Source organism: Leptonotus elevatus, chromosome 8 (genome assembly GCF_054856555.1).
Source record: "Leptonotus elevatus isolate MCC_2025b chromosome 8, RoL_Lele_1.0, whole genome shotgun sequence".
Classification (NCBI taxonomy): domain Eukaryota; kingdom Metazoa; phylum Chordata; class Actinopteri; order Syngnathiformes; family Syngnathidae; genus Leptonotus; species Leptonotus elevatus.
The window spans coordinates 15,987,370-16,043,675 of record NC_141246.1 but is presented as its reverse complement, the minus strand read 5'-3'; the positions used below and the strand labels follow the sequence as shown (position 1 = coordinate 16,043,675).

Genomic DNA, 56,306 nt, shown 5'->3' with positions numbered 1-56,306 from the left:
GGCTGCTGGAAGGACTGTTTATGTGCATCGGTGGATGCTGCTGTTTTGGTTAGCAACAGCGTTTGCAGACAGACTTCAAATGGGCTCAGTTGTGTCTATGAACCGAGGTAATGCCAAAAGATACCACTTGCTATGCTATTATTATGGAGAAGTGTGTGTTTGTTTCCATTGGACCACATACACAGATTTTAAACACTGATTTATTTGTTGGGTGCTGCCACATACTAGTGATGGATAAAAGTGTGGATATCAGCATGTGTCTTCATTAATCCTTACTATAGTGATCTTTTCAATGGAATTATTACACTTCAGAATCATAATGGCTCTGGGGTCTCCACTAAAATCATATTTGGTCAGTATAACGTTCCTAAAACAAATAAATCGACAGGTGACAATCTGCGAGAAAAGAGAGATGCCTTGGGGCAGCAACACATACAAATGGAGATTACTACAAGACTGACAGGGCAGGCTGGAGAGTAGAACAACACATTTTATGGCATCTTAAAGGATTCATAGGACTCAGAGCTTCCTGGCATGTTGGAGACATTGTGGTACCACACTGAAGGTGCACAAAACTAATATCGGACATTCCTGTAAAGTATACTGTAAAATTCTAAACAAAGCAATTGTTTAGAAATATGTGATAAAGCAGGAAGTGGAGGAACACTGTATACCATAGAGTATTACAGTATGTCTTATGAATCTATGTACAGTATTTCTGTGTGGAAACCTTTGCATGTCATTCATCATGCAAGTATCGTCATGGCTGCTACAAAAATGCTCCAGTCCTTTGCTCTACTTGCACACGTCGTAGAGAGATTGTTTGTGCCATCACCTTTTCATTAGCCTGCGTGAGTTGACATGATTTCTGCATGTATGCTGTTGCAGGCTGTTTTTCCGCTTTCCCGTCGTGTTCATTGTCACCAGATTTGAGCGCCTGGGAACAGAAGTGAACAATGGTCACAGAGTGCCAAAGGGCAATTGCTTAGGGAGGGGTGACATGAGTCTGTCATCTCACAGGTTCGTACTCCACCAGTTTCTGCCAGTACAATAATGTTTGAGAGCAAGTTGGAGTTGTTTGTACTAACAGTCGGACTGAACTATCTAGAAATAGAGCATGGAGGTGAGAATTGAGATGTGCAACAGTAGCGTTTGGGTGAAGGATAGGGCGGGGTGCGGCTGTCTAATGTGTTGTTTTGATACAGTATCTCGAGGAAGGGCTGAGAATATCCTGGAATGGAGATAATACCCAGGAAGCCTTTCCCCCCAGTGGCCACTCAGTTTGATTGAGCCAAACAAAAGCAAAACCTGCCTGGGATCTTGATGGAAGACAGATAAGTATCTTCATTAGAAAACCCTTACAAAGCAAGGACCCACACAGATCACAGCTCCTGGGAAAAAGAAGCAAACGGGCCGTGGTGTCAGCGGCGGTGTCAATGTGAGGTCACTTAAAGAGGCTGACACCGCTTTGTCACTCTCACCTCGTCGTTTTCATTGAATAAGCCTCCCCTCGGCCTGATGCACGACGTTTGGGGCACGCTGCGAGCACACACGAGCACCTGTGCTTGCTCACACTCTGTTTGCACAGTGTCAATATAATGTAAGTACAATACAGCAGCGTCTATTGTGCTGCAGCTGGGGGCAATTGCGCCTCCGGATCTGTGAATGTAAGCCACAGAGAGCCACCCTGGCTGGGTTGGTGGAGAGCCAAAGAATTACATAATTGGCCTGCGGAGGGAACAACAGCAGGCATGACACGTATTCAGTGTTTGTGTGTTTAGGCTTGACCTCCCACCAAGAAGCAGTACCGCATGAGAAAGATGAGGACAGGAGCGAGAGGTTAAGGATGAGGGGTTGCTTTCACGGCCCTTGTTAGCTACACCGCGCAGCCGCACAGGACAGACGCCGAAACAAAAGAGGTTGATTTAGGACTCTGCAGCTCTCACTCTCAGGCTCAACTTATACTCTTTGGCAAATAGCGTTAAGAAAGTAACTTTTACATGTCTACTGTGTTTGTGGGCCCTATTTAGTTGATGCTGTTTGAATTTATTTCAAAGTTTATTCCACGAACACCCTGGGTCCACTCTGGGTTGAAAAGATTAACTCATTCCCTGCCATTGATGGCTATAAAAGTCGAAAATTCATTTGAGCTATTTCTATCAGTATAAAAAAAAAATCCACTTTTGTATGAAAACCTAGAAAAATAAATGTATTGTACATTTAGAACAGATATAAAATTTGGGATTAATCATGAGTTAACTAGTGAAGTCATGCGATTAATTAAAATTAAAAATTTTAATCGCCTGACGTAATAAAAGAAAAGATTATAAAAAAATTGAGGCGTCAGGCGATTACAATTTTTAATCATAATTAATTGTATGACTTTAGTAGTTAACTCACAATTAATCAAAAATTGTATACCTGTTCTAAATGTACAATAAAAAAATTCTAGGTTTTCATATTCTTGTTAACAAAAGTGGGAAAAAAATGTTAAACTAATAGAAATAGTTCAAATGAATTTTTGACGTCTATAGCCGTCAATGGCAGTGAATGAGTTAATAGCAGACTGGCAAACACAAAAGGATCCTCTTTTGTTTTTGAAAAGTCTCACGCACTGGAAAACATGGCTGTAAAAGGTCAGTTTCATGAATGACCACTTTAGAAAATTCTGCTCGGACAAGTGTGCCGCTTTGGAGAGCTGTATTGTGAAGACATCATATTACTCAGTTCCTACAAACATTTTTACTTTGCATGTTTATATTTCACTCATGCTAGCTCAGTGAGAGTGGAGGCGCGTATGATGAATGTTGCCTAATAACCCAGGAAAAACACTCGCTGAAATGGTTTTTGAGAATGATGTAAGTCATTGACATTTATGAAAATGTGAGATTTCACAGGAAGCAATAAAAGGCTAGAGGGAAAAAAAGATCTATTATAGTCCATCGTTTTATGAAGTAAATTTGTCTTCCATTCTGATGATGCACAAGATTTGAGTGTTTCATTTAGTGGGAGCACTCTATCTTGAACCCGGAGAGATTGCATTTTTTGCCTAACACTGTTTCTGTCTTTGCAGTGGGAAAACTAGACAATCAACAATAAATTGTATTCAACATCAACATTTTTGCTTCTTTAATGTAAGAAATATTGTTACGTATATTACAAATATATAGTATTGTTAACGATGCCTCTTTGTAAACAAATAAGCATTTCAAAGACTTCTTTATAACATTTTCTGAAGGCACTCATTCCTTTGGCATTGACAATAAAATGATTTTTACCCCTTGTTTCTATCTCTCCACTTGGTGTCTCAGCTCTAAGACTTGTCCCACTGTCTGACAAGAGAATTGCCTCATCATGAAAGCAAAGTGCTTCCTTTAATCGCAGCAATAAAATGAGGAGAATTTGTTAAATTTTTGTTGGTGGGTGTCTGTGGAACATCCATAGCTCGAAGGTATAATTTCTCAGAAGTCTTTACCTTCATACTGTGACCACAGTTAGCTGCTGGGACACCCGTCCTCTTTGCAGCATTCCCCCCAACACCCGAGACCTGCTGTTGTTGCTTGCCTACTGCACACTTCAGTCTGTTTGGGGCGATCAGTTTTCCACTCCAGATTGTGAAGATTAATTTTATTCAAAGTGAAACTGTGGGAAACAAGAAAAAAGACTGTGGATTATAATACTGCGTTGTTCATAGATTCGCTGCAACAAAAACAAAACATTACACCATGGACTCACTTTTCGTGTCCAGTGCAAGTCTGCCTGTCTAAATCTGCGCAGGGGCAAGCTCGACTAAGTGTTAGTATTTTTGCAGACATATGCATGTAAGTGCAGCGTAGTACATTTAAAAAGGTTGTTTTGCACTTTAGAGTTTGGATTTGCGCTCAAAATCCACATTCGCTAGTCGTTTGCCGTTTAAGCAGCAAATCCCAGAACAGTTTGAATGAGTTACTAACAATACTTAAAATAACTGCACTCATTGTAACGATGCCAATGGTGAGTTCGATTTTGAATCATTTATTTTTATTTGATTTATGCAGATCATAAAAGCTATTAAAGCGCTTACCAGGTGTGGCGCCTTATTGCTGGCCACCGCTTAAACAACAGCTGGCTCAGTCCAAACATGTGTTTAGTCTTGAGCACGATTAAATAAAATTTATCAAATAAACCATCTGTGAAATGAAACCTGCTGTAACAAATGCCTCGCCTCTACTTCCGGTGTCTTACAGGAAGCCACGCGTATAATCGTTTCTCCACGAGAGCCCTCAGGAATAAGGTAGATATAGAAGAAAACTATTTTTTAAACCTCCATGTGTAACATATGTAAGTAATTTTCTTTTTCTGTTGGGAAGTACTTTCACGTGGCTACCTTTAATGCTTATCGCTATAGAGTGCAATCATTTTCAGCAATTAGACAGAAATGTGTCATTTACAAAAAAAAATCACTTCTGAGACCACTTTTCAAGGGCAAAAAAAAAAAAAAACACTGCTGGCCAAAACGACACCATTTCTATCTGTTCCACCATGGGAATACTGAAACGGGTTTCTGTCTTGACAGCCGGGCTTTACAAAAGGTGGAGCGGGGACCTTCAAAGATTCCCCTGTGTGTTGCACTTAAAAGTTTCTGTCTGTGTGAACTTTACATCAAACGAACACGGGCTGCTACTGGCGCTCTGAAGTGGCAAGGTGGGGGTTCAGGTTCTGTACACAGGCCTGCCTTGACATGTTCTGTTTGAAAATGGACTTAGCAGAAGTATAGAAATAGCTCGGTTAAAGGTCTAATGATAGTGGCACTTCAGGATCAAGGCTCAGGACTTAAAATGCGCTCATCATCACTGTCATATAGGGCTTGACTATAGCACGTTTACAGCATGCAATGGTGAGTTGCTCTCCCCAGGCAGCATTATGTATCAACAAGTTATTGTATAAAATAACATTAAGTTCACAAAGATCTTTGAAAACTTGAAAATAAAAATGGATATAAAATGTTTTATTAAAAAATGTATTGTAAAAAATTATATAAATGGAAATAAATACAGCAAAAATATGTATATATAAATAAATACATAGATAAATAAATACATAGATAATAAATACATAAAAATGTTGATTAAAAAATAAATAAATATGAAAATAAGTATGTAAATAAATACAAAAATAAATATATAAATAGTTCAACCCAAGACAATCTCAGGACCACCCCTTCATTTGAATAACATTTCATGACGCATTACATGCTGACATCGTCTGCAGCATGAAATAAATAAATAAGAGCTGAGCCTTTTTATTTATTTACTTTTATTTATTTATTTCTGAATATATATGATTTTTGTTGTTTTTATTTCCATTTATATAATTTGTTGTATTTAATTTTTTATTTTTTATATCTGTTTTTTTTTTCTCGTTTATTTATTTATGTTTTTATAATTTTAGCATTTTTGGTCCTCCATACTCTGCTGCCTGAGAAGCAGGCATCCGCAATATGGAGCTCCATCTCAGGTTGGCAAGAAGATCATTATTGTATCTTATTTGTCTGTTTCAACATCTGCACGCTAATTGCTGCAGTGGTGTTAGCAATCTAGCTGCGGGGGCCTAATAGCTGCCTGCCCATGACGTCTAACAAAACTTGAAAATTATTGTCTGAAAATTAAGCTCAATCACCACCTAAATTCATATGCACATTCCTACCCTTGTCCACTCAAACCTGTAAGAATACTAAAACGACTAGCACAATATTTTCAATTTTGTGGAGGTGATAGTGGCTCTTCCTCATAGGCGCTCACATTTGTTGTCAATAAAAATTATTGTGCCGATTGCATTTATATTTTCACAGGTTTAAGTGGACGTGAGTAGAGCATCAGACGTTAGCTGACAACAGAAGGTGCAAACCAAGCCAGGAAAAAATGACTACATTTACATACAGTCAATAATTGGGTAAAGTCAACATTTCTGAAACATTCGGGATAACATGTTTCATGTTTTGTGGACAGTTACTCTTGCATACATGGTCATTGTGCTCATGATATGTATGTCACTCACCACGCTGAATAAAGTAGTCGGTTTCCTCCTCAATTGAAAATTCTGGCTCTTTACTGCCTTGTCATGTTGGTTTACCTCTGCTTGAGTATTTCTGCAGGGTTGCACGCCAGAAGCAGGGACTTATATACAGTAGCGTACGCGTACCATGCTAAGAGGCCCTAGTGCAAAATATTTTGGGGGCTTCCTGCCCCCAATTTTTTTCCATGGACAAGATGAAAGTTTGAGTCCTGTGTCTTGTGTGCCTATGCAAATTCAGCTGTGCGAACGCCCGCTCTTGATGGGTGGGATGGTTTCACGCTCATTCCTGGTTGGCTGCGGTTTCCTCGAGCGTCAGTTTTGATTGCTGTCTTTACAAACAGCAACGGAAAAACTTAGGGCCATGCAATTTAACTTCATCATGGTTTTTTTTGTCTTTTCTTTTTTGCGCGCCGCTTTTTTCTTTTTTTTTGCAAAGCATGACAACTACAATGGCACATCTAGTAGCTATGCACTTTTGTTTCCCCAACTCACATCACATCATGGAGACTCATTTGTGACTGACAGATGCCGAAGTCAGGTGATTGTAAATGATCATTTCCACCTCCCATACCAGCCACATAGCATGGCTGACATGCTAAGAGATATTCTATTTACAAAATAACTCGGGACGTTTTTTTGCTTCCTCTTTTTCCTTTTCTTTCTTTTCCCCTTCCTTCTGTCATGGGCCACTGCGCAGTCTGTGGGCCCTGGTGCTTCACATCGGCTGCACCGTCGATATTTAAGCTTCTGCTTATATACATGTATACTGTATATGTGTATAGATAGACATTTTCACCACAGAGACAGAAAATAATGTAAAAATGCAGCAGAAGAAATCAATGTATTCAAGTGAAACTTTTTACAAGGACCAAAATTCCTTGCAAATTGACAATTCTGAAAACCTGGGCATTTCTGATATTTCCCTAATGCAACACAATGCAAATGCTTCCTTTATACGGTGAAAACAACCAGTGTATTGTATTGCTTTTGCCACGACTATCATACAAACCAGGCTGATTGTTATAGCAGTCAAATGACTTTTAATTACATTTTTAAATCAGAATAATCCTTACAAAACAAATTACAAGGATCCAAAGTCCAACCTTTTTGACTTGTGACATAAGGTGTCTGTAACCAGGGTTAAGAACACTTTTTACCTCAGTAGTGTTTTTTCCCACACTCTCACCGGTACCTGAACACACCTTGCCACACAGCACCTGTTTTCAATCAACTAATCACCAGTTAGACACTATATAAGCTGCCTTGGCTTCACTCTCTACAGTTAAGTGCGGTGGTGACGGCAGCAGTATGGAGGTAAATTTGGTGCAAAACTAACTTGTGCAAAAAATTTGTACCTGTAGAAAAAAGTCTAAATTTGTATCTGTAAAAAAAGTGTGCCTGTAAAAAAAAAATTTGTGTCTGTAAAAGAAATTTGTACCTGTAAAAAAAAAATGTGTATGTGTAAAACAAATTTGTACCTGTAAAAGTCATGATTTGTATCTGTACAAAAAAAAATTTGTACCTGTATAAATTTGTATCTGTAAAAGTTGCGATTTGTACCTGTAGAAATGACAACTTGTAGTCAAAGTCGCCACTAGGAGTCACAAGTGGGTTTTCTGCTGCTGTTCAGTGACGTGAGTTTTGCCCCATTTGTCGCGCTATATATGGAGCAAAACTAATTTGTACTTGTAGAGCGCCGTGATTTGTACTTGTAAAGAAGGGGGCGGGCTCTGGTGTAATGAAGGGTTGTTTTGACCAATCAAGTGAGAAGGATTTGAGCGGATTGGAGTGCAACCTCATTGGTTTAGCGAACGACGGTGGCGGGACTCGCGGAAGGATACAAGCAGGACACATCGTCGCCAACCAACATACATATTAAGAATACTTCTTAATATGTATGTTGAGGAAGAATACTTCAGTATTCTTAATATGTATGTTGAGGAAGAATACTTCAGTCGACTGAAGTATTCTTAATATGTATGTTGGTTGGCGACGATGTGTCCTGCTTGTATCCTTCCGCGAGTCCCGCCACCGTCGTTCGCTAAACCAATGAGGTTGCGCTCCAATCCGCTCAAATCCTTCTCACTTGATTGGTCAAAACAACCCTTCATTACACCAGAGCCCGCCCCCTTCTTTAAAAGTACAAATCACGGCGCTCTAAAAGTACAAATTAGTTTTGCTCCATATATAGCGCGACAAATGGGGCAAAACTCACGTCACTGAACAGCAGCAGAAAACCCACTTGTGACTCCTAGTGGCGACTTCTTTGACTACAAGTTGTCATTTCTACAGGTACAAATCGCAACTTTTACAGATACAAATTTATACTTTTTGTACAGGTACAAAAAAATTTTTGTACAGATACAAATCATGACTTTTACAGGTACAAATTTGTTTTTACAGATACAAATTTGTTTTACACATACACATTTTTTTTTTACAGGTACAAATTTCTTTTACAGACACAAAAAAAATTTTTACAGGCACACATTTTTTTTACAGATACAAATCACGACTTTTACAGATACAAATTTAGACTTTTTTTCTACAGGTACAAATTTTTTGCACAAGTTAGTTTTGCACCAAATTTACCTCCATACAGCATGCTAACGCTAACATGTGTTGAAAACATAACTTTATGTTTTGAATGTGATCTGATAGTTTGATTTGAATGCTAATGCTAGCCTAATATTAGCATGTTAGATAATGATGGAGTTGGTAGGTGCCCTGACTCCAATTCCATTGATGGTGCGCTACGAACATAGGCCAGGAGCCCAAGAATGCCCTGTCAGTCAACTCTGGGTCTGGTAGGAGGCTTTGTAGCCTGTTTCTTCTTTCTCCCACCTACTCACATCGAGCGCTGCCACAACTTAACCTTCTCTCTGGATATCTGCACATTGGTACAACAATAAAAGGAACTCGTAACTCAGAGGACAGTCGTGCTCACAGCAAGAGAACTCTTGGGTCGAGGGAGAAACTTATCCTGTTGACTGTGATCGTGCACATTGTGTGAATTGTCATGACAGCAATTGTGTTCATATTTATTTTTGATTATTTTCTTTTGTTTTTCATCACAATTTTTCAATACATTGGCCACCTGAATCAAAGCTTGTCTTTATTTACTGCCTTTGCCCTCCAGTAGCCAAATCTGGAATCCTCTGATCTGGCCCAGTTATGATGCATACAATAACCTAGCATTGCTCAAACACTTGCTACATGTCAATAGGAAAAGGTAAAATACTAAACGAAGAAGAAAACAATCGCAAAAGGTTATGCATAACATACTAGGGGCTTGTGAAGTTATAAAAAATATACATTGGAACCTTGGAGTTTGAACGTTTCGTAACTCGTACAAATTGGACTTTAACCAAAAAATCGGAGTAAAAAAATGCCTTGGAGTTTGAACTCATTTTTGGAGTTCGAACACCCAAGCTAAGCCGAACGTACCTTGAAAACGGGAAGCTGAGCAATGCTAAATGCTCACATTGCGGTAGTTAAAACGATGCAATGCTCGTTTCCAGTCAGATTGTGAATACTCCCGGAGGTGCTCCATACTCGCGAGTGCATTTTGATTTTTTTCCACGACAATTTTCTTCGCCATGGGCCCAAAGAAAGACATCAGTGCCAGTGGCAGCAAAGAAAAACATACAGTGCTACGAACCACAGTGGAATTAGGAAGGAGATTATCGTGCCGTTGTAACTACCGTAACTACTTCTGTAAATACTGGCAGGAGGACCCCCCTTAGCTGTTCATCAACGTATCTGACGTTAAACAACGCATGCAAGGACCTCTTAGTAGTCTAACAATGTAAAATACACAAACTCAGCACTGAACTAAAGCTAGCATTAACATAGCATTTATCATCCACTGATGCCATCACACCACAACAACAAAGGTAAGGTATTTTTATTGTTTAACTACTGTACTGTACTGTAAATGTAAAAAATATAAATTAAAATAGGATTTTTCAGCTTTTTGGAGCTTGGGAACAGATTAATTGCATTTACATTATTTCCTATGGGAAAAATTTTTTGGGAACTTGAACACTTAGCAGGAACGCATTATGTTCAAATTCCGTGGTACCACTGTATTCAAATTACAGAAAATCTCCATTATTTTCAAAGCCTTTAGTTTGTCAGGGAACTTGGTTGAGAAAATGTATTGTTTGAACTTGTTATAAAAGGCTGTAAAGCATGACTTCTTTCCATGGAATTTACAACAATGATTATATTTTGACATTAAAAGTAATACATTTATTAGATCTTTTGAAAGAAAATTCTTTACCATTAAAAAAACTAAACGATACATTTTCCCAAGCAATCAGGACATCCTTTTCAGTGTTGTTATGAATAAAAATAGTCCTGATATCATTTTTACATAAAGACCTATTATATAAGTCCAATCAAGTGTCCCTTTAATATCTATGGTTGTTAGGGTGGACAAGTAAGTATGCGAGTCCAACGTTGTGCCCCCCCCCCCCAAAAACAAACAAACAAACAAACAAAAACAACACAAAAATTCGACTAGCACAAGGACCATGTCGAGCTCCTCGACAAGAGGGGGCGGGATTACGTTTTTTTCATGGACCAGCATCCACTTGCATTGGTTGCTGCTCCACATTAGACAGCCCGCATTCATAAAAAAAAGAAAGAACAGGATCCATCTGACACGAACAGTTTCCACTGGCACAAGTCTCACAGTTTCTCCTGAGAAGCCACGCAAACTATATAGAGAGAAAAATGGCCAAAAGTGAGAGCCAGCGAAGAAGTTTGACGAGCCAGGAGTTCTTCTTTGATTCCGATGCGTCCGTCTTGGACCAGCAAGACTTGGAGATGTCCAATTGTCCTTTCAATGACGTATTTAACTCTAATGACTCCCACATGGATCAGATCAACACTTTTCTGAAAAATGTGCAAGTTTTGCTGGAGGCTGCTCGCTTTCTCGAGAGCGCCGAGAGGAAGGACGGAAGTGAGTTGATGTGCTGTGCGGTGTCGTTCTGCATTTGACTAACCCGCTTCATCGTGAGCATAGTCAGACAACAAAGAACTGAGTTGATTCAACTAAGTACTGGGTCGACTGTGAGCACTGTTTACGCTTGGTCGCCACCACGCTCACAAGACTGATTTTCCGTGCAGTGAAAAGATGTTACGCCGTTGTTGCATCTTATATCTGAGTTATATGCACGCGATCCACACTGGAGTGGGCACGCAGGTCTACACGTAGGCAGTGATCTGTCATTGATTTGCGTACAGTTGAAAATAGTAATGTGACATATTGATTGGATGTGTGGGTGCGCATGCTGGCTCCCACTCAGATGCAATACATTTGACCACATTGCAGCGCACTGCAAGTCACTTCTAGGATGATGTCATTGCGCCCCCGCAGAATGTCATAAAAAGCCTCCGACTCGCATGAGCAAACGTGTAGGACAATATACCGAAAGATGTGCATTTACAAAAACACAATTTTCAAATAATAATGATGATGATGATTATTATTATTATTATTACATTGCGTACTTCTCGTGAATGTCTTTTAAATGCGATTCTGTACGCGACATCTTGTTCTGGCATTTTGTACAGAAACAGGAAAAGCAGCCCTTTAAACTAGGATACTTTTCGGTAAATGATTCGCTCATACAGTTCCAGTATCTCCACAGTTGTCTCGATTGTTTGCTTCCTGCTATTTGTGGGCGTGTAGCCCTGGGTTGCACATGGCGCAAAGTCGCTCTCTGATTGGATAGAGGCGAGCTCAGCCCTCGAAGTCTGTCAAAGGCATGTGCCAATCAAAGACCCCTACAGCAGTTATGTCACGTGTTGCTGGGCCCGGTTTTGTCTCTTAACCGCGCCCCTTGCTCCTGGTGTCTCATGGGACTTGTAGGCTTTGTGCGCAGAGAGCGATACAGAACTGTATTGTCATGTCACTGTCACTTGGTAATATTCACGTGTGTTTAGTTGTGGCTTATTAGTTATTGGAAATGTATTGCTATACCTTGTACTTTGTATGTGTGTGTGTGTACACTGTACAACATATATTAGGACTGTAAGTAACGAATCAGATAAAAAAAAGTTTTAATTTCTATGCCTTAAATAATTAATTAATTATTCAGTGTTTGCCTGTTTGTTTGGTCTCTAACATATCAGAATAATATGTTATTTAACAGTTATTTTTCAAAGTAAAAAGAGGGGAGGCTGAAATTCAGAGGAAATGGACAGATTTAAATTAAGGTCTCTCAATGATTAATCGATTCTCAATTTTTTAAATTGATTTATTTGATAATCCATTTATAGAGTGTATACATACATAGCATTGTGTTTGCTGATTTGCAGAACTGTTATGTATAATTTAAGTGACTGTTAAAACGTAATGTTTTTTTTATTTAATTAATGCATACAAGAGCACAACATCACGTTCTTGACATTTTAACACGAGACTCAATTTCCCAGAATGCCTCTTGCTGATCCCGGGCCCGCCTCCTTTATGTGCCCCCGCCTCCAAGCTGTCCAGCTATGGAAAGCAAACAGGAGAGGAGAGGAAGCGAGCAGCGGCAAGCACTTGCTGGCTCATGTCACCCTCGGGGAATTTTTTATATTATTTATATTTAATTTTGTAGCAAATTGCCATCGTATTTAAGAGGACGTTTTACTATTTTCATACGCTGGTTTTGACATTTTCTATCAACCTGGCAAAGGATTGGCAGTCGCCTGCTAGCTTGTCAACACTGGAACACCATTCTCTCGATCTTCTCAAAAGACCCCGAATAAGATAACTAACGACGTTATTTATTTTTTTAAACTATATTTACATATTGGATTTGTTGTACTGATAACTGAAGCACTGCCTTCCGTGTGTTTTATAACGTCGTATTGCTGCTGTCAATGTTAAACGCGATAAGGTGAACGACAGCAAGGCTCAGGAAAGAATGACGGCTGTTCAGCTAATGAATATCCAGCGACTATTGGAAGCCGCCGAATATCTCGAAAGGAGAGAAAGAGGTAATGAATTGTACCATATGACAACTGTCATCAAGAACGTATTGAAGTGTTGCCAGGAAAAGTCCCTGTGCAGGAGAGCATTTACCTGCAGCGTGTTTACATTCGTCTGAGGGATCTTTGTGTGTTGAAATTCGCTCATAGCGAAATGCTAACCAAATATGTTCTTCTTCCAACAGAGTGTGAACACGGATATGCTTCGACGTTTCCTTCAAATCAGGACACAAACTACCAGAGGCAAAGAAAATTCCGAAATAAGAAATTCAGCAGTAACCATAATAGGTAAGAGAACCCATGTGTCAGTGGCAGTCAGGAGGAAAACACTTGTGCTTAATTAACTTGAATCGAATTGTGGATGGAAACGTTACTGGACGTCCATCCACATCACTGTGTGTGCTTTGGGGCAGGAGGGCTCTGTGATGGCTTGTCATCAGCTGATTGTTGACAAAGACTGCGGTGCCTGAGGCTAGGGATCTTGGCATAATTTTAAAACTAAAAACCTTGTTGTTTTGCAAACCTGAGTCTCCTGGAATTGTTTTGATAGTTAACATGGTGGTTTTGGCCTAAAGCAGCAGGAGTAGGAGGAGGAGTTGGTGGAGAGTATTGTCCTAAGGCGGAAACTATACTGTGTGACTAGTGTTTGCACCCGTAAACATAAATATCTTCAGCCCGTTTAACAGCTACTTAACCACACCTTTAGTTAGTTAAACCCGCATAACTATTGAAAACAAATACAAAACATTTACAGAGCAACAATAATTCTGCCAAACAATGATGATGATAATAAATAATTTTGATCGCCATTTGTCAACAGCACCCGTTCAAATTAGGTTAGGTTTCCTGTATGGAGTTTGCATGTTCTCCTTGTGCTTGTTAAGTTTTTCTCTGCTTCCTCCCACATGCCATAAACATGCATGTTGGGTTAATTGAAGATTCTATATTGCCCATAGGTATAAGTGTGAATTGTTGTTTGTCAATATGTGCCCGGAGATGGTCAACTAGTCCAGGGTTTCACAAAATTCAGCTGGGATAGGCTCCAGCTCACTATTTATTCAACCATAAACTGTGCTGCATTATTCTGAGTGGTGTCTCTTAATAATTTGCCCTTCTTGTTACTAAATTAGGTCATCCACATAGTTCTTGTATTGCATCTCATTAGATTGTGCTGGTGTGAAGAGAAAAAAAATTGCAGAAAGATGCATCCGCTTTGTGCCATTCCCGTCATAGATGCAGTAGCGAGATGGTCACCATATGTTTGCTATGGGTTGATGTTCATGCATGACACGTATGTCACAGGGCAAGACTCCTGATGAATGAAACTTGCATTTAGTATTGGGAAAGAAATCTCCCAAATGAAGACCCGTTGGCACCGTGTTCTCTTTGGTGCAGGGTAGTTTACGCAAATCTGTCATTTGATCGTCATACATCAAATAAAAGCGCCACTCTCTTGCTCTGAATGCTTTAATATTGATGTGAGAGCGGGCAACAAACAGGAACTGCGCATTACTCATAACCAGCACAGAATGCTGCCTACTTCTGCATGGCAACAGTCAGGATCATAATTAGTTTGAGGCTGTCCTCATAATGCTTCCTCATGAGATATGAATTTGTTTAATAATGCTCATAATGTTGTACATTGTAGCTGAATATAATGCTAAAATTACAGTCACCAATTAAATTTTCAAATGTGCAGTTCCCCATTAGATTTTTTCATTAGTGGTCGTACAAGATGGCGTTATTAGTGTGCCAACCAGTGTGTTGAACCACATCCTTGATTTTCTTGAAATTTACATAATACATAATATTTTATTTTGATATTTTGTGTAGTCTAGCAATGTCTCATGCCCTCTTTTTACTTTTGCTTTGCTTCTGTTATCACCATAATTCCCGTCATGGGGGAATGCATCAATCCGTCTACAGTTTGTTCTCAATTTCGCTCACCATCACACAAGCACATTCACAACTACGTCAGGAAAGTTACAGCGTTAAATTTTCATGCCATTAATTTTGCAGTGTACAAAATGTACATACATGCTTATAGGGCTGTCACTATAGAATATTTTTAGAATCTATTATTCTACCCATTATTCCATCCATTAATCAAATAATCAGATAAAACATTTATTGTACATCCAAGTATTACAAAACCATTTTATTCTTGATTGTTGTTTATTAACCAATTATTATTATTAGTATTGTTTTTTAATAAACAAAAAAATTAAGCAATATTACATGAGGGGCTTGTGCTACTCAGCAGACGTTTTGAAATTGATTCAGTTAATGTTTTGGTCATTGTTTTCCAAAATAAAAGCAGACGTTTGCAAATGCATTATTTTGTTTAAACAAAACACACAAAAGATAATCAGTCTGCTTTCATGAAGAACTAGACAAATCAGAGAATAATTCCTGTTGAGAGACTTAAATCAATTGGACAATTTTGAGTTAAAAAATGTCTCTAAATGATTACCCGATTATTAAAATATCCATCCATTGTCGATTAATTTGGTCATCAATTAGTTGTTGATTAATCAATTAATTTTTATATACATACACATTTGATCCTCTGTGGTGTTGGTCCTTTTTACTTGTGATGTCACAGTGTCAACTTATGCAAACTAGCATCTACTATCACATTTAAAATATGATGCAGCTACATACCATCTACTCCTTATACATGACGAAAATCATTATGGATGACATGTTGACCAGAGCACCATACAAGCCCATTTATGTAAAGCGTTTCCAAATGTAAGTTAACGGTAAACCACCATCATAAAATAGGACATTACCAATTCACACAAACACTGTTAAGTTTTTGTCCCTGACTTACTGTCTTCTCTGTAACATGATATTGCTAAAAGTGATGGGCTTATCTGACTGTCCTCACTTGCCTACCGTTTATAGCAGGGGTGCTTTATCTCACTGACCCACTCGGTCTCTGTGTCTACATGCACGTACGTGCGCGTACACCAACACACACACACACACACACACACACACACACACACACACACACACACACACACACACACACACACACACACACACACACACACACACACACACACACACACACACACACACACTTATGTCCAGGCACAAATAATGTCCTCCTTCCACTAACCGAAGTAAGCGTACTGCAGTTGTGTATGGCCTGGAGCCAGTTCATTATCTGGTTTGTAGTATTGTTGAGGTGCAGACATGTTGCTATCTGATTCAGGATGAAGGGAAAGTCTTTGTGTTGATAAAGGGCTATAGGACAGCAAACTGACTTAGATTGATCCCCATGAATGTGCGGCTATATAAAGGATGTACAGAGTGCCAGTCTCATGGCTCAGCTCTGAATAATGGCGTGTCTCTCAGAGTAATGGACAGTGTCGGTGACTGTGACATCCGTGTTGCCTCACTTTCTTTTTCCCCACAGTTTCGTTTGTATTTTACCCGTAGTGATTTGTGCTGATCCCAAGTCAGAGCTTCCGTCTTTTGCTTGATTTATTAAGTGCTTACCAAAATGGACTGCACATGACATTGAACCCATGGTATGGATGTTGGTGTTCAAAGCAACCCTGACACATTACAAGCACAATTACACATGACTGGGAATCTTCTGGCACACAAGTTAAGCTTCTGCATTGCTGCTGCACGGATTGAACGGCTGCCATTTCGAACAACATTATTTCAACAGAACAGTGTCTCAATTTGTTTGTTTTTTCAACTCAACCAAAATTAGGAATTCAATTCCTCCCTGGTACGCATATGTAAGAAAGAAAATCAACTCAACCCAAATTAGAAATTTACTTCCTCCCTGGTATGCAAAACTTATATTGGTCGCCCGCAATACGCAAGGATAATATCCACTAATGAATGAAACTCCCCTAAAAGGGATTATGATTGCCCATATTAACTATAATTTCATATTGCAGACTTTCCCCTGGCATTTTATTAACCCGTACCCCCCACCCACCCCCATAACCAGGCTAAGCACTCCCAACCCATCTAAAAAAAATAAAAATTAATAATTTTGCTTCCTTGATTCGTTTCCGGTTCCTAAGATTTTCAATTCCGCTTCTCCTGATTCTTCTTTAAAAAAAAAGAAAAAGAAAAAAAGTTAGCAGTTTAAATGAGTGAGCTAGTTGTTTTTATTGACATTTTTAAACTTCTGTTTATAATTTTTTTTCTCCTATTTTATTTATTATTATTTTTTTTTTTACAGTTTATGAACTTTACTATGAATTTTTCAAAGGGCTATTGCATTTTTATCCAGCATATGAATGTTGCACCTATGAGCTCGCATTTTTCACAAGAGCTTAATTGAGAACCTCAAGAAAATACAATACAGTAATGCAATAGGTACTTGATGCATGCTGCTGAACATCCATTGATAGGCTAACCTTGTGTTGTTTTCTCTAGAAAGAAACATATATGACAAACACAAAAGCTGCAAATAAGTGGGACGTAAAGAAAACTTATATCCAATCTATTCTAAACAGTCTATGGAAACACCTGGCCATCTGCATTTGTGTGTTGACCCATTGTTTTAGTTCTTGTTTAACTTGTTGACTCAATGTTGGCATTCATTGCATCTGGAAAGAATTCACAACACTTTTTCCATTTCCATGTTGTTATGTTACAGGTAGGTACAGTCTCTTGTTATGGATTCCACAGGTTTTGATGCCGTTTAAACCTAGCTTGGTGAAACTATTGTAAGCCAAAGCAGCCGTGGTAAGGGTGGGTGGGTCACTCCTAATGACTGTCAATCAAAGATCTAACACTGCCGCTGTGAGATTTGTGATTGGATAAGCGAGTTGTAGGCTGGGAGCAAAGCGAGTAAGTGTGTGTGTGTGTGTGTGGGGGTGTGTGTGTGTGTGTGTGAAGATTTATCGCGGACAATAGAGGATAGGTTTAAAGGTTTGAAAGGGCCTGCTTTCTGCATCCATGTGTGTTTACAGGGTATGCGTTGGCCCATACGAGAAGAAATCATACCTGACTTCCACTGGGTTGTCGGATTTATGTTGATGTACAATTTGTTACCATTTAGGCTCTTGTATGAATCTTGCCAAACGTCATAACATCCAGTCAACCTGGCCATTGGTGGCATCTACAATCATATCCACTGCCACAGCTGACTGCACAGTCACTCTTGCATACCAAAGTAAATGTAGTAATGTAGTCTAATGGGGACATATGGTGTTTTCATTTGTCAATTATTAATCTGGAAAAGGTAATTTCTTCTAAAGCAGTCACATAGAACAATGGACTTTCTTAATGCAGGCTGCAATGATAGATGTGTTGCATTGGAGACTTATTGCATTCTGTTTACATGCCTCAGGGGCAAGTCACGCATGTCACCCTCCCTCAAAACTAACACTCCTTGAACTGATTTGGAGTGCAGTTTGAGTAGATGGAAAATCTGCCATTTAGGCACGGGGAGGGTGTTTTGTCTCCTTTCAGTATGTTGCCCCACAAAAGCAGTGTTAGGGACCATCTCATTCACATGACATTATTCACGGTGCACTGAACGCTGCTTGTTTTCTGCACAGGGCATGCATGCACATGTTCCCCACACTCTCCCCAGCAGTCCATACATGTATACACACACACCCATCCTAAAAACACACTCATGTGCAGTGTCAAGTAAGTGAACGCAAGTCACCGTTACTGCCCCACTGAGTAGTGTTGTGTATTATTGAGGAGGAGATGGCAGTGCTCTCCTGCCTGTCACATTGATGTTTGATGGTGCAAAGGCTTCAGTGAGCTCTGCTTGAACTTCGTTGGAGAGTCTCTTCTTAATGATTTTTGTGTATCTTCTTCAGCAATTGCTGTGCATACTCACTGAGGGTTATTAGTTCAAAGCCTACTGACGGGTATTTCAAGCTGTCATTCAGAGACCGTTTTTTGCAACCATGATCAAACCTACAGACAATTTGGCCTTCCTTTTAACCTGACTTGCTATATAGGACGAAATTAGATGGCACCACATAAACAAAGTATGTTCCATAAAAATACAGTGCAACATCGTGCAGTATGATATTACAATATACTGTACATCACAGTGTAATAAAAAATAAAAATAAAAAAAACCTTTACCATACATACTAGGGATGGATACCGAAGTCTGTACTTTTATTGGTATGCCATATTTTTAATTTCATGTGGGAAGTTGCGAAAGCTTGGAATCAGAACTTACCTGGTTAGGGTTGAAATGTGAAAGGAGCCTATATATATATATTAGGAGTGTGAATTGCCTAGTACCTTTCGATTCGTATCACGATTCATAGGTCACGATTTGATTCGATATGATTAATCCCGATACGAATCTATAAACTGATTATTGCGATATTTTTTACTCAAATTTAGAAAATACTAATCAGTAAACTTGTACATGTACACTGTAAGATTTGTATGAAAATGTATTTATTTAACTATCTAACCCTAAGTAAGACGTTTTGTTGAATATTCCCATAAAAAATTGATGTTTAAAAATCGATTTTATATATATATATATATATATATATATCCCTTCACCGTATATAACCTTTAATCGTCTATATTCTTACTTTTATGTATTGCTAATCAATTTATGATCTGTCCAACTGGTACACGAATCAAGCAGTTAAATTAGGTGTGGTTTGACTGGTCATGCCTGGAGAGTGGGACACAGTGATGACGTGCTTAAGAGGCAACTGTTTGTTCAATAGATTGCATCTCTTCAGTGTGCATGCGCTCCAAGAAAGTATGTACAAGTGTGTCTTTAGACACCCTACACCTCGGATGCTACATTAACATTTGATGAACAATGAATGAAGGTCAGTGTAACTGCAGCAAGGCTCCTAGTTTGGGCTAGCAAATTTGCAGTACTGTTAGAGGAACATGGGTGTACTGTAAAGTCAACAACATTGTACTGCACATTATGTAGATTATTTGAAAACTGGTTGTACTATGAGATATTGTATTTTGAATGGTATCTTTCCACCGGACATTTGTGTTTTATTGTATTTTTATTTATATCTTATATTCATTGTACTTGTATCTTCTTTTTTTTAATATATATATATATTGAATGTTTTATAAATATGTGAAGATAAAATTGCTATACATAACATGTAATTTTAAGGAAATACTGTATACTATAACATCTGGATACATATTGCATAGCACTAGTGCAGTGCCTAATAATCATCAGCCACCATGATTAATAATTCATTTAATCAAATTTCATTATTAGGTCACAGTACATTGGCTTCTTTAATACATTAAACAGTTAAGACATCTGAGCCATTAACCCTACCGGAACAAAGACCTTGAAAATACTGCACTCTTGTCTGCCTGTCTACGGGATATGGGTATGACGTGTATTGATTTCTTCATGAATAATGTGTGTCTAAGAGTCCATTTGTGTTTCCTTTCCTTGCAGGTCTACACACAACGAGCTGGAGAAGAATAGGTGAGTGGACCATTTTCATTTTCATTTTTTAACATTTCCTTTTCAAAGCATAAAACACTTACTTGCCCAGACACTTTCATTTTGCATTTTTTACATGTAAGCCTTTACTCCTCAACATGTCTTCATAATCTAAACTAACTGTGTTCCTATCTTGTTTATACTTTATTACATTCACAAAGACCAACACTTTTACTGAGGTCTTTGATTAAACACATGAGCAACCATGAAACGAGTACATTCATAGCTGTAAAAGTTCAGTGATTGTTTGCCGATTTTGTCAGTTGGCACACAATAGTCAGTTTTGTGTACAATTAATAAAAGTCTCACGTTCTAGCCTGAACATGCTTCCATGTATCCAGTCAATATGTTCTCATGTACCCTAAAATGGATAATAGGAGAGATGTGATGGTTTCCTTTGAACGTGGCAAATTCTAGTGGCTTGACAGCCATTATCTGATTTGGTTTACCACCCACTTGGGTGCTTGCTGGTGTTTGCTATATGATTGCAGACTTCAAGAGTCAATCTATAAAGAGCTTTCTGTGACACCACAGCGGCTAGACTTTTATAGACGATTTATAGTACCTGTATATAGGAGAGAAGAGCGTGCCTTCCATTTAATTATCTCTGAAGATTGGGGGTACATTGAAAGGATGTAGAGGGGTTGTATCCATTCAGTGTAATCACATATCACCTCGGCCTGTTGTTCTCACCATCTTCCCTGGCAAACTCCAGTAAAACGATGGGAACATTAGATTCAGTGCGTTAAAAATAGAATAGTTGATGTGTCACTCGTGTGATGCTGCACATGGCAACACAGTTGGCCGGCTCGTAGTTCTGGCAGACGGTAGATCTCATGCCGGTTGGAATTTTAATTTTTTATTTTTTTTTGTAGTATTGTCACTTACACAAGCGCGTTTTCATTGTTTGTTCACACGACACCATCTGCATGCTGTTTTTGAATCCCTCCACATTTTTGTTTTCATTCTTTGAAACATTTCCTTTACTTCCTCCCTGTCTACTTGCCCCGTTGCTGGTCCAGGCAGTCCTGTAACATACCACGGTGCCAAAAGCCAGACACACTGAAATGGATCTTGTATCTTGAAATGCATCTTAGTTTTCCAAGTAGTTCACTTGGTGTCTTTTTTTCCCCCCTCTCAGTATAAAAAAAAATTCTGTTACCAAAAGAAAGTCAGTAGAATTGACGTGGTAATCCATCCTTTTTGAAAGCGCACTTGTCAGAATAATTTATAATCCCCCGTTTTTGCCAGCAGTTAATCCAATTCCCTTTCAGGACATGCCCCACAGTAAGCTATATGTATCTGCCAAAAGTTGTTCACCCGAGTGTATCAGGCTTATACCATTATTCTACTGAGGCAGACTTATAAATTACAACAAAAAAAAGTCTCAGTCAAGCTGAACCACGAACTCAGTTATAATACTGTATTGAATCTGCTGGTGCAGAGATGCTTTGTCTTGCGTCAAAACCACAGGTCCATAACATGGGCAAAAAAGGGGACGGAGGGGGAAAAAAAAAAAGAACATTTCAGATGAAATAGCATGGTGGTTATACTGCTTTGATCGTATACCTCCGAAAAGCCCTTTTGCGCTTCAACACTAGCTGCCTGTATGTAGCATTTTTCACCCCTTTTATCTAAGGGATGTCCACCTATTGGTTCCATTTCAGTTAATTGTTTGTCTTGAAAAGAACAATTGCATTAAAGAGACAACTTTGTTTTTAATACCTGTGCTCTGTAGATAATGTTTTCTCTGCTGTTAGTTAGTAGGATTGCTAAAAACTATTTTAGCATTAATTGTCTTAATTCATCTGTATTAATGCATGAACGCTAATGACAAAATTCAGGTACACGCCAGAAGCTGTTATCTATTACTGTTTGGAACAGTTCCAGATTGTTTAGCCTTGTCGAAGGTCTACAGTCTACTGAGTGCCAATGTCAGTATTTTTCACCGTTTAATCGTGACAATTTGCGGCCAATCTATACAACATTACATGATGCAGTAAATAATGAAAGACTGCTTAACATTTGCCATCCACCGCCACCATCCCGTCATTTTAATATTTTCTAATATGTTCTAATAAGTCAGGCTTCAAATGCAGTGAATTATATAATGTTCCTGAGTGCTGGAGCAGATGTAGTTGTGGTTCTAGGAAGTTTGACCTGGGGTGGCAGAAGGTCCATTTGGAGGGGCAGAATCTCTTTCCTAAACCCAGCGTCACACGAGATGGATTTGTGACTTTACTGCATACAATGAAACACATACCTGTTATGGAGCTATGTCTCAACAATACAGAAGGTGCAACATTTTCTTATAGCACATATCATTGCTGGAGCCTTGATCGTAGTGAGAACTGAACTGAGCTTTGTTGTGAGAGGCCTCGGGGTTGGATGAGCCGTTAAGCATGAAAAAGCCTGGGCTACATTTTCTGTGGCTGTGCTAAAGCTTGCTGTTCTTTGCCCAGTAAGTGCAGCCTATTCTCAGGCCTAGCTGCGAGCCCTGGGACTGGGACCATTTGTCCTGATCAACGTGACGACTGTAAGCTTTTCTTGGCTCAGAAAAGCCGCTTAAGGGGCTTGATCTTTGGTCTGGTGAGCCCAGCTAGAGCATGTACACGTGTTGGGGCACGTTCATCATCCCCCTTAACAAATACACGCACACACAGAGGCCGCCCGGTGCTATTCTTTAATAGCCTTGCTTGATGCTGGATTAACAAACGATCGAGTCATAGGACAAGGAACTAACTGACAAGCTGATGGGGATGAGCAGAGAAATAGTCAAACACTAAGGGTTACTTAAAGCAGAGCATGCAAGCCTAATCTATGATCCCATGTGTGCCAGTGTGCACAGTGAGCATTTATACCCTGTAATTAACACAATGAAATATGAGCCAGTATTAGGTTTGAAGCTATGGCTGTGACTTGAGTCCTGAAATAATGCTTGAGGGAGAGTGAAGTTGTGTTGACGATTTGTTTTCATTCTTCTGTAGGTAATTTCCTTGGAGGAAAGGAAAGCTATGGCATGTGGTCGTTTTTCCCTGGTTTGATGTGTAAGAACAGTGGATTATCCGAAAAGCTTTTCGGAAACAAACTTTTTGTTGGTCAATAACGTAACCTCAGAAGATTTTGCCTTTATCTGCACAAGTATCAAAATCAATAGGTCTGAAAAGACACCAAGAAGTCAAATGTAGGCTCTTTCACTAGAAGTAATGGTAGAGAAGTACAGTTGGTCAGACATTTGGAAATATTAATAGCCTTTTATTAGTTTAATACCCCATTGCTTCTCTGACAGAATGAAAGCTGAGAACAAGGTGAATTTAATATTGGAGTATGAAACCTGTCTGTCTTCTTATTGTGCCTTTATGCCACCTGAAGTATGTGCATTCTGACAGCATTTAGCAGAACAATATAATCAAACAGAACATGGCTATAATTAGCAGGCAGTCGGCAAGCTGAAACCCAGGATTTCCAGGGGAAAAGTGTGCGTTCAAATGATTCAACCCAGGAGCGTGACTTTATGCCCAGATGTACGGCAATGCTGTATTTCCGTCACATTGTGGGTTGTCCAACATGTCCCATGAAAACATTTTGTCTGGGTTCTTGGAAAATGAACAAAGTTACTGTTGCAGGGAGTACTAAGGTTTTTCAATCCCCCTTCCTAGAACAGATCGTCATGTTTTCTGCTGAACTAACTGAATCTGTACCATAAGGAGATGGTTGGGAGTTTAGAGGACAGACCATGAAACAAGACAGAAATAAATGAAAATAGGATGCTTGCAGAAGAAACACGACTCAATTAGACAAAATCTGACTACAGCTTCTATTTTTAGACTTACAGCTGGGGCAACAGGGAGAAAACACCACTGCCTTCTGACCAATCACATAGGTTAGCTGTGCACCAATGAGAGCTTTGCGATGAATGAGCAGTGAAAAAGGTTGTCACTCCTTATTCCTATTAAACTGCCTTGCTTGCTTCCACAGCAGTTGCAATTAACACAACGTTGGGGGGGGGATTGTTAATACCAGTAAAACTAAATGACTTGTCTGCTAACAGGGCAAAGCAAGCAATCTCCTCATACCCTAAATGGGCACAATATTGAAACCCACTGTAATGTCCCCAATTTTGTGGAAACAGTATTAGGCCCTTTTCTGGGAAGAGTCTGACCTTGCAAAGTTGAAACAAAGTCCGTATTCTCTTTTTTATTTTTTTATTTCCTATAAGTGTATTACTCTGTTGTCCAAGCGCAATTGTTAATCGTGTATGTGGCTGAAGTGGGGAGTGAGCGTTGCTGGTTTCTACACAGACTCTCTGTGACATATTCAGTCTGCGAGGATAGAGCTGAGTTCAAATCCAGGTTGACGGCGCTACTCCAATGGAGTTCCGTTACAAATGTTGTCTGAAGTGGATGATTAGCAATGAGGCCATGCGTGGCATGCCCAGTGGAAGAGATTGGTCTAGGACAGGGTTCACCAATTGCAGTCCTCAAGGTCCACAGACCTTCAGGTTTTAGATGTTTCCGCCTACTAGCACACCTGATTCTTATAATCAGCATGCCTGATAACGATCCTGATCTTTAGTATCGGGTGTGTTGGTAGGCGGAAACATCTAATACCTGCAGGACTTCGGACCTCGAGGACCTGAATTGGTGAACCCTGGTCTAGGATTACTGGAATTGGGCACCTTTGTGGATAGAAGGTGGGCTTGCCTCTGGAAGTAAAAGGTAGTGTTGCAGTGTACAGTAAAGAACACAAAATACACCGTTTAATTCTGCATTGAGAGTACTGCTCTGAAAATTCACAACACATTTGCTGACAAAGGAGAGTTAGCTGGGAGGTCATTTGAAGAACTCTGCAGATAGGTGGTCCTTGGATGATTCTGAAGATGGATTGAATGGGCCACCTGTGAAGAATATAATATGTCCCTAAATTTTGCAACCCAAAATATGAGTGATCTCCTCAGAGTTCTGTGACAAGGTTTACAGAATTAATCAAAACCCAAATCCACATGACTCGGTGCGACCATCCCAGTCAACTGGGACAGTGGGAAAAAATATAACTGACTTTAACACATGGATGTATTTGCACTTTAGTTCTTACATTTGGATTACATACATATCCCCAGCCACTGGTGAACATGATAAAATGCATCCACATGTATTATACTACCATCCCCCAGAGCCAACATCTGGTCAAATCTGTTTTTTTCTCCTTTTTTTCTCATCAGACTCATTTTAGAAGCCCATCCATATTAGTGCTCTAATCTAAAGCTCCTGCCCTATACCCCTTGGGTCACACAGGACTAAAAGGGAAAGTTTGAGTTCATCTGTGGTGTTTGGAGGGCTGCATCAAATCATATTGGAAGACAAAAGGAGATGTTATATTTAATATATTGCTTATTCAAGTTGTTACATGTTTAGAAATATGAGGTACAGGGTTTAGGGGATGAGTGAATATCAAATTACATGATTTGTATGTGCGATTATGAAGGAGATTTGGGTGTTATATGCAATTGTTTTCATACATGCTTGTTTGTTGTCGTTTTTAAGCTTCGACCTCTCTCCACCTCTTTGTCTGTGGTCTCCCCTTTTTTCTTTTTTTTCCTTGTTTGTTTCTCATTGGAGCAGATTAAAAGGCAGTGTGCATGTGTGAACTAATCCATGAGTTAGTGATGGGTTTCAGCCCCGGAGTCTCTTGGCCCTGTCATGCAGCTAGCACATTCCCCCGCCGCCCCCCTGCTCTCCTCCCTCACCAGTGAACTTTACACGAGCATTTGTGTGTGTAAGCACGTGTTTTTGCCTGCGAGCGCTGCTTGAGGAGGGTCAGTTGCTGCTCTATTGTTTTATCCGGATATTTTTTTCTCCCATAGTTCCACTTTTTCCCATTAGTTTCCATAAGACATGTTACATACTCTTTGTGGCTCAGGGTAGCCTCAGCAGTTAACTTGACAACATTCATCTCCCTATTGATCAGCTGGGGTTTCACTGTATTTACTACTTTGTGACCATGGCATTGGTTTGGCAGGGTAGGAAGTTCTTTCTTTTAACATTTAATTGTCTCCAGTTTGAAATATTGTGCTGAATATATGCAGTTTGCTAGGATGCATTCATGCTAAACCAAAATATTCTTCTACGTAATAAATCTCCATTTGGGGATTGAGGTCACAACTGCATGCTCACAGCTATCCAAAGTCCTAGAAACACCCACCCACCCAACCATCCAATTGCTGCCATAAATTTCACTGCTCTACTACATTTCCTTCAAGTTTGCTGTCATGTAAGCACAATATACTCAGTAACCATCACTGTTCCCATGGAATCCCTTCACTTGTCAATATTAGTTCCATCCAGTGAGTTTGGCATAGCTGAAGGTGAGTGAGAAGAACATACACTTGTTATCACTCTGCTCAAAGGCAGTCATTTTGCATCTTTAGTCAGGACATGGGTGGACGAGTATTCCATTTCCATCCAATCAGTACAGGTAGTCCTCAACTTATGAACACGATGGGTTCTGAGAGGTTGTTTGTAAGTCGAATTTGTTTGTAAATCGAATCTCATTACATTTTGTTTCAAAAATCGCTTTTTTTTTAAAATAAAATAATACAAATATGTAAACATTTATTAATTAAACAAATTAAATTATATACATTATATATACTTTCTATACAATACATTAATTAAATTAAAAAAGACATACATTAAATTACATCATCCATCCATCATCCATTATCTGAACCACTTTTCCTCACAGTACTGTACATTAAATCTTTACAAAGTACAATGCAATAAAAACAAAATAAATATGCTTAACTGTACATAGATGGTGGAGAAGTTATTGAGTTGAGTTCATGTGAGACTGAAGTGGAATGCTTTACGTATTGTGTGTACCCGTCTCAGGATACTATGTTTTCCGACTGTCCCTGAAGTGCACATGAATTGTGATTGGTGCGTATGACGAGTCAAGATGGCGGCCGCCGAGTCTGATATAATTGATTTCGAAGCTGAAGAGATATTGTACGTTTTGCTACTACACCGATAAAGAAGACGACTGAGGGCTGCTTTTCATGAATTATCCTCCAGGTGAGCCTCTAAAATGTACTCAGTGTGGCACCAATATCGAGTGCATGAAGAGTGCGTGTGCCGTGGCTTCAGGCTGATAGACAGAAAGGCGCAAATGGCACGGTGCTGCTCCGCGGGGTTGTGGCAGAGAGGGGCACTACAGTATAATAGTGTACCATAATGTATGATGTGGCGCGCACCTAAATAGTAACTTGCACACAAAATACAGCTTTTATAGACATCAGTCAGCCTTTGTTCGTATCTGTGAATGTTCGTAACAAGGATGTTCATAACTAGAGGACTACCTGTATTTATAATCATAGCCAGAAGAAAGAGATACTACAGCATAGACTATTGTAAAACTTGCCATTTACTAACGGACAATAAATCTAACCATTCAAATGGCTGAGTATGCTCATCTCAGAATTTCATCATTATTATTATTTTTTAATGGGACTCACCATTACAAAACCCAGAATTGGTCTTGCCTGGCTCTAGTTTTGTGCCCATGGCTAGTTTCTGGGCAGATTACACACACACACACACACACACACACACACACACACACACACACACACACACACACACACACACAGCACCCTTCTCCTCCCCCACTCTCTGCATCTCTCACCCGCTCTATCTCACTCCAACTCTTCCTGTTTCTCTCCCATCTGTCCGGATTTCATAAAGGAAAAGAGGGACGAGCCTGCAATTGCTGTAGGGAAATTATTCCTCTAATCTTGCATGTATACGGAGAAATGATGGACTCACTTTTATTTGCCGTAAACAAAAGATAACTTTCACAAGTACAGAGAGCTCTCTTTGCATCAGTTCCAAGTAGCGAGCGGAGAATTTGCTAGCGTGAAAAGTGACTGCCATCTTTGTGAAATGTCTCTAAAATCTGCCGTGTTAAAAAAGTTCAGGGAAAAAGTAATTGACTAAAGGCCATGACTTATTCTACTGCTCTTCGCAAAAATAATGTTCCTTTTGCTCTGTTTAAGTTGACTTGAAGCCTTTAGAATTTAGGCCCGTACAAGGGAGATCGTTTTAACTGAAACTTGTCCCTAAGGAGCAGATGTAACCAAAAGATCCAGAAATAGTCACGTTATACTGTTTTACTCTAATTCCAAGGAGTATTTGAACCAACGTTTCTATAGGCGATATCAAACAAAAACATTTTCCAAAAAGTATTTTTTTCCCCCCACATAAACACTAAATTTCTCTTAAACCCATCATCTGATTTTTTGAAATTCTTGGTGTGTCCAACCAGATTATTTTAAGCATTTTGACAGACTCATTTTTGGCACATCTTGTCACGTTGCTATTATTACCCTATATAACATGTCTTAGGGCTGAATTACTGAAGTCAGTTTGGATGCATATGATTAAAATTTGGTAAAATAAACATATGTTAGTGTTAAACACGTTTTAATTATGTGCAACGGATGTACTTGTTCAAATTACCATGTTTCGGACTGTGAGGCACACATAAAATCGTAACATTTTCTAAAAAATTGACAGTGTGTCTTATGTATGAAAATGTATTAAAGTGTAATAAAATAATTATTTAATATTAGTCTTTATAATATGGTGCAGCTAAAGCTCCGAAAAATATGGTATAAGATATAAGATTTTTTTTTTGATTTTTTTATCAAGAGTAGGCCACTAATTACTAGTTAAAATGTTCATGATATCTCTCATTATAGAGAAATTGGAGGCATTTAAGTGACAAATCTATTCATTAAATGACAAAAACATTCACCAAAAATCAATGAAAGCACTTTAACTCTTATTCTGATTGCTGTAGTAGTTTGCTGTGGTAATCACTACTTACTATAGAATGAGAGGGGAAAGTACTCAGAATGAGAAAAAGGGTTGTGTGACTAACTCTGACAATTTATTTCATCCAATTTCTCCATAATGAGCGATATCAACAACGTTTCCTGACTCTTATTCAATGGCCTTCCATCTCCAGCTACTACAGAAGTCCGAATGGAGAAAAAAAAAAACTTAATATCCCACAGAGCACTGGCATTTCAATTATGGTTCTCTTCCTATTTCATGAGCTAGCAGTTTGGTCTTGTTAAGGAAAATAACTACCCAGACGTGTTAGCTTGCTTAAAAAGGCTTGCTGCCAAATCCAGACATTTTCTACGCATAATTGCGCCCACATCTGTAAGAGCCATTTTGTGAACTTTACATTTATGGTTCACATAATAAAGTTGTGGTTTAGGCGGGCTCCAGTTTCGCGCCCAGGCCGGTAGCTCTTTAATGACTGTTCCAGTAGTAGTGAGTGGTAGGTTCCCCCATTAACATGAACAGCCTATTCAGTCAGGTGCTGCGGGTTGTATCGGGCCACATGTGACTATGTGCGCTCATGTGAGCGAGAAAGGGTGAGAAGGATGCCCCGCTCCATGAAACACAGGCACAGAAAGTCTATGTGGGGGATGTGAAACAGCAATGCCGTAGCAGTGGAATTCTTAGTATAAAAATGGCCTGGTTTCTTTGAGATAATCAGCTACTTGCTGAGTCAGCTCAGCGAACATGATTATTATTTTTGAATTAGAATCCTAGTTGTTTTTTTTCCAAGTTAAGACCATTACTCAAGGTCATCATTGCATTGCAGAGATCCAGGTCTTAGTCCAAGACATAATATTGAAGGACTTGGCAGAGCACCAGTCAAGGGGTGTCTTGATTATACATACAGTGATGCGCCCTCGGCAGAGTTTGTAAGCTTTCTGGGACCAACAGCAGTCAGTCACATTGACAGCAAAGCATCATGGGGAATGGATGTATGAGCTGCCACGTGAGTTAAGCCCTTCCCCTCTCCATGTATATTGCATGTCACCATCTGCATTGTGGATTCATGTGCCACATGTTTGCATGCTCTTTCTTCACGTTTGAGGTGGGAAGAAATAAACGGTCTTACATGAGATTTGCCTTTGAGGGCCGGTCTGGATTGTTTTAACAATCTTAGATTTTGCTGTTGTTTAACTGATAGAGTAGAATAAGAATGCACTTGGCAAAGAAAGTAATACAAACTGTGTGTGGACATCGACTGGGTTTGATTTAATTGCATTCCTCCGTAATGTGATATAATTTGACATAGACTTAATGTTGTGCTTTGTGGACATGGATTAGACTGCTTTAAATGAGGCTTTGCATTACAAAATACTCTTAATGTGTTCCTTTAATCTTTGTCATCAATGTGAATTAGGTTTTGGCTGCTTCAAATGAGCCTTGACTCTCAAGAAGTTCTAAGAGCATTGATTTTAAAGTTGATCTCCCTTGCAAAGATTTTTTTTTTCCTTTTCCAGGAAGATCCTCACCCTTTGTCATAATTATGATTCCCTTCGTAAATCAATTTAGTAGATTTACCTCTAAGAGGGATGGTGCTGATGTGTAATTAGTATAATAACTGGGCGAAGGGTCAGATTTTGTCTCCCTCTAGATGAAATAGAATTGGGTCAAAGTGTGTGTGTTAAATGGGCTTGAGAGTGTGGGGGATTTGCCATGGAGAAGATGTGTATTGACTGTTATTGGGGCTGGAAATGTGACCATGCCTTTAAGAGCACGGCCAGTAATAATGTCAGACATCTCGGGCCTGAGAAGTTATCTATTATTTATATATTCACAAGTTTGGAATCTAGGCCATTCTTTTTTTCCCTCCACTGTCACCAGTGCTTTAGCTTTAAGTATTGCTTTAAGACTGCTTTGAATAAGCAGAAAAACGGTTTGGTTTATCAGTGCACTTTTTTTTTTCTTTTTAAAGAGAGAGAATTACAATTTTCTACATGTTTGTCCTGAGGCTTGTTTTTTATTACACCTAATTTATTCAGAGTACATTAACATTTGCAGAAATAGCCTTGCGAGTAATCTAGTCAAATTTGCTTTCGTACTACCTTCAAGCTATCAAAAATACAAAATTGAGCGACATCAATACTAACATTTGGGAAAACAAAGCGAAGAGAACCAATGTTAGATGAAATTATGGTTTGGAAAACACATTTTTTACCAAGACTGCAGAATTTAACAGAATTTAAAAGCATCCACTCATTTGATCCCTTATTGGATTATTCTTAAACCAGGGAGACGACCGCACTTAATTATCCTAATGTTGTGATTTTGATTATCTTTTTGCTGCGTGCTGGACAGTTGCTCGTCGTATATATGTGTGTTCAGGGATGATAGCAGAGTGCGGGACGAGGCGAGTGGTGAACCACACTTCTTTGAACATGACTAAAAGAGACGTACATGTGATGTGCGTTGGTTCTGTAAGAGTAGGTGGGCAGCTCTCATATACCAGATGGGAGAAAATCAAAGTGCTTCTGTAAAAATAAAACCCACACTGGAGTCTTTTTTCCGACATTTCAAAGCCCAAGTGAAGCTGCTACTAAGCACATTAGAGCTGAATCTGAAAAAACAAAAATTGCATACACACAATGCTGCAGATGGAAATGAATTAAAGCCATGCAATAGAAAAGGCACTGTGCTCATGTGACCGACTGGGAGGGGAGGTGAGGCAGGAGAGGTGGAGCGCAGTGACCCATGGTCGGCTGGCTCCTCGCTCACATGTCAAAGCCAAAAGGCAGAGCTGCCCTCCTGCGTACCCATCTGGGGAGTGGGACCATCAGAAACACAAGACATAAGAACACACTTAAGCACACAAACATGAAGACACCGGTGTAAACACATACTCAAATTCAAATCTAAACTGGATATTTCCAGAAAGCCTGAGTTCATGGAGAAAACCCACGCACGCATGGGGAGAACATGTGAACTCCATTCAGGAATCTGCAAACTGAGGAATGAAGGGACTCTGCACTGGATGTACTGTCTAACTATTTATGGTAGCAAGACACCACTCATATTACTCGTCGGAAATGACTTAAACTATGTGGGTCTACATGATAAGCTATCAATTGAAGGGCTTAGAAACCCATTGAGGGCCTCCCAATTAACCACAAGCCCATGGCCTTTAACCTCTTAGTGACACATTTTAAGATAATGCTGGCAGGACAAACTTTCATGATAAACCTGCATCCGCTTTCAGCTCTCTCTGCTCACTTGTTCCCTAACTGCAAATCAAATTATGTTTTTTTTTTTGTTTTTTTTTAATACTTGCTTGCCAGGCTCAGTCAGTGTCAGAGTAAACGGACTGGTTGTCCTTCTCCTGGCTGTACATGATCAGCTCTTCAATTATCAAAGTGTTCCCAACAAGAGCCTGGCATGTGTCCAGACATCAAGACAAAACCCATGTAGACGTTTTGCAATCTTGTCTATCGCTAAGGGCCGCATTAAAGGTGTTTGAAGGCAACATGCTGCCAGTGAGCCACTTGTCTTTCCAAAACCGGAGATCACATGGTACACAAGACGGTGTTAAAAAGAACAGAACAAGGACTCGTTGTGCTTCGACATTACAGACTGTACCAACAATTGTACACCTCTACAAAATAAAGCCAATGTGTCTCTCAGGACCAGCATTTCAGTCTTTTTAATTATGGCCTGTAGCACGAGCAAACAAGATGTGCGTCTTTTGATGTGCTACCATAGCAACCTGACAGCCCGGATCAAACGCATATTCATTGTGAATTGTATTCGTTATCTTCTTAGATACAGTATGCACTGTTTTCTTTTGTTTTAATGGCCAAAATCTGCAATATAATTTTCAACAGTCAGCCCTCACAAAAACTACTAGACCAGTGGTTCTTAAACTTGTCGGAGGTACTGAAGTGAACACCACCTGTTCCTCGCATTCACTGAACCCTTCTTTATTGAAAATTAAAATGATTTGTTTTTCCAAATTCAGACTTATGTATAGGACTTTCTGGTGAACAAAATGAGCAGCCTTTTCACCTAGAATTCAAAAAGCGTTGTGTTATTGTATTCCCCATCTCGCAGCAGCGTAAGGGAGTGATCCTTGGCAAATAATGCAGTTAGGATGCTGACTCCTATCACTGAGCTCAACTCTCTATTTATAGAGCACTTAAAAACATCCAACGCTGTTTCTAAAGATGGAGCTCAGGGGCAGCAGATACATTGAAAACAGCAGAGGCCCCAAAATTGAGCCCTGTGGAACTCCATATGTTCCCTTATACATGTGAATTCATATTGCACATCTTCATCTGACCACTTTTTTTTTTTTTTTTTTTGCTCGGCAAAGTATTAAGGGATTCAAATTTTGAAATCCCACGATGTACCATCACAAAGTCAGCTACTGAGCGTGCCTGCAGCACAGTTTGGCCAAGCAATGTAGCGTGATCACCTGGAGCTAATGATGGCCAAGTGGGGGCCCTGAGACTGACTCACCAAACCCCTGGGGTTTGATCGAACCCAGGTTAAGAACCACTGTACTTGACATCCACTTCACAAAGGATGCTGGAATTATTGTTGGTCTACTTGACCATAGAGTTTTTAGACCTTAACCTGACCTAATGGAACACTTGTAGGTCTTTGCCCTATGTGACTGCACGACGACATCATTGCCATGTGGGTGTTAAATGATTTTTGTGATTTAGCACGGCCTCGGCAAAAGCCGCCCAACAAGCGACACCTCACAGTCACAAATAGAAATCTTGGTGCGAGGAGCCAAAACTGAATTTACCATGGCAGCATGGTGCTACTCTGTGAGTCCCTCTGTAGATCAGAGACAAGTGAGGTCCAGGCAGAACAGAGATGGTTAGTGGGTGTTTTGGTTGTATGTTGAGTTGTTTCAGTCCTACTCAGATCAGAAAGCAACATCTTGGTGTTTGGGGTCTGGAATTTGTTAACTGGACTTTGACTTGGCCAGACAGATCCTCATGACCTGCACTTTAGCCTTTTCATTATCTGTCTCTTTGGTGAAATTTCCCCCCTTCATAATTACTCGCCGCATACTGCATTAGCAGTTTTTTTTTAACAGTCCTGAGCGGCCCGTAACCATGGAAATGTAGCATTTTCCTCTTTATTTGGTTTTGGACAGTATAGGTATCTGGCTTACGATCACTTCACCAAGCTTTGTTAATTTATTTATTTGTTTTATGAAAACTGGCCGTGCATTAGAGACATATCCCAGGTGGAGCCAGGCTTCTTGGAATGAGAAATGAACTGTCAGCTGATAACATGGTTGAAGCAGGGCTGTGGGTGTCCATGTGAGGCACACACAGACTTTGCAAGGCCCCGTGAGTAGAAGATAAGGCGTTGACAAAAGACCCGAGCCAGACTGATAGACATCATGCGAACAGCCAGACTAGAAGCATACCGTGCGTGCATGTCTTGTGACTTCCAAACTTCAAGCGCCACAGATTGCATCATGGCACCACCTCCTCCATTCCGAGAGCACTCGTCTTGCGCGTGTCGAGTTCAAGCGCACACTCGCTGTACTTGCCTTGCTCTAATGGTTTGCGCTCTTGTTCTTATCAGCGGCGTCCATGTTAACGTTAACCTCAAAATTGATTTTCCGGGCTGCACTCGTCTCCACCAATCCTCAAGCAACAGAAAGTAGTTGGTGCTTTGAATCCCAATTGTTTTCAACTCTTGAGTGTGGGTCACTACACTGAGCCCCCCAGACTCCGAATAGCCCTCCACCCATCCCTTCGGGCGGGCTGAAAGGGCAGCTCCTGTTAATGGAGCGCTGATTGTGTTATAGCCATAATTATCTCTCTTTATCTCTCAACTCCGGGCCATTAGCAGGATAGATGTCACCCCGGGCCTTCCCACACTCACCCAATAAGGTGCTGTCGAGATGATGGAACGTATAGGCTGAGAGATGTCCAGGAAATGCCATTACACCTTTCCTCCCTTCATGGCACCTATCATTTAAAACATATTTGTTATGGAGATGAACTGAAGCTGGCTGAGAGAATTGCCAACAGAGGACCATGTACCACCCAACCTGCTGAGGCACTCACTATAACTTATTGACAATGCGGGAAACTGTTCAGCTCTTGCTTTCTATAAGTGTCTCACCGTACATTATTCCCCAAGATTACAGGGCACACCTTACGTGAAGGTGCTGAAGTGCAAAGCTTTCCTTTTTCCTCATTAGCACTCAACTGTAAATTGGTTGCCGCCACAGTGAAGTTGGTAACGGTTGACATCTGTGTTTCAGCCTTTTAAAACACTCACTCATTAGCACTGACATGAGAGGGGGGAAAACACCTTGTGTATATAGTAGAGTCTCAATGTAGCAGACTAAATGGGGGGAGGGGTCGTCCATTTGAGCTGATTTTCCATTCAATTGAAATTGAAATACTTTATGGTTTTTGGTGGCCTGAAAACACCCAATAGAGTACTAAATTGTTTTGTTCACGCTTCTCATTTTCTTTGAAGGGATAGTCACCCCTGCTAGCATGGCCACCACATATTAGAGAGATACTGATATGGTTTTTTTTCAGGGCCAATATCGATGTCGATTATTAGTCGTCAAGGAGGCTTTTCAAATGACTTTTGAAAATGTCGAAGTTTTTTTTTTATCAGACAATAGACATCCTTTTAAAATTCTAACAAAATGTTAGTGAAATGAAAACGTAACAAGTAAATACCATAGCTCTCTCGTTTACTACAGTAAATATTTCCCCCCAAAATTTAAATATACCTGAAATATTAAACTTTTACATTTCTTTGTTTAATGTCGAACAAAAACAAAAGGTTCAGAAGGTTCCCAGTGTCAGCAGCATCTCTTAGTTAACTGAAAATTTAAATAGAGTTTCTTGAGATTAAAATGGTTTTAGATTTACCTTAAATCGGCCGTCAGATTTTTTTTAAAGAGCCGCTACCGATATTCGTCAAAATGCCCATTGCCCAATATCGGCGCCACATATCCCTACCACATATGTCAATACATTCCCTTTGATTGGAAAGTTGCCCCTACCAACATGGCCGCCACATAAGCACATAGGTGGGCCTGCTTTAGTTTACTGTATGTCTGTGAAAACAGTGGCACAATCAGAAACATGTGGGCCAGTCTCTGTGTGTTGATTGCCCCACTGTGCCAGTAAAAGGCCAATTGCCGCCAATTCTGGAAATAACAGACTTGGACAGCTACTGTACAAAGGGGCATTGTGAAGAGACTGAACACGATTTTCTGTCTGTTAATTCCAGCTAAAGGTTTTGGATCCACTGTATGGGCTTTTTGGTCTTATTGGATGAATTCATAACCATATCCATTTAGTTACATTAAACGTACATATGTGAAATGACAAAATGTAAACAAAGTATGCATTAATTGTCACAAACATTGCATATACATGCATGCATTGCATTCCACATTTTCTTCCCCACTGTATTATTTACATTTTGTCTCCAGACGGGCTCACCTGCGGCTGTGTCTGGAACGCTTGAAGGCCCTTATACCTCTGGGACCGGACTGCAGCCGCCATACCACCCTGGGCCTGCTTAACAAAGCCAAAGCACATATAAAGGTGAGTCAGCATGTAGCATGTATGCATTTCTTACATATGGGCACATCCCAGAAAATTAGAATATCATGGAAAACTTTTATTTCAGTAGTTCCTTTCTAAAAGTTTGATTCACTACACGCCATGTAAAATATTTCATGATTTTTTAATTTTTTTTATATTAATTTTGATGCAGCTAACAGCTAACTTCCACTATTTCTTTGAATCACATCCTCTATCTTCTTTTATTTAACGTGTGTCGTATACATTGAAGTGTCGATGCACTTCAATTTGACCCCGCCCTCTTTTTTTCTCCGGCCTCCAGAAACTTGAAGAAGCGGACAGGAAGAGCCAGTACCAGCTGGAGTCTCTGGAACGTGAGCAGAGGCACCTCCAGCGCCAATTGGAGCTGCTGGGAGGAGGCGGAGGCGCGGTCTTGGAGGGCGAGAGGATACGCATGGACAGCGTGGGCTCCACCCTCGGCTCCGAGCGCTCCGACTCTGACCAAGGTCACTTGCTGTTTTGATCTAATAGTAACAAAACAGAGATCATCATGACACATTCAAGTCGATGAGTCAAGGTTGCGCTCTAAGTGAAAAGTTAATGTTTCAGCGAACAACTGCCGAGCATCATTGTGCTGTGACTTTGTCAGGCCTCAAGAAAGTAAGGACAAGGACTTGTTACTAGGGATGCACTGAAATGAAAATGTTTGGCCGAAACCAAAAAACAAAAAGGAAAAATGCTTGGCCGGAAACCCAAACGCATAAAAAAAATTATGCCCATTTTAACTATCATTGCATTTATTATAATAAATTAAAATGATGATATTATTATAAAATATTTATTTAGCACTGGCATTTTAACCAAGCACATATATATTTAAAAAAAAAAAAGGGAAAGAGTGGCTCACCTGTACACGGCAGTTCTGTCTTTTTTCACCCGCTTAAATGTTGTACACCAAGCGACGCCCTTCTCCTCCGATGTGCGCAATGACCCCGGGAGCTGCAGCGACCGACCGCTGCAAACTCGCACGGTGAAAAGCCAGCGAGAAGAAAAGGCGGACACTCACCCCTGCGTTCGCTATTTAATTCAAACAGACGCTTGCTTGCAGCGTTTTTTTTTTTTTTTGCTTGCATCACAATAACGTCCTATTTCGCCCATATTCTTTCGGCTTCAATTTTATTTCGGCCGAATGCCGAAAATGGCAAACAAATTCTGTGGCCGAATATTCGGTGCATCACTACTACTACAATGTAGCATTACTAACTTGAAATTCAAACTTCACCTTTTATATTTAAAAATATAATTTGGCATGTGCATCCTGAAGCCTTCCTGGCAGCTGACATGGATGAATTTACTTCCTTGATGCAACTCATCTTGTTCAGCAAGATTTTCAATAGGCGATGTCTTGAAGTGATCGGGTGAAGAATGCAGTCATTTAGCTTGGTGATAGACGGAGAGGGGGGGAAAATCGATGTGTCTGAGTCCGTGCAGCGGAAGTACGTGGCATAAAGTCAATTGACACGAGGTCTGCCTTGATGTTGAGAGTAGCACGGGGGAGCTGGATCTCAAGACATGTGGAGGATGTACATTTAGGGACACATCATCAATAGTGTACATTTTGAATCTTAAGATCTTTTGGCCTTTCAGCATTTGACAACTAGTGATGGGTAAAATGAAGCTTCATCAAGCGCTTACGATATATTTTTTTTACTCCTCTAGATGGTGCTCTTAGTTTAAAGATGAAGGCTAGTGCAATTCCCACAGCATCTTTAAACCAAGAGTGCCATCTAGAGGAGTAAAAAAATAAAAATGAAATTTCAAGTGCTTCATGAAGCTTCATTTGTCCAGCAATATCGACAACCTCGCCAGATGTGGCCAGCCACTGTCCCATGCCCAATCATGAACTTGCCTTTTTGTTTAAATGATGCCCATCACTTTGTGTTTACAGTCAACAAACCCCGTTTTTATTTTTCTAGCCAATACATTTATCATCTCAAAAATTAATATACATCAATAATCCTGCCCAAAGTTGTCCGTTTTGTTATAGGCGTAAAAAGCAGGGTTAAAAGGATTGATATTTAGTCATCTTCATTAAAACTATATTGATCTTGTTTTCACTTAACGTTAGTCCAATTTAATGTCAAACTAAATAGTGCCACCATCTAATGGTTGGCAAAGGAATTACACCCAAAATAAATAGGAGGTGGAACAAATAAGTGTAATAAACTGTGCAAGTAAATTTCAGCAAACTAGCAGGACTGTAACCCTGAAACTGCAAAGTTGGGGGGTTACTGTCCCGTCGTTTTTCTATAATGCAAGGGGGGGAGATGGATGAGATATGGAGGAAAAAATGTCCCCAATACATGGACACCAAGCCAGTCATCAAGGACATCAAATGTTACATAATACAAAAACTTAGCAATTGAGCTGTAACAACAAAAAACTTGACATATTTTATGACAATGATTTATTTCAAACGATGACGCACCATCAACCAGTAAATGTGCTTCCTTTCTTGCCAGTGCCATTCAGGGACTTGACATTGCTCTCTTGTTGCTATCTTCTGCCACAGAGGAGATCGAGGTGGACGTGGAGAGCACCGAGTTCTCCCACGGAGAGCTGGACAGTCTGAGCACGGCCAGCACCAGCGACCTGGACGACCACAGCAGCCTGCAGAGCATGGCCAGCGACGAGGGATACTCCTCCTGCAGTGTCAAACTTGCCTTCTCCTCCTAGAAAATATACGCCGCCACCTCAAACACCTCCTCTTCCTCCTGCTGCTGCTGCTCCCTGCCCTCCCATCTGGTGTATCCCGTGCGCCCCATCCAGCCGAGCCCACCGGCATCTGTTCACCTGCTTGTGTTCCCTGCAACAAAAGACTCCTGTTAGAGCGGAAGCTGATGTCTTGAACAGGGGCTTTCAAACTTTTCGGGTCTGGGTACCAATTAGGAATCATTTCAGCTAGGGAGGTTTGATACCACTCAACTCCTGAGAAACCACCGATATCCAGTACCGATAACACTAGTACTAAAATTTCCCCCTCAAGAAAACAATGATGGATAATTTTAAAGAAATACCTATAATATCCCAATATAGCATTTTTTTCTTAAAATTGCATGAAATTAACGGCAATTTTCTATTTTTGTAATTTCTAGTTCCTTATTGTAAAATGGCCGTCACGAGTACTGATACCTTGAAATAAGGCCTGGTGGTATCGCCCATCATGAATTTCGACCTAAATAGTGATTTGGCCTCTGAGCACAAAAACAGCAAATCGGTGACTTTTTCATCAAATTACTGAGTTTCCAACAAAAAATTCAGCCAATGGCAAATTTACATGAAACTCTGTGAATTTCAAGCCACACATACACGACCCACAATGCACTTGAACTCTTTGCTATTAAGTCGCTCTGAGCTCAGCTGACGGGTGCTTCGGCGTCGGGCCCGGCCAAAGGAAAGCACACGGCGCGCGGTGACATCACCCGACGCCGCCAAAGACGCCAAAATCTGTCTGGTCTCGGACACTCGACTCGGTGCTATTGTGCAAGTCCTCCATCAGCGTCCGCTTCCAAGTCACCAAGTCGCAAGACCACCACACAAAAAGTCATTCCTGTCCAACGCGGCCACGACGAGCTACCCTGCACTTAAATACTTTCCAGCTGACGTGGCACAAAATAAAAAACAGCAACAAGATACGTTGGGAATTGACGTCCACCTTCTCTCCAGCAGTAACAAGCAATAACTCGTCATCGTTTCTCCCTTTGTGACCGTCCAAAAAGAAGCAAAGTCATGTTTTATTTTTTTTCCTTTGTACATACAAATAGCTTAATAAATTAATGTTAAAGATGGAGAAAAAAAAAGTAGAGCTCATGGATAGAACTTTTGCCTCTGTTGCTGACTTGTGTTTATTGTGCATTTGAAAGTCCATATTTGGAAGTGTGGTGGGCGTGGCCTGGACATCCTACAAGTTGATTATTGTGTTGCTGTCTGCTGCTGCGCAAGGTTACGGGATGGACGCTGCAGAGTTTAATTTATTACACGTGATATTCTCTTGGAGTGTGCGTGTGTGTGCGCGATTTCGTGTGTGCGTATGGCATTCCACCGATGGTCAGGTGATCCCACGTGTTGGGGAAAAGAAACGGGTTGTCAAAATTAGCCATCCCAACTCCACTGGCATTAAGAATTGCACTTCACCCGCTGTTTTTTTTCTTTCTTTCTTCTTTTCTGCCCTTTTGAGTTGTAACAAAAGAGTTGTCTTTTGAATATTTATTTCAACATCCCTCTCAGAGCAGACTTAACGAGAGGGGAAAAGTAACTTATTTTCGTCCTGTCTTACTTTGATTGCTCATTCCTTATTTTAAAACGTGTATTTTATGTATTGGGGGGGGGTTAACATAATGTAGCCATTTTCTTTTGCTTTTGATGTTTATTCGATGGACACTTGAAATGTAAATGACCCCAAAGCTGCTCCTAGTTGCTGAGCCTGTTTGGAGTCACCTGTCTTGTTTGGAGGTTGACCCACACCCCCTCCCATCCCCACACTACTATGGGGTAGATGCCACGGACTTTTGACTTCCGGGTTTTAAACATCAGCGCCGTTTCCGCACTGCTCTAGCCACGTTCCAACACTCGCGCCCCCCAACCGCGCGCTCCCGTTCATCGGCGGGAGGGCGTCTCGGCTATCTGAAATGCTTCGGACACTGAGACGCTACACACTCGCAGCCTCGCACCCGTTGACGGGAACGCGCAACCGAGGGGCACAAAGGCGGAAGCGCAAATACTGGGACGCGGCCCACACGTCGCAAACCGGAAACAGAAACAAAGTTGATGGGTGAAAACCCGGAAGTGGGAAGTCCCGCCTCCTCCGTGGCATATAGTTCATACTCACATCCACACGTTATACAACTGGATGGAGGAAAGCCGAGGGGGGCGGGGTCATCGCCACGGGCATATGCTGAGCCAGCTACTAGCTACCCAAACTGGGGTCTTTCAAAACGCCACTTTCCTCCTACATGAGGACTGTATACTCTTGACTAGATTTGTCTTTTTAGTTGATAACACGTGTCTTACACTTGACAGCACCTCCATACGAGGATTCAACAGAAGAAGAAAAAACAAGAGTAGAGTTTGAGGGTGTTTGCACTAATCAGAAAGTGACCAGTGGTGCTTGATCCTACAAACAGAAAATGCCAAAACCACGTCGGAACACCTCAGTGTCCTCTCGCTCGCTCTTTGTCAATCTTTTTGCCTGAGGGGCAGTTTACATAGACACTGCCCCTCTGTGACTTTTTAGCCATCTTGGGTTCCATTTCCTCCTCATGTTGCTTTGACAAACCTGTGCTGTGTCAGATGACTGACTGAACGCTACAAGGTGTGTCCGAAACGTTTCAGGACTGTGTCACAATGTGGGTCAGAGGATTCACCAGCACGTCTACAAAAAGATGCTCTGGTGTTGTTTTTTGTTTTGTTGTTTTTTCTTCATTCAATGTGTGAGTAGCTTGGTTTTGCCACAAGTCCTGGAACTTTTCTGACAAACCTTGTACATTTTATATCTTCGGAGGTTTTGGTTCCAAACAAGCAACTTTTGTGTGTGTGGTTAACTTTGCAGGCGGGTTCTGCTCTGCTTTTAATAGTCCAGGTAGCCCCTCCAAAAGTGGATGTTGCAGTGTTTTTGTTTTGTTTTGGGAAACCACACTCCATTCGGTGTCGGTGAGGAAAACGGGTCCCTGAGGTGAAGTCAAGGCGACGAAACGTGTCCCTTGTGGGGAGTCGTCTTGTTGTTCTGAACCTGTGACCATCCTTTGTAAAACATGCACTCTAATGAACGTGTTTTGTTGCAAAGTTGGAAATGCAATACTTACAATAAAAACGAGATTTTCAAACCTGAACCATTGACTCAATCTTTACATGACATGGACATCTCAATGTTTAGACTTCTCACTTTAATTGATGTCAACCCAAAAGTTTTATATACAATAATGTTTTGTATGCGCCTCCACTAATCTAAACACAGCAATCTGATTCATATTGTGTTTGTGGAATATGAATTAAGTTGCAAAGTCTCAGGGGGCAGCCATTTTGTCGATTGACTGAAAAGGACGTCACAGTTGGTTAGGGCTCCTTATTATTTTATTTGGTTAACGAAATTGTTTTTTGAATTTTAGTTTTTTTCATTAGTTTTAGTTAACAAAAATAACCTTGGCTGTGACTGGTTGTTACCTGAGCCCTGATCAACTATAATGTTATTTTCAGTCGACGGCAAGTGGCAAAATGGCTGCCCCCTGGGATGGATAAAAACGGCTGGATTTTGCTGCAGAATTCATATTCCACAAACACGATATCAATCAGAATACTACTAGTGATGGCTCATACAACATATTATTGTAAATAATTTGGGGTTGACTCCCCCCCCCCCCTCCCCACAGTGAAAATGTGCTAGAAGTCTTAATCACCAATTTGTGACTTTCCTCACTGAAGATGCTTTGGCCTTTACCACACTCAGCCGTTTCACTAATCATTTTTTGCATTCAAGGGCCAAGTGTTTTTTTTTTTTTTTGTCTAAAAAACCCCCAGCAACTTGCCCTTCCACAAAGTGAGAATTCTGCCAACCTTTTTTTTTTTGTCTTCACTTGCCTTAATTCTCCTCTGCAGGAACATCCAGAACAGCGTGTCTTGTTTGTGTGTGTTTTTTTTCTTCTTTTTCTCAAGTGTTCACCGTTTGTAAAAAGGCACCATGACACGCTGCATGGATCCTTTCAAAGACGGTGTCAAAGTCAGCACGTTCCTGCTAGATCTCAAACTCAGGAAAGTCAACTTTGAGTGCATCTGAATATGGTCAAACTAATGACATTCACTCAAGGTAATAATATATTTTTTAAATGTTTATAGAGATGAGAGTTGCTTCAAATGTTTTACCTGTAGCTAAATATGATGCATTAATAGAACAAACAGGCTACCTTATTTACCACAGTAGTTTTTTATTTATTTCTCTATATTCATGGTCTGGAGGTGTTCACGTAAATATTTGTAGAGGAATTAGTGAATGACGACGCGAGTTCCGACGTCCATACGCATCCGGGCTTCGTTTCTGCCAACCGATAGGAATTCAGTCGTAAAATGAGGAGCCCCTCCAGGTTTTCATTAAAAAAAAAATTGTTTTCCCATTTGAGTGTATGAGAAATGTATAGTAGTGTTTTTCGTTGCGGATGCAAGCATATAAAGGGTAACATGACGTCACCCAGTGGACCAAATGACCTATTGTGCCTGATGAACAAGAACCTAATTTTCCGGGATTTTAGCGGGTTTTCAGTTTAGTAAAACATGTCCTTCATAGACAGAAAAAGCTTTTAATTCTTTATCCGTGAAGCACAATTGCATGGTATGGAGAGAGAGAGAGAGAGAGAGAGAGAGAGAGAGAGAGAAATGGTTAGTGTTTTATTGCACCACTAGGTGGCACTGGGGAGCTTTAAAAGTGGTGGTCCAAATTTGTGTGCAAACTCCCTACAAAACATGTACGGTGACTGAATGCTTTCACATCTTAGAAGAAGGTTCTAAATGCAATGCTAACTGGAAGTGGAAATATTTTCCCACTGACCTTGTTACAGTGGAACGAATGATGGTGAAGAGGAAAGTAAGATGAAATCCACAAATAAATGGAAGCACCTGGAAAGGGTCCCTGTTGCTTAGTTTAATTTGAACAATGCAATTAAATGCCAATCCCATGCATAAATTAATGTCACCAAGAAGATGCTAACGTAAATGGCAAGTAGCCTCAAGCACACTGACGTACGTTACACTACCAACAATGTTGTTTCCTTTTTCCAATAATACCCAAAAGGTCACTAGATGGCGGTGTCGCTCTGCAAACAACTTGCTGCTCAGTCTCCATGACCTGACTGTCAGACTTCAAAAGGTGAGTACATTTACTTAATTCCATGCTTAACTTCTCTTTATCTGTACTTTCATGACATAGAAACACTAAAACATGCGAACATCTGTACAGTAATAAAAAATAAAAAAAAACAGTACTGCAATTCACTGTGCATTGTTAACTGTAGTAGTTTTAAAATTGAAACAGCCGGACAGAAGGATGGATATAAATATGGATAATTTATTTAATATAATTTGATTAATAACAGTAGCGGCAAACAAACGTACCCCACTGAATTAAGACATGCAAGCTGTCTTTACTGTTAATGCCACTAGAGGGAGCCTCATTGTGTTGATGATCTGTGATCTGGCCGGGATGTGGTAACCATTATTATGCATTCACGTAATAACAAATATATATTTCTGAGATATGTTTAATGAATTTATCAAATCGTCAGACCTATTGCATGTCTGTACCGTTGTTATGACTTATGAGTTATTATTATGACTCGATAACTTTTTGAAAATAGGACATCTAGCATGGCTGTGGCAGCATGGGAGACATTTACACAAATAAAATCAAGGCAGCATAAAACTTAAAGGAAAAAAAAACACAAGTCTTTACAATTATTAATCAAGCTATTGATAAAATGACCATATACATAATATTGTTTTGAATGATTAAAAATGCAAACAATTTGAAGTTAATTTGAAGTTCCATGATTTTTAATGATAGCATGATTATTACTATTGTTTTGTTTTTTTGTATTAACTCATTCACTGCCACTGACGGCTAAAGACATCGAAAATTATTATTTTTTATTATTTATTATTTTTATTAGTTTAACGTTTTCCCCCACTTTTGTTAACAAGAGTATGAAAAACCTATACTTTTTTTATTGTACATTTAGAACAGATATAAAATGTGTGATTAATTGTGAGTTAACTCGTGAAATCATGCGATTAATTATGATTACAAATTTTAATCGCCTGACGCCCCAAATTTGTAATAATGTTTTCTTTCTTTTTTTAAATTCATTCATTGCCATTAACGGCTATAAACGTCAAAAAATCATTCCAACTATTTCTATTAGTTTAATTTTTTTTCCACTTTTGTTGACAAGAGTATGAAAACCTAGATTTTTTTTATTGCACATTTAGAACAGATATAAAATTTGTGATTAATCGTGAGTTAACTAGTGAAGTCATGCGATTAGTTACAATAAAAAAAAATATCGCCTGCCTAATAATCTTTTTTTTTAATGAATTTATGGCGGTGAATGAGTTAATGATGTTCGAGTATTGGCTTTTTAGTACATTTATACAGCCATCATAAAACTGTGCATATAATTTACTCTGTCTTATATTTATCATGATTTTTTTTTTAAAGAAAGAAATCTGGGGGGAAAAAACAAATAAAGATGGTGTGACTGTTGGGTCAACAAAAAGTCACAATGTACCTCTACTTATTGCAGTGGCCTTGATAATGATGTATGATCATTATGACATTTTTTCAAAAATAAATCTAATTATCTTTTGTACAGCATTGTACGCCCTTTTATTTAGACTGCAATAATTTAAGTCATTTGTTTGTGTTCATTTAAATTTGAATGTAACAAAAAAGCACATTAGACAATTTGTTTTCCTGATTTATCGCCGCCTTGCATTTTTCATGTAAAACGCTCGAGAAAACAAGGCTTGAAAAATAGATTTTGCTGCCAAATGAAAACATTTCATCAATACTTTGAGTTTGCTGGAATGAAACAAAAGGCAGCCATGGTTGGCACGTTGGAACATCACAACCGGCGGGGCTTCGGGTTCTCCCCCTCCTTTCACTCCCATCATGACTCATCCTCTGGAGCTCATCTTCTAGTTGTTTTCCAACCCCCTACACTTGCCTCGCAGGAGCCCATGCCACCAATTACGGTGCTGAAAGTCCTCAGTGGCGGTCCTTGGGGGATTGCGAGGAGGTAAAATAAAGAAGGCCAGCGGGGTAGTGTGATAGAAAGAGGGTGGTGGGTGGAGTGACTCCAGTGAGAAGCGTGAGTCATTGTCCCCCGAGGCGAAAGGTCGTTTGACATTGGAGCAACTTCGGTGGTGGGTGCATGGTGGATTTTTCTCCGTTGGTCATTGCGAACGGTGCAGGGCTGGAGCGAAAACAACATGTAGCCACTCAGGCCTATAAATAGAAAACACTATCTCGCTGTTTTTTTTACAGCAAATACAGTGCAAGAGGAATGACTTTACCTTCATATACCTTAACTTAGTGTTACCATGTTTTGATAAAAAAAAAAAAAAAAAAAAAAAGAGGACACTCGGCCCAGCATCGAGATACCTGTGGATCTGTAAAAAAAAAAAAAACATTTAGAAATTATTTTATTTTTTTAATACCGGTATTTATTTTTTAATTTTGAGATAAAATATTATTTAAATGAATTACCGATTGAGTCAAAAATGAATAAATATAAATCAAATGTCAAGAGTCCAAATTTTTAAGTTAGAAAAAGAGAGAAAGGTTGCTGAAAACTTTTTTTTTTTTACCTAAAAATGTCTAAAAAGTGACCATAAAATGCTCAGTAAGGAAGAAGAAAAGTAGAAAATTTGCATAAAAATATCCATTAAATTGTCAAAAATGCCATAGAAATAATTAAAACGGCAGAAAAGAAAATGTTTAAAAAATAACCATAAAATGTCCAAAAACAAAAAAAATAAACCCCCCAAATCACCATAAAATGTCAACAAAATTGCCAAAAATGTCAGAAAATTTATAGCAAAAAAGGCAGAAAAAAATTGTCAGAAAGAAGAGAGGTCGAAAATTACCATAATATGTGCATAATATTGCCAAAAATGTCAGAAATTTGACAGAAAGGCTGAAAACAAAAAAATTATGAAAAATCACCAAAAAAATGTTCTAATGTTTTGCGGCTCCAGACAGATTTTTGCTTATTTATTTTGGCCTAAAATGGCTCTGAAGAAAGGAAAGGTTGCTGACCTCCAGTCCAGAATGATAATGATCGAAACAAATTTTTTTTCAAGGTAAATTGAATACTCTTAAATGACCAAATCAGTGCACTGACCTCAACCCAACAGAGCATGATTGTAAATCACCGAATACAAAACCAGATGTATAGAAGCAGCAACTGAAGGTATTTTCAGCGAAGGCTTCCTGTCTGTAGCAATCCACCGCCTACACTACCTTCCTGTGTGCCATGCATCGTGACAGCTGGCTAGTCATGCATAGTTCAGGAACAAGGTCTGAGTCTGCTTCACACACTCAACCCCCACCCCTGTTTTGCTGTCCTTCAGCGGGATTGTTGCTGAATGGGAAGTAGCACTTTGCTGATGAGTGACATGTCATTTCTCGCACACACACACTAACACACCACAGCACACATCCTCTGAGCTGACTCGGTCACCATGTCACATGCTGACCTTGTTTAACACTCAAGGTGAACGTTCCGGTGAGCTTTGCTCTTCCTCCACACGATGTCATCTGACCATTATTGGCCCCTTCCTCCTCGCCCCAATACTCGCCATCCATGACAACCTGCTTGTTCGCAGCCTCTGAAGAGGTGGTGACTACTCAGCTGTTAGAAGGACGGCCTCGGGCAGCCTTCATTCTCGCAGCTGAGTTTCTTCTCAAACGTGTCTTCTTTTGCACTCGTTACTCCCGCACTGTTCACACTCATCGGCTCTCTGACAGCTAAGCGTGAGTCATTTCTGCGTATAACCAATCCAATGGATCCGCACTTTATTTGTTGAAGCAATGTGTTTGAACTGAAAAACATGGCTTTACTAGCAGCTTGAACAGCAGAACCTCTAAATTGCGACTAATTTAGCGCAATGTTTTTTCCGAGCAAGTAATCCTTCAAATCCTCCTGATAGTGCGTTTCCATTATAGTTTTTCGCAACAATAAAAGCGATAAAGTACTATTTCGATTTGCCAGTGTTTCCATTGAAGAGCGTTTCGCTACTGGGGCGCAATTCTCGTAATGTCCCGTCTCGCGGGATCTCGCAGTTCCGTATGACGTGCTCATGATGTTTACGGAAGACAGACGCCCGCAGTTCTTAATATTACTTTAAAAACATCTCCCTCTCCTCATCGGGCGGGTTCGGGCATTTGGTGTTGGTGTTGTGCGCGCGCGCTTATAACTCGTGTTATGGTGCGGACGGATGGATTTCCACGACGACGTGCGCCGTATGTCGCTCTTTTGCGCGTTGCCCGGGGCAACGAGCATTGAACGGCGGCATTTTGGCTCCATAGCTAAATCGCTTTGTGCTTAAAAAGACTTATTATCCCCTGCGTAGGAAGCTCCGACACGAAAGCGAGTGGTCCCGTACTTCCTACTTCCTTTCCTCCGTGACCCGGCGGCAGTCACATGACTACAGGGAATGCGCAAAAAGTGTTTCCATGACAATTTTGCGAAATAATTCTATTTCGACACGTCTCAAAAACCACCTCACGAGAGCCTAAAAACTTTTTTTGCGATATTTGAGAGTTGTTTTTTTTCGAAAATCACACGTTCCCATTACCAGCTTGCTTATGCGCAACTTGCATTTTGCGTAAAAATGAGGATAATGGAAACGCACCTTTGTGACTGTAGATTGTCTACGTCTCCATTTGCACACAAAAGCAACATTTCAAAGCAAGTGACAATTTAACTACTACAAGCACTTGCACTTGACTGCCTGCAAGAATTGACAATACCTAAATAAACAGCAAACACTTCTCAGCAATTTTTATTTTATTGACAACTAATAATTCCTAGCACTACAGTCCTCACTAAAGTCACTAAACACATAAAGTTACCATATGGAGTTTTGTCAGCTAGAGTAAAAACAAAAATATTACGGTTTGTTACATGCTCTGTGCTGTCGACAGTGTTAGCTATGTCGCTTCTATAATACCGTGTCAAAAAATAATCATAGTAATAAAAAACATGTCGCAGGGCAGTATGCATTCAAAGTCACACCAGATTGTGTGACTACAAGATGCCCACGAATTTAATTGTTATATTTATAAAAAATGTACAATAATAATGTTGAGGGTTTTTTTTGCCATTAAAACATTAACTGTTAAATATATCATGTAAAAAAAGACAACCTTTATCTTTGAAATTCTTTAAAAATTTAAAAGTGAAGTCTAGGACAACTGTATTTTTTAAAAATTATTATTATTTGTTGAAGTAGAATCCTGAAGACTTTTTTTTTAACTAAAATAATTCAATAAGTCAAAATGTTTGCTGTGTTTATTTATTTTGCACAAAGTTCCAAAACATGGTGTCATTTTTATGTTCAGCATGGTCGTCAGTACCTGTTAAATGTAACTATTAAAGCAACTTGTAATCTAACTTACTTACTTTTTAAAGCAAGTAATCAGTAAAGTAACGTAGTTACTTTTTAAAACAAATAATCAATAAAGTAAATTAGTTGCTTTCTCAAGCAAGTAATCAGTAAGGTAACTATTTACTTTTTAGACCATGTAATCAGTAAAGTAACTTAGTAACTTTTTTACTTTTTATAGTAAGTAATCACATTTACAGCAAGTAACCTGTTAAATGTAACTATTAAAGCAACTTTTACTCTAACTTGCTTACTTTTTAAAGCAAATAATCAATAAAGTAACTTAGTTACTTTTTAAAGTAAGTCATCATTAAAGTAACTAAGTTGCTTTTTATAGCAAGTAATCAGCAAAGTAACTGAGTTACTTTTTAAAGCAAGTAATCAGTAAAGTAACTAAGTTTCTTTTTAAAGCAGCTAATCAGTAAAATAACTATGTTTCTTTTTTGTGGCAGCACTGCATACCATCATAAAACACTCCTAACACGCCACATTACTGCCTGGGGCTACTATAACATGATGATCATTTGAGTTTTTGTGTGACTTTTCCCTAATTTGACTTTTCAAGGTCCCGGATTGGCTGGAAACCAGTTTGGGGTGTGCCCCGCCTACTGCCCGAAGCCAGCTGGGATCGGCTCCAGCACCTCCGCGACTCTTGTGAGGAATAAGCGGTTAAGATGACGGATGGATGGATGGACTTGTCAAGGTTCTACAGAATTGTGTTGCATCCTGCTAGTCTCTCGTCTTTAGTTTAGTGTGTGTATCCTAAACGTGTAGATGTTCTCTTAATGATGCGTGTGACTTCCCGTTTTTCTCCATGAGAGTTTGCACTTTTTGTTTGGGAGACTGGTGGCAGTGTGGAAAAAAAAGTGACGGATGGGCACGGCAGTTGCAGCAGCTGCCCTAGTGATGTCTCAGATGATATTCATCCACACTCGTGTTGTTGACTCACACTTGCAAGCCTTGGCAGGTGATGTGTGCTGCCGCAAGTCGAGCACGATCTGTCAGTGGAGCCCTCATGACCGAACCTTGTGTTGGCATGCAGAAGGATGTCATTTCAAAACAAATCGTGGATAATTTATGACACTCAACTGATAACTAATAAAATACAAATGACGTTGATGGGATTTATAGACAATCAAGTTGTTTTAAAATTTGGAAGAGTAATCTGATTGGACTTGCGTTTACACCATGTCTGGGTGTGTAGGCAGGATGGTGATAGCTGCGTCACATATGTTAGGCGGGGTACACACATGCCGACAATCTGGCCTTTTTTCCTCACTTGCGATTAAAGTCAACTAAGGCCAAATTCTCGGATGTCGCTGAAATATTCTTCAGAACAAGGCAGAGCTTGCAGATGAGCTGATCATTTGGTTCAGGTGTTTTGGAGGAGGGAAACATGGAAAACAGGCTAGAAAGGTGATCTTGGGGACCGGACTTGGAGACTCCTTATACAGAGCAATTGCCCTGTGGCGTGTGATGTGTTCAGATTGAATTTGGTCTTTTTCCAAGTATTCCTTAGAGCCTTTTCTCAGTAAATTGGTGTTCCAAGAAATTGGAAAATAACTTTGAGGAAATTAAAAGTAGCTTAATGCTAATATAGAGATTTTTTTTCCAGGCCCATACTGTGCTCCCCTTTAAAGCAACACTAAGGAACTTTCAGTTTACGTTGATTATGGCGGCGCCATATGGGCAAAAGCGGTATTGTTATGTCTGAAGGAAGACCACATTTCCCATGAGGACAAGCTCATTGCGTCGTCTTTTTGTTCACACCACTGAGTGAAATCCGGGCCAATGTTGATCCTTGACTGTCCTTTTATCTGGGAATCTTCCCTTTTTCTTTTTTGTCTCCTCAGACAAAACTTTTCAGTTGTTTTGCAGCTTCTGCCAGGAAAGCAGTAATTATGCATCTGCATTCAAATTGACTTATGTCTTTGTAACGAATGGGGAAAGAGGGAAGTGACGTATGCCATAAAGCAGTCAGTGCATTTGTAGTTTTTTGTATGGCAGTGTTCCTACCATCCTCCTCAAAGTTGCTTTGTGCCAGTAAAATTGATACAGACACCCTCAGGTACCATTCAACTAGTTTTAAGTCGACATTTCATCAGAACAGATATGAAAATATTTTATTAAGGTTGAAAAGTTCCTTAGTGCTACTTTAACTCATTCACTGCCATTGACGGCTATTGAGGTCAAAAATTAATTTGAACTATTTCTATCAGTTTAACATGTTTTCCACTTTTGTTAACAAGAGTATGAAATCCTAGAAGAAGAAAAAATATTGTGCATCTAGAACAGATTTATGATTAATCGGGAGTTAACTATTGAAGTCATGCGATTAATTACAATTAAAAATTGTAATCGCCTGATGCGATTTACATTACATTTTGTAATCGTAATTAATTGCATGACTTCACGAGTTAACTCAGGATTAATCATACATTTTATATCTGTTCTAAATGTACAATAAAGATTTTTTTTCCTAGGTTTTCATACTCTTGTTAACAAAAGGGTGAGAAAATGTTAAACTAATAGAAATAGTTCAAATGAATATTTGACATCGATAACAGGCAGTGGCAGTGAATGAGTTAAAGAAGCACACATTGAGCCTTGTTTTTTCATCTCCCTCCTACCTCGTGTTCCCTTTCTTCCATCTAAGAAACTCGGGGCGCTAAGTAGCGAACCGCCAGGCTCCCCATCCTGTCTCCCTGTGTTGGTCATTTCGATTTTCCGTGTTTAATTCTTTAACTTTTAACCGTCTTTTAATGAAAGCAGAGTTGCTTGACTTTTCCAAATTTGTGCCACAGCCACCGCACACCTGGTGAAGTCGAGGCTGATTCACCGTGCAGAGGAGCAGCTGGTCTGTTTTTATAAACGCATCGGTGTGTCTGTGATAGAACGCTGGCATGACCGCAACGGCAAATGTGTCAGTGATGAGACGTGGGCGTATCATGGAGCAGATCGACCGCAAGCATGTGACTTTCGGCTCTCTTTGTGAACATTATTCTGTCAAAGATGTCTTCAGTGGGACCACGTAGCTCAGATGTATTTTGAAAGGAGTACAAATGTAGAAATGTATCGGTGGCGAGAAAGGAGGGGCGAGGAGTGGCTGATGAGTCACCCCTGTTGCTGGTGTGTATGTCACAAGACGCAGCATCAGCTTCAGTGTTTCTCAAGTTCTTCCAGCTTCATGTGTGTGTGTGTGTGAGTTTGTAGTCCATTGTTCTCAATAAATGCCTTGAATATCATCAAGTGTCTGAATCACACACAGCCAGAACAATGTTGGAGATTTTCCAGCTTCCGACAAATTAACTCATTCACTGCCATTGACGGCTATAGACGTCAAAAATTCATTTGAACTATTTCTTTTAGTTTAATTCCCCCCCCCCCCCACTTTTGTTAACAAGAGTATGAAAACCTAGATATTTTTTTTTAGAAATACAGATGACGCGATTTAAAGATTAGTAAAAATTCGGGTTGTCAGGCGATTACATTTTTTTAACCGTAATTAATCACATGACTTCACTCGTTAACTCACAATTAATCACACATTTTATATCTATTCTAAATGTACAATCAAAAATATAGGTGTTCATACTCTTGTTAACAAAAGTAGAACAAATGTTAAACTAATAGAAAAAGTTCAAACTATATTTTTACGTCTATAGCCGTCAATGGCAGTGAATGAGTTAAAATTCTATCTCATGTTGTCTAACCTTTTTTTTTTTTAATTGGCAAGTTGGAGTGTAGGCAGAACAAAGCACGTGTGAGTTTGTATCAGATGCCGAAAAAAACTGATACTCAGAATGATGTAACAGACTGGGTTGATGTTTGCAGTAGTTATGGGTTATTGAATGTTCAGTCAGTTTATGATGTTGGTACAGTTTTCATGTCTGGTGAAACTGGCTGGTAATTGATGGCAACACGAGGGGGTGGGCAGAGGCAGGCGGATATGACAAGACTCGGGTGTAATTAATAACCGGACGCATGAGCAAGCACTGAGAAATACAACAGGAAAAATATCAATCAAAATCCATCCATCCATTTGCTCAATACTTTATCCTGGTCTGACTTTGGGCATGAGTTCATTTCCCAAGACACGTCCTTTACTGTCAAAAGAGCCATTATAGGCCGAATAAAAAAAATAAAAAAAAAATTCTGGACCCACAAAACATTTGAATATTGTGATGAATGAAACAGTGTGGACCCAAGAGCTAATTAGAACTGCACAGAAAAATACGCAGCATCCAATAGTTTGAGATTCATTTTCTTGTACCTTTCGTCTTCCATTTTTTATTTATTTCATATACAATTTGTCAAACATTTTTAGCCTGCTGTTTTTCTGTAAAATTTCTAACATTGTTGACAATTCTATGGACATATTATGGTAAGGTACTGCCTCTCTTCTTCCTTTTTTGGACATTTTATGGCTATTTTTTGACAAATTGTTTTGTTTGTTTGTTTTCTATAAATCTTCTGACATTTTTAGCAATTTTGTGTACATTTTATGTTAATTTTATGGATTCCTTCTTGTTTTGGGACATTTTATGGTTACTTCTTGAAAGTTTTCTTTCCTGCCTTTTCTTAGATTAATATTCTGACTTTGTTTTGCGTAATTTTGTAGACATTTTATAGTCATTTTTGGGATTTCTTCTTTTGTTTTTGGACATTTGATAATTACTTTTGAGACACTTTTTTCCTACCTTTTCTTAAAACATTTAATGAACATTTTCATGATTTCTTCTTCTTTTTTTTGATAGTTGATTTTTATTTTTTTTTTTAATTCTCTTTTTTGCCTTTGTTTATATACATTTTCTGACTGTTTGGCCAATTTTATGGACATTTAATGTTAATTTTCAACTTTCCTCTTTCTTTTTGGATATATATATATATATATTTTTTTTTTAACTGTTGTTGTAAGGTGACCTTGAGTGTCCAGAAAGGCGCCTATAAATAAATCGTATTATTATTATTATTATTATTATTATTATTATTATGGTCACTTTTTGAACATTTCTAGGTCATAATTAAAACTTTTTTCATCTACCTATCGTATTTTTTTCTTCTTCCTGAACATAAAAATGTATCTAAATCATTAATTCATTTAAAGAACATAAATATGTTTTTAAAAAATCAGGAGAGGGACTAAAGGGCCTCATGTGGCTCCAGAGCCACAGGTTACAGACCCCTTGGTATAGTAGGAAAGGTACAGTAGCTAAACTTGTGGACGGATAACAGCCGACGTTTTCCTCTGCGCATTTAACCCTCCAGGATAGCGTTGCATCACTTGAATGCGAAAATGATTCTAACTACACCAACACCAGCAGGAGCTCACCTCCTCCTCACTTGAGTGGAGGATGTGAGTGAAATTCAAATGCGCACAGTGTGCGCGTGCACCATGGTGCATTCCTAATGCCTCAGAGGTTGCATATGCGTCGCTGTTTTTGAACTGTCAGATCGAGATTGTCTTCTGTGTCTGTGCCTCAGACATTCCTTTGTTGTTTCGTGCTTCTTTGTCTCTGCCGCAGCACGCCTTAACAATAGCATAACTCAAGTCAGCACCGGACCAATTAGACGTGAGACTGTGGCAGTGTAAGATCTGGTCCGCCTGGTGTGCGACGTCATTCACACCCAATCATACAGCCGCTAATGAGACCTCGCCGGTGTGACACAGTGACACGCTGATTAGAGCGCGTCAGGTTGTTTCTGTACTTGACTCTGATCCGCGCGCTGGTCTGCTGTGTCCCTCTCGCATGTTTATGGGGTCCACAGGAAATGACGCGGGTTGAATCATGCTGCATGCATCTTAAAAGTGCCTTTTCTAAGTGGCCCTTGTTACGTCTTCAACAATGACTGGGCGGAAGGTACAATGGGATCTGATCATCTGTGGTATCGGATATCTGCCAGTCTGACTCATATGCCAAGTGGATTTAATGTTTAAAAAGCAAGTTTGAGTATCCAAAATTAACATAGTTGGCATTTTCTTTCAGTTATTGTGAGTAGTCAAAATAACAGATAGCAATATCTGTAATTCAGTTTTAATTTTTCTAGTCAAAAACTGAAATAAAAAAAAATGTCAAACATCATTTCGCCTGTGGGACAAATGGCGTCGCTTTTGTCATTTATGAGTTGGCTATATTCTCATTACAGATATCT

General features: G+C 39.6%; 1 protein-coding gene across 2 annotated transcripts; it reads left to right on the top strand.

The window, feature by feature from the left end:
* Positions 1 to 10,614: 10,614 nt before the first annotated feature.
* mxi1 (max interactor 1, dimerization protein) lies at positions 10,615 to 42,829 on the top strand. 2 transcript variants are annotated; one of them, XM_086083341.1, is made up of 6 exons: positions 10,615 to 11,023; positions 13,227 to 13,329; positions 20,462 to 20,491; positions 36,848 to 36,962; positions 37,264 to 37,447; positions 39,514 to 42,829. In XM_086083341.1, exons 1-6 carry the CDS (start codon positions 10,795 to 10,797, stop codon positions 39,675 to 39,677), a joined length of 825 nt encoding a protein of 274 aa, XP_085939467.1. In that variant the 5' UTR covers positions 10,615 to 10,794; the 3' UTR covers positions 39,678 to 42,829. The 2 variants fall into 2 exon arrangements, with proteins under 2 accessions (XP_085939467.1, XP_085939468.1); XM_086083342.1 differs by lacking the exon at positions 10,615 to 11,023 and adding an exon at positions 11,036 to 13,050.
* The last annotated feature ends 13,477 nt before the right edge of the window (positions 42,830 to 56,306 follow it).

Excerpts from the sequence above, each read along its gene's own strand:
- mxi1 (XM_086083341.1), top strand. The coding sequence starts at position 10,795 with ATGGCCAAAAGTGAGAGCCAGCGAAGAAGTTTGACGAGCCAGGAGTTC. Across the intron at positions 13,330-20,461 it reads TTCAGCAGTAACCATAATAG|GTCTACACACAACGAGCTGG; the intron begins GTAAGAGAACCC and ends CTTTCCTTGCAG. Across the intron at positions 20,492-36,847 it reads AACGAGCTGGAGAAGAATAG|ACGGGCTCACCTGCGGCTGT; the intron begins GTGAGTGGACCA and ends TTTTGTCTCCAG.